The 65,807-nt window shown below is 37.9% G+C and overlaps 1 protein-coding gene and 1 long non-coding RNA gene across 4 annotated transcripts; both read right to left on the minus strand.

The window, feature by feature from the left end:
- Positions 1-502: 502 nt before the first annotated feature.
- Positions 503-23,481, minus strand: Nemp2 (nuclear envelope integral membrane protein 2). The gene is made up of 9 exons (XM_046447491.2): positions 23,279-23,481; positions 14,543-14,658; positions 11,383-11,614; positions 11,193-11,265; positions 9,972-10,065; positions 9,030-9,144; positions 6,936-7,161; positions 3,484-3,660; positions 503-2,685 (listed from the first exon to the last, which is right to left on the minus strand). The coding sequence occupies exons 1-9, from the start codon at positions 23,367-23,369 to the stop codon at positions 2,547-2,549; spliced, it is 1,263 nt and encodes a 420-aa protein (XP_046303447.1). The 5' UTR covers positions 23,370-23,481; the 3' UTR covers positions 503-2,546.
- A 33,735-nt stretch (positions 23,482-57,216) lies between these two features.
- Positions 57,217-60,882, minus strand: LOC124094692 (uncharacterized). Of its 3 annotated transcripts, none has more exons than XR_006852298.2 (3): positions 60,504-60,882; positions 59,289-59,406; positions 57,217-58,326 (listed from the first exon to the last, which is right to left on the minus strand). It is a non-coding gene; the product is annotated as an uncharacterized LOC124094692 (long non-coding RNA). The 3 variants fall into 3 exon arrangements; XR_006852296.1 differs by lacking the exon at positions 60,504-60,882 and adding an exon at positions 59,904-60,012; XR_006852297.2 differs by lacking the exon at positions 60,504-60,882 and adding an exon at positions 59,713-59,885.
- Between the last annotated feature and the right edge of the window lie 4,925 nt (positions 60,883-65,807).

Raw genomic sequence — 65,807 nt, forward strand, 5'->3', positions numbered from 1 at the left:
TCCTGGACGAGCCCCGCGTGGATTTCGGGAGAATTCCCCAGGAGCGTGTGTGAGGTTTTTTCTTGCAGTTCAAAAATAAAGTTTGTTCCTGCTTCAGTGTCTCGTGATTTGTGCCCAGCCAGACAGCGGCGTTTCTCACCCACCATTTGGTGTCAAATAGTCAATTTGCTAACAACAGTGAACTTCTGTGAGGCCCCAAGCACGAGCATAAGCAAGAACACGACAAAGGTTCTGTTATACTCCACAATTACACACTTGGGATGGCATGACGCACCCACCAACTCTAAACCACCTGTGATGGGTATAGCCATTTTACTGAACAGTCATCTGAACTGCTTAAAGATCTTTAAAAAGAAGAAACAGAGGAGGGGAGATAGGACAGGAAAGGAAGGAAAGAAGGCAAGGAGAGAAAAACCTGTACATTGCTTTATGGGAATTAAAATTGTGATCATTACTATAAAACACAAAAGTAAAAGAAAACAACATAAATACACCAAAAATATCACGAGTAACACTTTTAATTGTTTAGCTTCTCACAGTACTCACATAACAGAAACTGACAAATCCATAATTTCCTCTAAAAGTGAACATGAGGAACAATATCCTGAAGATTATTGTTTTTTTTTTTTCTCTTTTGTTAATAGTTTTTTATTGTGATGGTTACACAGGCTTGTTGGCCCACTTGGAGCTGCTTCTTTCCAGTGAAGCCTCTCTCCAACCTGGCTCAGGAAGGGCCCAGCAGCTGTCCACCTGAGACGTGCCCTGGCAGCCCCAGCAGATGTTCATGATTCATACACACATTTCTGTACTATAAAAACTGCCTCTTGGGAGGTGAACTAAGTGAGCACAAGAATTGATACATCTGATATGTTTGTAATACATCATCAATAAAATATAATTATAAAAAAATAAGATTAAATTAACAAAAAATATTTTTATCCCTTATTAATACTTATAAAATAGTTATCATAAAACAGAATGGATGATATGTTTTTTAGTTTTTAAAAAATCAAAGTCTATATAAAGGCATAAGTTGAATCTAGTTTTCTTTTTCTTTCTTTCTTTCTTTTTTTTTTAAAGAGACAGTTCTTTATATTTTAAGATGTCTGGCAAAAACAGACCTGTAAACACTGACATACTGCCTCACAGAGGAAATATCATTTGAAAATTGATCTAGAAAATTCCAAATAATAGGTACATTCTTACTTGATAATTTAGAAAAGCTTTACTAAAGTTACAGTAACAAAATTCTCTGTCTCTTCCCTGTTACCCTTTTCCTGATAATCTCATCACAGTAAAAATGGCCAAAGTTTGATTTTAAGAGAATCAACTTAACAACATCTTAACCCATAAATTATTTTGCTGTGTTCAAATCTCAAACTTGTTTTGGCATCATTCCGCTAGGGTTAAGGCTTAGTTAGTTGCTCATTTCACTCTGGAGTTTAACATCATGAATCAAGAAACAAACATTTGCTCTCTGTAAAAAATATTACAAATCTGTTTGTACAAAATTATTACAAATGTATACAGCTGAACAATTTTTAAAAATGAATCTCAAATTTCACAAAAGGTTTTCTTCAATTTCAACATACAAAAAATACAGAAAGTAATTCTAATTTCTAATCCACACATATATCTAAATCTTATCAAAACTTCAAATGTTTATCTTTATCACAGTTATTAAATAGGTACATTATTTAAAAATAAAAAAAAGATGTCAACATTGTGAGAACTAGGCTGTAGGGAGATAGCCCCTGAGTTTGTGTCTGAAGAAGTCTTCTACCTTAGCTAGGACATACTGGGGCTGGAGCTCTACCAGCACTGCCTCAAATAGCTTTGTGGTCTTGGATGAGTTATATAACCTCCTCAAACCTCAATTCTACCATTATTAGCATTTTACAAATATGTGTTCTAAGGAATATTAATCTCATAAAAAAGGGTTCTGTGATCAAATTAAGGCAGAAACTGCTACACAATTTCTCCTTGTTTAGGAGATTTACAATGTGCATTAGTATCATTAAAGGCCCTGGAGAAGCCCTACAATATACTTGCCTAACTTTGTATCAATCTTAGTTAACCTCAGAATCCTTTCACTGACTAAAACACTTGTTGCTATCCTGTGGATCACACTTTAGAAAGCACAGGCCCAGTATATCTCAGGTCTCTTCCATCACTGGTATTGATGGAATGCAGGAAGAGTAATAGTCTTTTGGCCCAGGTTGAGGGGAGTAAGGATTTAGTGCCTTGGTTTTGACAAGTCACCTGTTCATACTTACTGGTCCCTTGAAGAACAACATGATTCCCTTGTTCCTAATGAAAGACTTCAAGGTAAGTGGCAATGAACTGTCACAGAATCTTGCTGGCTACCTACAGTACAATAAGTAGCAGAACTTACTAGGAAAACAAGTTCCCTTAAATATAGGTTAGTCTTCCTTTCCAGCATGGCTTTTCTCCACAACACATGCTTTTTCCACTGTTCCTTAAAACCCTTTTGCCCAACTTTAACTGCATCCTTGCCCTTTACTCACTTCCTTGCCAGAATGAAGTCAACTTGCAGGTAGACTGTCAGTCTGTAGGTTAAAGAGCTGCTCTTCCAAGAAAGCACCGCCAAGGCCATACTCTTCTTCATGCAGACGGATTTCTTCAGGTGACAGGTGGCTTGCTCCAAGAACAAACTCTGCAAATCTAGTAAGTGTTTAATGTTGTAAATAAAGTTAGTGGTATAACAAACAGAAAGGTTTATTTCTAAGAAAACATGCACCCTTGTCTCTTATCCCTTTAATTAAATTTGACTCTGCGTCACTAGAGGATGACATTTACACTCTTGGTATAAACAGGGAGATGGCTTATGCAATCCTCCTAGAGACAGCTATCCAGGGAAACAGTGGAGAAGTAGACAGACTTATGAGCACCCAGGGCAGCCAAATGCAACCAACCACTCCTGTTGCTAATTCCTTCTATTCTTCTTCTTATTATTATTTTTGTACTTCTGGGGATCGAACCTGGGGCCTTATGCACCCTGGTCAGGTGTTCTATGACTGAGCTATATCCCCGGCCCTTTTTCCTATTTTTTGTAAGTTTAAATTTATTATTAATTATTTTAATATCAATAACTCTCATCAAATCAATATTTATTCAGACAATAACAGCTCTATTGCGAAGTCATAGTACTGAGGAAAGAGAACTGCTATCGACTTCATCATCTGTGATCCAGGGAAGTAGTCTGTTTCTAAACTAAAGTGCCTCTCTCAAAAACGGCTTTTTTTTTTTTTTAAACCAGAGATTGAACCAAGGGCAAGGGCACTTAATCACTGAGTCAAATCTCCAGCCCTTTTTATATTTTATTTGGAGACAAGGTCTCACTAAGTTGCTGAGTCTGGCTTTAAACTTGCCTTCTGCCTCAGTCTCCCAAGCTGCTGACAACCTTATAATTTTAAAATAATTTGAACCAAGCTGTGGCCAGATCAGCTGAGCAGAGCTTACTTTTTAGGAGCCTGGAGTCTGGAGATGGCTAGCCAGGATGGGAAGTCAGGCCGGCGACAGGCTCTGCGCAGTTCCTCCAGGGCGCTGGTTGTTTCAGCATCAGCTTGTTCCCTATATTCCTCTTCAGTAAGACACTTAACCACTGGCTGTCCTGGTGTAAACCACGGCTTCATTTTCCTAAAACATGTGGCATTTGGTTGCTAGATTCCTGCCCAAGTCAATTCTCAGGATTTAGAAAACTATACATCTTAGGAATAGTAATCCCTCTTAAGGCCCTGTAGACTATGCTCTCCACTGTCCTTAATGATTGAGGTATAGAGAAAATGTGGTTTGGGCCTGATGTTTGCTTTTTTGCTTCCTGAACTATCCAATAATGTCCTAAGGCCCTTCAGAAGCAATTTCTGACACAGAATGTTAATTGTCCTTTTCTTCCTTGGTGAATTCTACTCACACAATCAGACAATTACAAGTCTGACTTATTTATGCTTGGCCTGCTGATTTTCTTGCACACTGACAGAAGCCAGCCTTTGAGATGTCCTTTTAAGGAGACCCAATGGTCTCCTTAGTCTTTAGACCAAGAAGCTGCATTTGTGGGTTATCACTTCCACCTAGTGGTGGTAATTCTCACTAAACCTAGAGAAAGCAAATATCGCACAAAGGTCTTTTATGTACAATAATTTATATTAGTTCTTTCACAACATGCCAAGAGGCTCATGACTGGAATTTTCTTTTTCCAACCAGGAAAGTCCCAAATCTCATAAAATGTAGACATCTAAACACTTATGTATCTAATAATCTCATAAAAAGGACAATGATATTTATCAATTAGTTTTTAAAAATGTTTTGAAGTGCTTTTAAATTTAATTTAATCAGGGGTTTCCAAATCTAAATGAACATCAGAATTATCAGGAGGTTTTAAAAAACATATTTTCTTAAGGGTTGGGATCTCAAAAATCTTTTACCATTTAAAAATCATCTGATAGTGAATGAGCTGGATTGAGGAACCACTGACATTATTTCCTTCTCCTTTTCTGAAGCCCTGGCCTGGTTTCCCAAAGGAAAAACCTTGGACTCAGCCAGAAGACTGGGGCAGAGTCCTGGCTTTGAGGTTACTCACTGCATGAACCTGGGCAATTCCTTACCAGATCTGAGTCTATTTTGCTCATATAAAAATAATAAGAGCGGTAACATCTACCTCATGAAGTCATTACAGACTAAATGACTATTTTGGGTAGTAAAGAAGTTAACATAGTAAGTGGCCTATAGTAGTATTCAATAAAGATAATCAAAAGAGTAGTTATCATTTATCATTAAACTATATGGAAACAACTCTAGAAACTAGAAAGTACTATTAAAAAATCAGGGTATTATTTCTGGTTTATTTAACCTGTAAATATCCCCTAATTTTTCATATAATAATTTACTAGGAGAATTTAAAGTTGAGAGTCTGTTGTACATTTTTATCATTATTGAACACACAGTAAGTGTATAAAAGAAGCATTGTGCAGGGACACACTTTGCTCTTGGCAGGTGGGTGGACAGTTACAGGGAAGGAGGAAGGAATTTCATCCTGGGTTCCTTAGGCCACAAGCCCGGCAAAGGGCCAGGGATCTGGAAGCTGTAGAGTGATAGAGGGACCTCTGGTCATCCCAGACACTATCTACCTTGGGCAGATGGGCAGAGAGAGTCACTCAGTGTCAACCCCTCCACTGGCACTGCTGCCTTTTGGCCTCCACCACTCTGTGCAGGCAGCCTGTCCTGTCACTGGTGCATTTTAACCCTGTGACACTGCCACACATGCAGTCACCACATATATAAACTAAGTATCACCATAGAATCTCCTTCCTTGTGGCCAATTTGGTAAACATCTATTAACTTCCTCTTCCAGTCCAGTCTCACTTCCTACTCCTTGTCCTCATCAGTGCCTACCTAGCCACTGTGATACCTGAGGACGGGTTTCCTACCACAGAGTCCTCCCCTTTTATCCACCCTCTGTCCCAGAAGACACATGGGCCACATCCCACTAACACATGAGTACATTCTGGTTTGTTGGAGAGATATATATATATATATATATATATATATATATATATTTTAATATTTATTTTTTTGTTATAGGTGGACACAATATCTTTATTTTATTTTCATGTGGTGCTGAGGATCGAACCCAGTGCCTCACACATGCTAGGCAGTGCTCTACCTCTGAGCCACAACCCCAGCCCTGTTGAATATATTTTTAATTAGATTAACTGCCAATATTTAAAAATCCTAAGAAGTCACATTTAAATCCCAAACAACACTTCTAGTATTTCTAGAAGTGTTCTATTATTTCTAGAATATCTTCAATGTAGAATCCATATTTTCACAAGGCAACAATCAGCTCAAGCTGAGTGGTAACTGTGTACCCTTTTTGATAAGGGTACACTGCAGAATTTCCCACCATCTTCAGGGTTACCCTACTGCCTCACCTCTGTCTGGCACAGTATCTCCCTAGCCTCAACCATTTGAACTTATAATTCCTGGTTAGGCAACAGAGATTAACTAAGCCGCATATCAGTAAACCCTTCCACAATGTACAGAACCAGACTAGATTCCTTGGCATGGCTTGCTGATGCCCCTTAATCTGGCCCTTGCCCACCTCACTAACTACCCTGATAGCTACTGCCTCATGATGACACCAAATGGGGCTTTCTCTATGTCAGGAAAGCCCTGCACATTTATTCACTGAGCTATTTTGGCTCATTATTTAAGATTCAGTTCAGTGATATTTCCTGCAGGAAAGCATTCCTGAACTTTCTTTATATCCATTAGTCCTTGGGCAAGCTCTATTTTGTCACTTAAAAGGCAAAGAGACATACATCTATACAGGGACCATCGCCATCTGTGCACCTGACATGAAAACAGATCTCAGACTCTATGACTGAAGACAGACATAACAAAAGCTTTGACAACAGAATTTGCCATGTCTTTCCTTCTGTACTTTGAAAAGCCTTAAGCCTTAACTTAAAACCTAAAAAAGTCCTTAATGCAATCAACTGAATAACACCTTTCAATTATTTACAATTAATTTCTTTTTCCTAACTCTTATCTCACAAGCACAAATAATACATTAAAGCAGTCTTTGGCTTTAATGAAAAGAAATGCAGAATAAAAGAAGAAATCTTTAGTAACCCAGAGCCCAAGTAATTTTGCCAATGATTTTAGTAAATTTCAAGTGAGCTCTAATTACTTTGTAAGTGGTGGTGCACCTCTGAAAGATTAATGAAGACAAGAAATGGATATGGGATGAGATGATTAGAGTTCTCTATCCTTCTCCTCTCTCAAAGTGTTATCTCCAGAGTAAATGTAGTTAATTATGAAATAAAATCACATGTTATAAAAACAAATCCCCCCAAACAACAAAACCAGAACTCAAAATGTCAAATTTATGGGAAAAAAAAAAGATTACACACCACTTCACATAACTGAATGCTTTCAGTGGGTAGTGCAGACTCCCAGAGGACATAAGGAGGATCATGACTACATAAGCAAATTGAGGCACGGCCACACCAGCATAGATTAGAACCAGGGAGAGAAGCCGTAGGGTCCACATGAGAAGACTTCTGCTCTTGTCATCAACAAGGGGTCCATGTTTGTAGCAGGCAGCAAAACTGAAAAATCCAACTACCAAAACATAGCCTGGAAAAGCAGAGGAAGGTATAATAATGTAAATCTGAATTTGAAATATTATGTAAAAATATTGGCAAAGCCTTGACTTAAAAGTAAAATCTGTGAGATTTTAATTTTAATTTTATTTTTTCCATTGAAGGTTGGGGCAGGGCGGGGGTGGAGTATACAGCTAGTTATTAGCCTTTTTTTTTTTTTGCAATGCTGAACCCATGGCCTCATACACGCTAGGCAAGCATGCTACCACTGAGTTAAATCCCCAGCCCTTAGGTTGACTTTTAAAATAATACAGGATGTATGGTCATTATAATAGTGATATATTAAGCATGTTTTATTTTAGCCCAATGTTATAGATGGGTAAATGTTATCATGGTTGCTTTGGTCAGAAATAAGTTACAGTAGAATTCAGACTGCTATAAACCCTATTTTTAATCTTCAAGTCACAAAAGGAAAATGTAATTTTTTGGTGAAGGGATCAGATGATCACCCGCCTAATCTAGTGCATCACTGCCTATGTGTAACTATATAATACTATGTTTCCAGTTATGATCCAATGTGAAGTGCATATTGCCTCTTAAATATCCCACCAAAAGCATTTAATTTGTATGTAACCAAACATTCACATCTAACTTCTAGTTTACAGGAAATATGGGAGAAAGAGATACAAGTTAAATTATGCCTCACAGGGGCTGGGGATGTGGCTCAAGCGGTAGTGCGCTCGCCTGGTATGCGTGCGGCCCGGGTTCGATCCTCAGCACCACATACAAACAAAGATGTTATGTCCGCCGAAAACTAAAAAATAAATATTAAAAAAAAAAATTATGCCTCACAGGAGTCATTAGATAAATCCAGAAAGTGGACATTCTATTGAACAACTAGCTTGCTGTCTTCAGCACACCACTGTGATGAAAACAGGAATTGCTATGAATTGTAAGAGATTTACAAACATAACTGATACAAACTGTGGTTCTGGACTATATCCTGGTTTATACAAACGAGCCATCAAGGTGACTGGGCAATTTTAACATGGCCTGAGTAATAGATGACTTTTTGTAATTATTAAATTTTTTTAAAAACCCATAGTAGGACTAAGGGTATAGCTCAGTTTTAGCCTGCATAAGGCCCTGGGTTCAATCCCCAGCAACTCACCCCAAAATGCCCTTTGTTTTTAGGATGAATAGAAAAGAATTTAGAGGAGCCTACCATGTTATCTGTAATTTACTTTTAAAAATATCTTATTATGTTAACAAAGAAAATGAGATAAAAACATAAAAATTTCAAGTAAAACAAAATATTAATTGCTTTTTTCTTAGGGGTGGTAAACATGTGAGAAATTTGATGCTAAGGGTTCTCCTACTGTCCATTATTTCCTAATAAAAACAAACAAAACGGGGTTTTTTTTGTACAATGAATAAAGGAAATAAATGTTGTTTTTAGCTTTTGTTTCCAAAAAGTCAATTTTTTATTAGTCATTTATATTAAGGATTTCTCACCTTTCACATTTCTCACCTTTCACATTAAGAAAAAGCATACACAGTCAAAAGGGACACTTTGTGTGTGTGTCTGTGTGTGTGTGTGTGCGTGTGTGTGTGTGCACGCATTTTTTTTTAATTTGTACTTTTTAGTTACTTTTTTTTACTCTTTTGATCATTAGCATAGAAAATTAAGAAAGATTATAGGAAAAACTGTTTAAAATGGGATCCAAATGAATTTCAATTACCAACTATGGGAATAAAATAAATAAAATATTATTTTTAATGGTACCTCCTTTAGTTCAAAATGAAAATTCAGATGCTGGAAAGAAACATACGTCAAAAGAAGGCTTCTAGTAATTACAGATTCACCAGTAAGAGAAAGTGCTGTTTTTAATTCTTACATACCAAACATATATGTTCTGTTTTCATACCACAGCCACTTGAGATCTTCCATCAGTTGGCACACAACATAAACTGAAGCAAACCAACAACCAACCATTAGAGCCCCAAAGGTGCTATACTGTGTGTGGAAGAAAATAATAACACATTTTTTGGTTCATTCATTCTTGTAAAAATAGAAGAAAACAAACGCTTTGTATTACAACTACATCAAACTGAGCTAAAACCAATCTCAAGATTCTCTCTAGAGTCTTGCTACTCAATATGGTCCACAAAACAGCGTCATTGGCATGACATGGGAGTTTATGGGAAATTTAGGCTCTCAGACTGCTGAAACTGAATCTGCAATTTAACAAGGTCCCCAAGTGGTTTTGCACATAAAATTGGAGAAACACTATTAAAAAGAACAAATTTATCTCAAAATACTGCTGTTGTTGCAAACTTTAACCAGAGTAATAGCAACATTACCATCATGGATTACTATTTACTTATCCTCAACTAAGTTCAGGGAAGTATGCTTTTGAAGGTGTGCTGTAGAAATAATAATAAAGAATAAATCCCCAGATACAGCAATGCTATTAACAAGGCCCCCAAGATTCAGCATCATGAGAGTCCTAAGTTTGGCCAAGATAAAATTTTCTCTCAATATAGAATCACAGAATCAGTCTCCTATCACTCAGAAAGCCAACCAACCAACCACATACATACTACCTAGGGAAAAAAAAGGTCTCAAAAGACATATTGCCATAACCTAATACTTAGGTAAATCTATATAAAGTAATAAATAAAATGAACTCTCCAGAAATATTATATTTTAAAGTCAGGTAATATAGTGAAGAAACATTGTTTGAATTAGGAACTGTCAATAACATAAATAAATTGATTAGTATTTTACACCTATCAGACTACAGTTTCCATTTTTTATTTATTGACACATATCATGCCTACCTTTGGAATGTATCTTTTCACCAACAGTAGTATAAAGACTAAAGTCATTACAACACCCAGCATAGTCCCCGAAGAGTAATAGAAAACAGGGCTTCTGTCAAGGCAAGCAGATAAAAGTCAGTTTAAATGTCAAGAGCACTTTCAGTATGAAAAAAACCATGTTCAACATGACAACAGTAGCCATGAAGAATACTAAGAAAGACAAACTCAGAGGGCAACTCTAATTAAATCCTGTTCTTACAGTCTTGCAATTTATAGTAAATAGCTTGAAATCAATCTTCCAATTTATAGTATATAACTTTCCATTAACTCAAAACAGGATGTCTGAGTTATCTTATGTATTCAGAATGTGATCTGACAACAGTAATTGAGCATCTGCCGGGTAGCAGGCACTTATCTGAGAGTTTTACATGTATTTATAGTTATCTATGTCTAAGTTTTATAGAGGAGGAAAGGCATCAGGAAATTAGAAGACCTTCCCAAATATACACTAACTGGAGGATTCAGGATTGCAGCCCAGCTCCGTGGAGTCCAAGCTTTACTCTTCCTGCTCTATACGAGTTGTCTGGTTTATAAAGCTGGTAGATGACATTAAGCATATTTAATTGAACCAAGGATAAGCTCAAAAATGAACAATGTTAAGAATGCTTGAAAATGCTGGATATTAACTAGCATGAGAAACTTAAAAAGTGCAATATTGGAAAGAGATTGATTTTTTCACAAATGAAATTGCAAGAAATGAAAATGTCAGAATAACATGCTTATTCAAGAGTCAGATATTTGTTATATTCAACTTTATATATCTGAGCCACAAATCTAGGAGGCAGCTCTAATGAAATAGAGTGAGGCACTTGGCATCAGAAAACCTGAGTATGAATCTGGGCCGTGATAAGAACCAGTTGTATGATGATGGATGTTGTTTTTCTCATTGATAAAATGAGAATATACAGAGTTCACATAGTTGTTATGAAAATCTAATAAAATATGTTAACACATAAAATAATGCATACAAAAGCACTTTGTACTTTACACATACCATGCTATACAAATAACTGTTGCTGTCTTTAAAGATCTTTCAAACACTATGTTCAGACCTACTGTTTGCAAAACCTAAAGCAAGAACAAAAATGCACAATGGTGTAAAAATATTTACAATAGGGTCGAAAGTGACCTATAACCCATTTAAGTCACAAAGTCAAGAATGTAAAAATGAATACTCACTGACTCAAGGTCTTTGCATAAAAGAAAAGGAAAATGCCTGCCACAAATACAAGGAAAAGTTTGAAATCCACAACTGAAATAAAAAAAGACAAACACACAAAAAACATTTTGTGTCAATATACTGTTGGTAAAAGAAGAGACATGTCACTTAAACTGAATCCAGAAAGTCAAATGTAACTAACAAACTTACTCTTTCGATTCACTCTTATTGTATAAATAAATATTTCCCTGACAGGATTCACAGAGAAGCACTTGGTTTCCTCGTATGGACTGATGATTATAGTTATTTCATTAGACTCTTTTGGTGCCCAAAACTTATGAATAACACATTTGATAAAAGTCAGAATGGTTTCTGGATACTGGCAATTACGCATTTCTGTGATATATACAATACTGAGCAGGCCCGGACTGGTAATTTTCACCTATAAAACAAAGCAAAGAAATTCATAAATACAGAAGTAAAAATTTCTCATAAGCTTCCTAAAAACATTAGCAGAGGAGTAAGGAGAATCCAACATTTGTTGAAGGAAGAACACACAGATGCACATGGTCATGTACTGAGCCCAGAATCCAAATGGTGGATCCTACACATCTGCATTTAATCCAAACACACATTGGCATTTTTGAAAGTGGATATTTCTTCCTCTCTTCTAGCAAGTCTTTGTGATTAAGAGACACATAAGGGACCTTAAAGGCTCCTGGAACCCTATTTTATGTATACTGTTGTCCTCCACCCTACCTCAACTAATCACTTTTATAGTCACATCCTGGTTCTGTCTGTATCAAACTGTAGCCCCTCCATGTGCTACATTTCATGCTTCTTTTAATGCCCTGACTACAATACAGACCTGAACATCTTTCTCCTGATCCTTACGCCTTGGATGTACTCAAGTCCCTTCTTACCAGCAAAATTCCATGCATAAGCCATTCCCTTCCATGTATCCTTAACTCCTTTGTATCCCTCTTGATTTATCATACTCACCTGGAAAATCTAACTCTGCATCTATTCCACTCTTGCATTTGTGTCACAAAATATGCTATGGAAAGGCACAGTGGTCTTGCTTTGAATACATGACAGTGAACTTGAAGTAGGACCTAAAAGCTACAGTCATTCATACCACACATCCCTCTGCATTCACATCACCCTACTCAATTTTCCAACACTTCTTCCCCATACTCATTCTCAGATGATGATCCTTCCTACTTCACTAAAAATGGAAGAAATCAGCAGTGAATGTCAATCAGCTCCTATTCCCCTATCCATCCATCTGTCAGCATCTGTGGGCACATGCTCTGTTTCTCACAAGTTGGGAGAAAATTTCTGTCAGAGGAAATTAATACACTCCCTTAACGGCAAGCCCCTGACTTGTGCACCAGATCCTATCTATCCTTTCCCTACTCAAGTACACCTCACGAGCACTTCTTCCCTCTTTACTAGGTCATTTCTATGAACATGCCACATTCTGCTATTTTTTCCATTTAAAGCAGAAAAACAAATTCCTATGGACTCCACTTTTCCCTTTAGGAATCCATTATTTTGCCTCTCACTTCAATAAAATTCCTTTAAAAAGTTGCTTATGCCTGCAGTCTCCAGTTCTTCTCTTCCCATTCTCTCTTTAACCCACATCAACCGGCTTTCACCCTAACAGGTTGTCCTGATTACATCACTAGTGCCCTCATATGTCTCAACTGCTTAACAATTGACTTGTAGCCCTCTTATTGGACCCACCATTGGCACTTGGTGCTGCTTATCATTCCCTCTCCCTGTTTTACTTTCTTAGGGCTTTCAAGACACTTCCTTTTTCACTTATTGTTCCTTCTTTCCCCTCTGCTAGCTCCCTTCTTCTTTCTGACCTCCTAATATAAGACTGGCCCAGGCTCATCTCTTGGTTCTTGCTACAGTCTGGATATGGCTTGAGTGTATTTACTAGAGTTCACGTATTGGGGGCTGGGCCCCTAGTGTGGCAGTGCTGAGAAATGGTGGAACCTTTAAGGGATAGGGTCTAATAGGAGCTCAGTGAGAGAGAAGCTTTGTATGGGGTTAAGCTAGATGTCTTGTGGGACCCCTGAGTTCTCTCCAGAGCAAGTTTTTATAAGAACAAACCTAACCCCTGAATCACTCACATGAGTTCTGATATCTCCATGTTTTATATTTCATAGTTTTAAGTAGACCGATAGATAGAAACAGATTTATGTGCAGGGATATAGGTGTGGATGCATACACAGGATAGTGATATTCTAGTAGTAATGGACACACCTAGTGCTGAATGCACCCTGGAAAAAATTATGATTGCAGGGTTGGGTCTAGGAAACTACAACATAAGCCTGAAACATTTTTGTTTGCTAGAAAATATGTAGAACTTGGGCTGGGTTGTAGCTCAGTGGTGGAGTACTTGCCTCCTGTGTGTGAGGCACTGGGTTTGATCCTAAGCATCCCATAAAAGTAAATTAATAAAATAAAGGTATTGTGTCCATCTACAATTAAAAATATTTTAAAAAGAAGAAGAAATATGTAGTACTCAAAGAGATGATAGGCACAAGTTAAAAAGATACTGAGATGGTTTGAAAGAGTACCATACTCACAAAATCTAGGACAATTTGAGTATCAAAAGAGGTAATGGATTATAGTCTATTGAATGAATTTGACACTTTATGAGAATACCTGGATATAAATAAATTAATAAATAGAAGGAGGAAAAACTCTTCCCTCGTAGAATGCCAATGAATGTAAAAAGAATAATGGAATCAGAAAATCATCTGATAAACATGATGATGATAGGCAAGCATCCCTAGAGGCTAGAAAGTTGATGAGGAACAGAATATATACACAGTCTCAAATTATCTCCTCGAAAAACTCGTTCATTAATAAAAGAAAAATAGTAATTTTAAAGTGGAAGGCCCTGGCAGATACCACCTTAAAAAAGTGATCAAAGTGTTGTATATATCTGTAGTATAAATCAATATCATGTGCCTCCTGATAATAATTTTCTAGTTATCCCCTCAGTCTAGAACACTCTTTCCTCAGATACCCTCTTGGTAACTCACTTCATTGAAATCTTTCTTAATGATACTTTCTCAATAAAACTATTCTGATGACTCCTTTTAATATCATAGCTTCAACACTGTATTCACTTGGATGGTATATTCACTAAGAGTGGTCTAGAAAGGGGCTGGAGAAGTAGGCAGAGGAGTTAACATACTCTTTCCACACCACTGCTCCTTGAGCCGCTCTATGTGATCTTCTAATCAGTTTCATCCTGACACTCAGCTACATGCCATACAAAATGTACTTTTTATTCTTACATTTTAATGCACTGTCCTTAAGACATGATTTAAAAGTAGACCCCTACCTGCACAGATGACCACAGAGATGTCCACTCCATTTGGGAATTCTGATTGTAGCAGTAACATTTTGACTCAGAAGTTTGAATAAAATCCATCTCTTTTAAAGCTTTACATCTTGGAACTAAGAGATTAAAAAAAATGTAATTTCTTAAATATTTAATTGCCCAGAATCTTTTTTTTAATTATTCAAAGAGAGATAGTAACAGTTTTAACATTCTGTGACTAATAAATTCTTCTATAAGGTAATTTTAGTCCTTTGGTCTTCATGACCTAGCAGGACACAGAAAATATCCTAGTCCAGTGTAAAGGCTCTTATGACATGGAAGGCACTACACAGGCATAGAGAGTAAGCATGTCTTCAGTCCTGAAGCAGAGGCCAGGAGTTAAGGGTGGCTTCCCAGAAAAAGTGAAATACAAATGGATGATTGGAGGCAACAAGACAGTCAGGGGTTGAGGGTGGCAAATATGTAGGAAATCATGGGAGTAGTTCAGTTGAGGGATATCTAACTGATACATTGGCATAGGAACAAGAATCCTGTGGAGGGATACATGGAAACATCTCAACATTTGCTGTTGGAGAGGCGAGCAGTGCTTACTTCACACAAAGAATGTGAATTCATCCTGAAAGCAGAGTACTGAAAGATTTTAGGAAATATCAGAGTCTCAGCAGGAAACTGCTGGCAATCAAAAGGACTTAAACAGTTCAGTAAGGGTTAGGTAATGTTAAGGCACCAATCATAAGGCACTGTGAAGTTTCCAGGCACCAACAACAGCAGGAAGCACCTGATACATCAAAGAAGAGCCCATGTTACTGGAGCTCTGAACTAAGTGAGGAGGGAGAAATAACAGATTCAACAGCTCTTAGGAAATGAAACCAACAGGCTTTAGAGGTTCATTGGGTGAAGAAGTAAGATAATATGAAGGTGTCTTGTGAATGGAAAGATAGTGAAGCCCTTTCTACAGAAAACAAATACTAGAAAAGAAGCAATGTTTGTGAGAGGAATGTGGGATGAGTTCAATTCTAGACACAATATGTACCCAGTTTTCACTGGTGGAATTAAGTGAAAATGGGCAGGTCCATAGCATAAGTGAAATTTGGCTGGAGACGGCTACAGATACAAAAATATGAGTATGCATGTACACAAATATATGTTGCATATCACATATAATAATCACACACTTATGATACTACATAACTATATGAGAGAGGGGGAGGGGGAGAGAGAGGAGGGGGAGAAACAAGTGCTGTAATTATAGAAGGTTAATGTGGTAAATGCTAAAATAAATAAATAAATAAAGTAATGGGGGTCATTCTTCTGTGACCACTGCTGTTTGGATGTGAAAATAAGTAAGTTCTTCTGAATCTAAGACAGAGTATCAAACCGGAAATATCTCCCAAATAGGAAACAGCTATAGGAAATACTCTTGGTTCCCCAGAGAAATGGGTCTGATATCCAATACCCACTCCTCTGAGGAAAGTATGGTCAGCTATTTCTACAGAAAAACCTAAAATGAAGCTAGAACAACCTGCTATTCCAAAGCTGGGGAAGGAGTGGTTAACCAGCAATAATTAGTCAACAATTATACCTATTTAGGGAATAATCTTGAATAAGTTCTGATAGTTTCCTGTTCTGGTTTGAAATATCCTTGGCATTAAAAATTGGACCATGAAGTTGGGGAAGACAGACTTGGGGAAAGGACCCTGAGAAGGTCCTGCCTCCTGAAACAGTAGCATGAATGTCAGAGTTCTTAGGAAGATACATGAAATGGTAAAATTGTATGAGGACCCACGATATTCCCCTGTGACAGTTATGTTCTTTCATTTTATTCTTAAATTTATGATGAAATGCATGGATCTTAAAATATATCAACCAATTCTGCAGTTTAAGAGCCTGAGATGTAAACTCAGGAATCCATGTTAAGAGCTAGGCTTTAAAACAGCACAAGAAGGAAGCTCGAGAAGCTCTCTGTTAAATACAGGAAAATAAAATAAAAATACATTCTTGTATGGTCTATCTGTGCACAAGAGCCCAAAGGACAATGCTAGAACACCCAGAGCAGCCTATGCTGAAACATTCTTGAGCATGTCTGAGATGCACCCATCTCCTGGCCAAGGGCAGTGGCAGAGGAAGAGCAGATTGGGGCAGGGAAGGGCTGACAGTTGGGTTTAGGCAGGAAGACAGCGCAAAACTGCAAGAACTTAAGCCCTCACCTGGTAAGCAGCAGAGGAGGGAGAGGGAGGTCTCTGGACTGGCCTTCCCCATCCCACATTCTGCCTCTGCACAGCATCCTATGGGGTCTTTTAGCCAGAACCAGGGTTAAATGGGGTAGCTAGAGTTAAGAACTTTGTATTGGGAATTGTCAAAAGATAAGAGAGGATCTACTGATGTTGGAAGGAGTATGTTCAGTGAGGGAAATGAAGGAACTGAGGTCTCAGGAGACCCGGAACATTATAGAAATATTCACTTCTAGCCAGTTATTTCAATATCACATGTACTCAATGCTAGGGGCACTTTTCTTAGGGATGCCTCCAGGACCCTCCCTATAACTCCTCTCTTAGTGAAGCCTACTACTTCAAGGGCTGAATCAATTCCCACAGAAGAGTTCCATTTTTTTAGAGGTCTGAGAAAATACTCATTGTGGGGCCTAAGCTTTGTAAATAAGTGCTACCTTAAAATGAAGTTTTTTGCATTTGATCCTAAGACTATCTTCTAAATCATTTGATCCCTGTAGCTCTTTAACAAAGAGCAACATAATGCTATTCAAATTTAATGCAATTGTTTGAATTTGGGAGTAAATGTTTCTGTTATCCATGTCACATTTTATCTTGCATTTGGATTACAGTAGCAGCCTCCTGCTTCCAGAAGTGCCCTACTATTTCCTCCACAAACTATTCTACAAACAGCATAAAGATCTTTTATCTCCTATTACATGATAACAAAATTTAACCTCCCTTCCAGGGACAAAAGTACCCCTATGACCTTCTCTCCTCAACCTTCCTCCCACTCAGCTGCTCCAGCCACATCAACCCACTGATCCTCCTCTAGGTGCTAGTTCACCCTGCTTCAGTTTTCATTTGCAACCAACCTTCTTTCTCTAGATATTGGCAGAGGTTGTACTTTCCAATAACTGGTGTATTTGTTCCAATATCACATTCTTAGGAAGGACCTCTCTGATCCACTGTCTAATCTTGCACACCCAAGCACTTTTACCTGCATTCTTCTGATTCTTCTTTATTGTTTTCATAATACAAATAGATTTACTGGCTCATATTGTCTTCCTGTGGACTTTGGGACAGCATGCATTTCATTACCATATTCCACAGCACTTAAATATTTAAAATATTTGTTGTGTGTGTGTGTGTGTGTGTGTGTGTGTGCGTGTTTAGCAATTTAAGAGGATAAGAGGATTATTTGAATGGGTATAGTCCAGCCACAGAAAGTCCAACCAATTTTGGTTAAGAGCTTGGCCAGTGCCAGTTAGCACTCCTGATGCAGCAGGACACCCTCTCCAGCCTTGTTGGAAGCCACAGGCTACACCTCCCTCTACCTACTTTATTACTGGTGTACCCTTAAGGAGAGGGTTGAGCCTATAACTCTTAATAGCCTCTGGTTAGGGAACATCTTCTTGCTCCTCACCAGATACTTGAGGGTAGAGGAAGCAAGAAGTGGCATTAATCTTGGCTTTGTTTTCTTCATACGCTGTCCATCTGTGTAAGGGACCTCCTGGTTAGAATAAAAGAACTTGCTCTGAATTTTCCTTCCACCTCCAGATTAAGAAATGTACATTATTTAAAAGTATGTTGCCTCCCCAGAAATTCTCAGGTAGCCTCTGGCCATAGAGATGAAGCTGATGTGGAATTCACACAATGCCCAAAAGAGTAGAGACAAAGTGTCAGTATTTCATGGTGTCCTTTGGCTGCCCTCCATTCTCATCATAGGTCTCCTGAGGTGAATTTACCTTAGTCAACCCACACAGAATGCCTAAACATCTAAGTGACCAGAAACTCAGCCACAAGAAGCTACAAACCTAGCCTGAAGTGAGTTCACCCATGTGAACCATAGGCATGGGCTAACCAGACAAAACATGAAATGGTGGCTGTGACAAGTTTACTTTCATAGCTGGTCCACTGCCTTCCTAGAGAGACCAGATTCTTCTACCTTAGATTGATTATAAAGGTCATATCTTTCTTAGGCTTCTCTTCCCTTCTGTAAACATCTTCTACAGAAATTTCATTGTTTGAGGATATGAAATAGAAAAAAATAGCCACTTTGATTTATTTGAACTCTATTACCAATTAAGCCCTGACACTGAACATTATGGTGCTACTGCAGGTGCCTTCATTAGTGCAGCCCTAACTTTTGCTGGTTTATTTTGCTAAAACAGAACCTCCTGAGAGCAAATATATACAGACAGATCATAAAAACAATCCCTTTATAATGAGATCCAGGAAAAGAAAAAGAATTTCTAGGAATTTAAATATAAAAATGTGATAATCATTTAATCAGAAGGGAACAATATGTGCCTCTGACAGCCACTGATTACACTTGAGATTAAAATACGTTCTCACCCTGGAGGGTGCTCCATTACCGCGATATTCACTTCCTCAAACCTGATACAGATCAGGAGAAAGATCTGGCAGCATGGGCCAACCCAGCTCTGCCACATCTTCCAAGCACTTGCGAAGGTCTGTTGAACCAACACTGAATGTCATCCTTCCTATGGCAAGGCTGGTCTCTACACCTTGGAATGAGCACCATCTTCCTTAACTCCCTGCAATTCTCAGCAGGTTCTCTAGGCATTAGTTATCTACATTAATACAGGATTCAAGTCAGGATTACCAGAACCAATCAGATAGATCCCTCAGTTCATTTTAAATACCACTCAATTTATAAACATCCAACGAATATAATTTTAGGACATTAGTGGTTCCCCTTCACCTGTGGTTTCACTTTCAAGTCTCAGTTACCTATGATCAACTATAATCCAAAAATATTAAATAGAAAATTCCAGAAATAATTCATAGGTTTTAAGTAACTTTTGTTATAATATAGTTATAATTTTTCTATTTTTCTTAGAAGCTATTGTTATTAATCTCCGTGCCTAATTCATAAATTAAACTTTATTGTTAATATTATGTATGAGGGAATATTATGTATGGGCACATATGGGTTTTAGTACTCTTTGCAGTTCCAGGCATCCACTGGGAGACTTGGAACAGTATATTCCCCCTCTGGATAGGGGGTACTATTATACATATCTGATATTAAAAAGGGACAGCTACATATACCCCATTTTTTAAAATATTTTTTTTATTTGTAGTTGGACACAATATCTTTCTTTTATTTATTTATTTTTATGTGGTGCTGAGGATCGAACCCAGTGCATCGCACGTGCTAGGCGAGCATTCTATATTCTATCTCTGAGCCACAGCCACAGTCCCAATATCCCCCATTGTAACAAGTTAAATTTCAAATTTCTCCTTAATATTTTTGTCCTTTATTAGTTTTTCTAAACAACTACATATATATTTAAGTTAAAGAGTTTGTCCATACATAATGGTAAAAATATTCATTTGAATCTTGAGAAAAAAACAAGGTGTACTTAAGCCTACTTACAGAATATTCTAAGAATAAAAAACACAAACACTTCTCAAATCTTAGCAGATCTTAACCGCCTTCCATATAAAAAATATTTCACCAATGTTTCTCCTAACTTAACCTTCCATGGTTCTCATATGGAAAAAAAAAAACAAAAAAAAAACCTATCCTCAAATGAAATTACAACAGAATAATAATATATATAAATGTGCTTGTTACATTATGCTGCCATTTTCTCCATTTTACCTGTAATTATTGGGAAGGGGGGGCGGCTGGCAAAGAAGGAGAGGGAGAAGAGCAGAAAAAACAAAAAGTAAAAAGTTCAAATGTGAGCTAGGGTGTAGCTCAGTTGATAGAGTGCTTGCCTAGCAAACCCAGAGGCACTGGGTTTGATCCTCAATCAATGTTTTTAAAAAAAGTGTGCATCTACTATATAAAAAAAAAAAAAAAGTTCAAATGCAAACAGTTGCAGATGTAGCTGGGGATTTTTTTGCTTAGCTTTTTATTTTTAAATTTTTTTAATTTTTAATTTTAATTTTTTAAAATTCACATTTTCAAAGGTATTAGTTGAAAAGGTAACTTCTCTATTCTATTAACCCATTTTGTTTTTCAAACTTGAAACTGAAAATAAGAGTTGATGATAACGTACATTCAGGTTTGGTTTTAACTGCCAGGTACAGATTTTCCTTTGCATGGATGAATGTGGAAGCTGTGAATATGAAGAGACTTACTGGTATAATCTAGGCCTGGGGAGCCATTTCTATGACCTGAACTTCATTTCAGGAAACCCATGGTTTCTTGTGACCTCACCCACTGGTTACAAATTACGGACGACTGTTAGCTTGAAGTTTTTTTTCTTCTCAGCCAGACAACTACCTACCTGTGCTTCCTGTGCCAACTGCCTCTTTCTTCCAAATGGGGTGACAGAAAGCTGGTTTTAGTCTGAATATTCTCCATTTCATAGATGGGTGTGTGTGTACAGACCAAATTTTACAACAGGAAGGAACCTTAAGTATCATCAAATACAAGCTTCTAGTGTTATAGATAGGCCCTACTTTACAGAAGAAAGTACAATAGTCCTCCCTTATCTGCAGTTTCACTTACTGAGGCGTCAGTTACCTGTAGTCAACTGTGATCTGAAATTATGAAATGGTATAAATGGAAAATTCCAGAAGTAAACAATTCATAAGTTCAGATAATTTTTATTACAGTATATTGCTATAATAATCTATTAGTTACTATTGTTATTCTCTTTCTGTGCTAATTGTATAACTTAAACCTTATCATAGGTATGTATATATAGAAAAAAAACACAGTACATAGGGTTCAGTACTGTTTCGGGTTTTAGTTATCCACTAGGGTTTTGGACCATATCCCCCATGAACAAGGGTGTTTACTAGGTTACCAACTATTTCGTCTTGAGGTTCCTCATAAAACCAAAGTCTTTTAGAAAAGCAATGGTTCTTTTTTTTTTTTTTTAAGTTGTAGATGGACATAATACCTTTATTTTATTTTTTTTTAATGTGGTGCTGAGGATCAACCCAGTGCGCCTCCTACATGCGAGACAAGTTCTCAACCACTGAACACCCTGGAGCAGCAGTGATTCTTAGACTTAGTCTAATGCAGCACAGGACAGTGGATGCTTCTTTATTCACATTGAAAGCCTATTTGCAAAGGCAAGCCTCACTAGATAGCAACAGAAGTAGCCAATTTTCTTAGTTGCAGATTAAAATTTAACCAACTCAGTGGGCATCCTGAAAGTTGAAGGTAGAATAGAAGCCTTGGTAATCCTTTATGTATGTTTTTGATTAGTAAAATTAAGAACCCTTACCACCAAGTATAACAACACAAGAACTTCAAAAACATTGGTTTCACTGAGGCAAATAAAAGTGAAGAAAATACTGAAACTATCCAGCACTAAAACAACTTCATTTTACTGTTGAGAAAACTGTATAAAGACTATGTGCCTGGATCAAGATTACACACCACAATTGTTGCATGAAATGTAATAACTCAATTAGAGCTCAAGGTTCTGGGTGTTGGTCTAGAGCTACTTCTAATTTTCTAGCTGCTGCCATAACAAGAAACTCTCCTCCTTAGACAGAAGTTTTATTTTTTTTTCATTTCCTAATCTATAAAATGAGTATATAAATGGTAACTACCCAAGGGGACTTCTATGGGTATTAAATATTAAATTTCTCTTTTGCAGTTTAAGCACTTTTAACACTACCTAGCACAAAGAGAACTGGTATATATAGTTCCCCAAGGTGTAACTCACTGAAAGATACCTACCTACCCTTAGACAGCTGTGAAAGATGCTAATAAATACATAAATAACCCTGATCTTGAGTGGTTGGAGTTCAGCTAAGAGAACATACTTGGCAGCCTCCCTTGCAATCAGGAATGGCCCCAACGCAATGAGCGGAAGTTGGTGGACAGTACATCCAGGAAATATTTTCAAGGATGTTAAATGAAACAAACATTGAGCTCAGGGCAAATTACTAGTTATAGAGACAGAATTCTAGTTTCTAACTTCTGTGCCAGAATCCTCAGAGCACTCCCGGGGTTGCCTATAACAACACTGCGTGATGCTGTCAGTTCTTTCTCCCATACGCCAGGCATACATTAAACACTGCCATCATCTTGCGGGTTGTCATCGTCCGTGACCCAGGGTCACAACAGTCAGGGTAGATGGATTTCGGCCCCATTCTAAAGCTGAAGCTCTTTTCTTCTCTAGTCTTTTGAGTTTTAAAGAAATGGCTATAAATATAACAAGATTTTAGACATAAACTGAAGTACTGTACAAAAAGCCCCGTATTGAAAATAAGGAGTCTAGGGCCAGCTGTGCCAGTGAGTAGCTGTGTGACCCTGGACAAAACATCTCTGAGTTTCGTTGCTTCTGTAAAATGAAAAACTGAGCCAGGCTTTGAACCGCGCGGCTGCTTCTATTCCTCAAATCACAAAATGTCCAAATGGCAGCAGAAAGGGTAGGGGAACCCAATAGGGCGGGAAGGCAGCCCCGCCCTAGTGTAGGCCGCGCCCAGGAGTGACCCGGAGGCCGAGGGAGGAGCGTCCACCCCGCCAGGCGAGAGCGCGCCCTTGAGCCGGAAGCGTGCGCCCGCCGCGTGTGCCCGCGGTTACCTGACAACGCCGCGTCCTCGGCGCCCGCGGGCAGCGTGGCTAGGGGCGGCAGCCACAGCAGCAGCCACCACCGCCCCGAAGGCGGCCTCATCCCGCCGCGGCCCCGGCTCCGCGCGGCCCTAGCCCTTAGGGGCCGGCTCCGCCCAAGGCGGCGGACATGGAGCGCGCCCCTTAGGAGCCCGAAGGGGCCAAGGAGTGGGCCGGAAAGAGGAGGGGGCCGGAAAGGGGGCGGGGCCGGAGAGGGGGCGGGAAGTCGGCAAGGGGCGGCGGCGGAGCCCCGCCTCCTCGGGTTCTCGCGGAGCCACCCACCTCTCCCTTCGCCCCAGGCTGTGTTGCCTCGGCGTCTGGTACCCGGAAGCAGGCTGCAAAAAGGGAGCCGGTTGTCCGTGAGTGTTTCCTACAACAAGACTGATCCGTGACCTGTGGTATTTGGGGGCCCAGGTCTCCAAGAGCCCGTGCGTGACGACCCAGAAAGGAGAAGGCCCTAGCAATCCCCTTTTTATAAATAAAAGCCAATTTATTTTGTTTTACCTTTCAACATGTTAAAAAAAAGAATATATAAATTGTGGTTGGTCTTTAAGTACAGACCTTCAAGGCCCTAGAAACCCACTAATGTAATTTAATATCCCACACAAGTAGAACAAGAAGTCATTTTCTCTTTAATTCTGGCCTTGTGCTGAGATTCCTTAGAGAACCCAGTGTGTCAGAAATCATCTTAAAAACACTTAAAGCTTCATTTTTTTCTAAAGGTTTGAATAGGGTAGATTAGGCTTCCCTGGCCTAAAGGAAGGTTTAGCCAACTGCCCTTAAACGTTTTCTTGGCACCATATGTATACTGTATATGACGTTCAAAAAGTTCAGAAAATTTCTTGTAAAGGACTCTTCCAGGAATGATTTTTTTTTTTTTAAAGCCATCATTACTTGAATTCTCAGTGTCTGGCCCTTAGGATCTGCCTCCAAATAAACACCAGAGTCCATATCCAGTTCTTAAATCCTAAAGTTCCCTGGTAAGGTATGCACTTGGCTCATGCAAGACAGCGCTTTGACAACTAACCACATTCATTCTGATTTGGCTTAATTTTGTATGGCACTATGCAAAGTGATTAAAATACCATTGATCCAGAATTCTATACCCAGCTACAATATCTTTTTAAAAAACAAACAAACAAAGACAAATGTTGTTTTCTCCAATGCCCAGAAGCCGTTCAATACAAGAAATGTTAAAAGAAGTCATTTCCACAGAAGGAATATGATGGCAGATGGAAATTTGGATTTATAAACAGAAATAAATAGCTCTAGAAATGACAAAAATGAAAAGAAATAAAACTTTGAAATTATTTTAATCATTTTCAAAGACAACTATCTAAAGCAAAAGTAGTTGCAATGTGTTGAGATTTATATCTTTAGGATTAAAATGTATGACAACAATACTTCAAAGGATGAAAGAGAAATGTTTATACTATATATAGTAAGGTTCTTATACATGAAATAATTTCATAGTACATGAAACTATATTATAATAAGTAAAAGATTTATATTGTAAACCTAGACCAGCTCTCTCTGCTTCCAGTTGCCATGAGCTGAGCAGTTTCCTCTGCCATGCTCTTCTGCCATGATGTTCTTCCTCACCTGTGCCCCAAAGGAATGGAGCCAGCCAACCATGAACTGAATGCTTTGAAACCATAAGCCAAAACAAATTTTTCTTCTTATTTGTTCTTATTAGGTGTTTTGGTCAAAGTGATGAAAAGCTGACTAACACAGACTCTGATCTCTTCAAATCTCTGTTCTGCTATAAATCTTCCTGACTTCCCCTTTTGCCCACCCGCCAGAAAAACTCACTGCCTTTCAGGGCACTGATGGTTCCCACAGGCCTATCAGGAAATTTCTCTTTTGCTACATAGCATAGGTCTTTATTGAAGTGAGATTTCATTGCATGGATAGGTTCTAGTCACTGAAGAATAGATGATCATATAAGAAGAAGTGTCACTGGAGGATCATTTTTATAATTCTGCTTACCACAACCACTAAGAAAAAACAATACAATGCACAGTTGTAAATAACTTTAAAATCATCAGTGCATGATACATCCCTATTTCAGATAAGTTAAAAGGAGAGAAAAATGCATTTTAGTATCTGTAAAATATATTCTTCCCTATTTATTACCCATATTATTGATATATAATAATTTTAAATGAGAAAACAGAAAGTAATTCATCTAAGGGAAGAGAGCTGATCAAAGTTTGTACCTGGAGTTACTAATACTAAAGGCTTTTACTTCATCTTTGATACAAGACTGCCAGCCTGAGAAACCAGATATTGGGTAGCAAGGTTTTAGGAAAGGCTGCCCTTTCCCCCTATTTCTTCCCTTTCCTTTCTTATCATCTTACTACCTGCCAAGGCCCAATACGGTTTTCTGTACTTAAGCACCCTTCTCCACAAGAACTTATGGGCACAATAGAAAGGGAAAGAGAATGCTGAACATTTACAGGCACTATTGATGTGGTCCTGAGAGTTTCCTTAACAGTGCTCCATGGTTAGTTTGTGATCAGAGAGAAGAACCAGTAGAAAAACTTTTGAGAGGGAATATACTGGTGCAACATTTCAGGAGAATAACTTAACACGTGACAAAATCCTTAAAAAATTCATGCATTTTGACCAGTAATCCCTCTCCTGTAAATTAACCCTTAAAAACAAAGACACCATTGTAGGTGAAACAAAAGAAAGAAATATTAATCACAGCATTATTTATAATATCAAAAAGCATGGAAGTCGGGCTGGGGTTATGGCTCAGTGGTAGAGCACTTGCCTAGCATGTGTGAGGCCCTGGGTTAGATCTTCAGCACCACATAAAAATAAATAAATAAAGGTATTGTATTCAACTACAACTAAAAAATATATATATTTTTTAAAAAAGCATGGAAGTAATCTTTATTTTCTATAATACTATTAAATAAATTGTGTTTTAAACATTTTATAAAAACCTAGACCAAACACTACACTATCTTAAAAAGCAATGTAATTCATCAATTAATAGTGAAGATAAAATGGAATAATAAAATGACCTAAAAGGAAGCAAGAATACAGGGGGTAAAGGTTAAAGAATAAATTGACAAATAGAAAACAATTTAAAAGATGGTAAATTTAAATTCTACTATATTTATAATCACATCAAATGTAAATGGCCTCAATACCCCAATTAAAAGGCAGACATTGTCAACTAAGTATTGCCGCAGTCTGGCTGGGCACAATCAGGAGCCACTTGTCAAAAGAAACTAACTTTATTTTTAGAACCACACATGCCAAACAAAACAGCCTCTCAGGAAAAACCCTCAGAGCCTCAACTGCCACCACCGGCTTTCCACAAGCCTCTCTCTCCCACACAAGCTTCTCTCCCCCTCCCACAATCCTCCTGCTCTTGAGGCCGATTGGCTGGGTCATGTGGGCGGAGCCAAAAAAGTCCCCCAATGAGCAGCTCCGTGGTCTGAAAGGGCAGGGAAACAGCCCAATGAGCATCACCGCAGAGGAGCCAATCAGCTAGATGTTGCTGGGGCCGCTGTGAGCCAATCATCAGCCGGCAGCTGGAAGTTTGCTGGCAGCTGGAAGTTTGCTGGGGCCCCTTCGGCTGTGGCTCTCAACAAAGTATATTTATGCAATCTACCAAAAAAAAAAAATACAGTCTACAAGAAACCCTGAAATATAAGGATTTAGACAAGTTAAAAAGAAAGGATTGGGGAAAGATATGTCATATGAATACCAATCAAAAGAAAGATGAATTATATTAATATCTAAAGGTAGATGCTAAGATAAGGAATATTATTTATAAATCAGTGGATCAAGGTGGGACCTGAGAGTCTGTGTTTCTAATAAACCGTCTGGTCCAAGGATCAATCATAACTTGGGCAGCAAGTCCTTAAAATCCTAAGTGGATATATAAATTGGCAGCATAAAAACAGATGGAAGGACTTTAAATTAGAGTTTGAAAAGTATAACTTACTGCACTATGCCCCATAGATGTTTACAATGGTAAACTACATATTAAATACAGTCATATGATGCAGAGTGATGTTTTAGTCAATGATAAACTGCATAAACAAAGGTATATAGACATAGCCTAGGTGTGTAGTAGGCTCTACCATCTAGATTTGTATAAATACACTCTTAAGATGCTCACACAATGACAAAATTACCAAAGGATACATTTCTCAGAACATGTCCCAATTAAGTGACACATGACTGTATTTTAAAATTCCTACAGTAAAGAAACATTATAAGGCAGCTTCTAAGATGGTTTTCAATGATCCTCTCCACCTCTTGGTTATCATGCCCTTATATAAGTCCCTCCCCTTAAGTGTGGGCTGGAAATATTGACTCACTTCTAATGAATAGTATGTGGAAGAAATGATTAAATGTCACTTCCAAGATTAGATTATAAAAGATTGTGGCTTCCAACTTCAATATGCTCTCTCCCTCTCTCTCTCTCTCTCTCTCTCTCTCTCTCACACACACACACACACACACACAATTTCTTGCACTGAGGAAATCCAGCTAACATGCTGAGAGGGGCATCCCGGTGCAAAACCTAAATATGCAAGTGGGTTTTCCCAATAAGAGCCTTGAGATGATTTCAGCCCTGGCTGACACATGGATTGCATCCTTGTAAGAGACCCTAAGACAAAACAACCTATTTTATCTGCTCCTAGATTCCTAACCCTCAAAAAGTGTGAGAAAATATGTTTATCATTTCCACCTAAGACTTAATTTGTTATGCAGCAATAGATAGCTAATACAAAACTAGTATAACTTTCCCAACCCAGTGTTTAAAACCAAGGATTGGCTTGTTTTACCCTTCTAGTTCTGTATCATTTCCACTAATAATCTTTCTTGGGTATTGAGAAATTATAGGTGAAACATTTGGCTTGTGTTTGTACTCCATCAACGTTTAAGCCATAATAATTAGTTTTCCCAAATAAAATCTCTGAACATCCTATGCACACAGTTTAGAAAAACACTATACTTAATCTTTAATAAAGATTTTGAAGTCAAATTTCACCTATATAAAGAGTTACAGAGTGCTTAAGCCAGAATATCAGAGGTGTTAATAGGTGTGCAATATGTCTAAGCTTTGTGTTGACAATGGCAATGACATAAAAAAGACACTTAGGAGGAGGAGAAATACAGGAAGAAAGTTTAAGGGTAAAAGAAATTGAAGTTAAAGTGTAAAAGACCGGGCATTGTGAAGTTTCTAAGCTGCAAGGCCTGAGTTAAAAAGTAAAAGACCAGGTATTGTTAAGTTCCTATGCTACACGCAAAACCTGAAATTCCTGTAGCTGTTAGGACAATACCCGGAACTGCCCAGTAAATATTGCACCTGACCATCTGGTTGTTTAATAACCTAGGACCCTGTGTGGCTTGGCACGTAGGCATCGCAGGACCTAAACCAATCAGTTTGAATGTGTACCCCGCTTTAGAACTGACCTATCACTCCCGCCCAACCTGTTCCTGCCAATGAATGTACTAATCGTGTTTAAGAATTGTTGTTTGATTTTCCCGTGGTGTATGATGATTTGTTAAAGGAGACTGTGATGTATGTAAAGTCCCCACCCTCCCCCAAAAGTGTACTTAAGCACTGTTCAACCCCTGCTCGGGGCTCTGGGCTGCTCTCCCTTGTTGAGTGAGCACGGAGCCCCAGCGCGCTGGATTGGATCCTCAATAAACCCCTTTTGCTGTTGCATGAGCCGGTCTCTTGGTGGTCTCTTCCTCCGACGTTCGCCGGACCCTTACAAAAGAATCGAAAATGTAGTCAGCTTTAGGGAGGCTCTGGGGTCCATTGACACCATCATGTATAGTTGCTTCCTTCCCATAAGAAATTCATTCTTGCTGCTTATTGTTTTTAAACTATACTGAAATTCATGTACCTTTTTCTAGGAGATAAACTATAGTGATTAAAACTAAATTTTTAAAAATCTACATAAACAGGGAACCTGCAGAATCTTCTGTTCAGAGTCTTCTGGGGTATTATTACAGGCTTGCTTTCTTTATCTCCATTAGAAAACATAAAAATTTGTCCATCAGTGATTCAATATGGTAATTGCTGGAATATTCACTAAATTTTCCAGGATGATGTAAAACAATTGTGAGTGGATACTGTCACTAGCTCATACATTTCTACACCAAAGAGATGGTTTTAAAAGGATAGAATCCATCCCCTCTTTAAAGCAGTTGTTCACTTGTGCTTATGGATCCTAACTGTTGACTCTAATAAATTCCAAGAAAGGATGAAATATGGCATCTTGGAGCATCTGCATCTCATAGCTAGTGAAGACCTTGGCATCCTTGTCAGAATGCTGGCAGCAGTGTGCAGTAATAAATGTTCAGCAAAGTACAGATTCCTAGGATATGTTCTCCAGAGATTGAGTCCCCAAGTAATTCAAAAGTATGAGGACCATGGACTAAATTTTGAACTTTTACAAGTTTCATGCTTGACAACATGTAGCAGTTTGGGCAAACTTGTAATCAGAAATAAAACATTATATGTGCAGGTTAATATAATTCATATTGTAATATGAATTATAGATATTGATGAGAAAACCATGTATAATAAAGATACTCTTAAAATATTATTTTAGTGACCTAATTTCTTTAGCTTTGTCAGACTATATTCATGCAGTATAAAAAGATGACAATTCAATTTTCAGCCTCTGCATTTTTATTTCTAGAGTTCTTGTTCTTTATAACTAATTAATTTTCTATAACTGCTGTAGGGTTATAATCAGTCATTATGAATCAGAAGAAAAATCCAGTTCATGTCAGAAATTATTTAGGAGCTTTCACTTGGTTTCTAGATAAAACATTTAATTAAATGAGTTGGAACAAAATAGGAAAAGTTCTACTATTTTTATGTCCTTTCATAAAGATTTAATCTATAACTGCAATGGTACTGGCTAATGCCATACAGATTACAGAGGCTGTATGTCATCATTTCTTCCTAAACAAACAAACACAACCAATAATAGACTGCCAAGTCTTCTAAATAAAAGGAAAGAATAAAAGAATGAAAATAGACGTTGACATGTTGAATCATGTTTTTCTTAGCATATTTCATTTAGGAAATGTTTTAGCATTGACTTATTATATAGTAATTGTCTAATTTTAATAACAACTAAGTCATATTAAAACTAACATAATTTTTCAGCATGAATGAATAATATTGAGGAGGAGTAAAATAGATATGATTTATTAAGAAACAAGTAATATAAAGTTGTGAATGGTGGTATGTGCCTGTAATCCCAGCTACTCAGGAATGTGAGACAAGGTTCACAATGTTGAGGCTAGCCTGGGGAACTCAGTGAAACCCTGTCTTCAAAAAAAAAAAAAAAAACCCTGGAGATGTAGCTGCATGGTAAAATATCCTGGGCTCAATCCCCAGTACTGAAAAATATATACATATGGAATATATGTAACATGTATGGTAATATATTATATAAATCACATATAACACTCACATCTATATATATACATCTAGATAGATAGATAGATAGATATCCTATATAATAAATTGCTAGAGCCCTTGGTAAAATAATAATAATAATAATAATAATAATAATAATAATAATAATAATAATTGGTAACTCCTGTAAATTGAGAGATGGAGAATTCTTTAAAGCAGTAGTTCAAATTTTGTTTTGGACAGGAGTTCTATCTGTAAACATTTTTATTCAGTGGGTCTCATATGTGGCCTAGGAGTCTATATCTATGATAAGGTAGTCTTCTGACTACTTAGTAATGGGGAAAAATTCAAGTGACAAGTAATTGGTGACTAGTGGCTAAAAATATGGTATCAATGAGAATAGAAAGGTATAATTTGTCAATCTGAAAAAACCAAAAGGTTTAATAGTTACAGCTTTGAACGAATACATTTAAAGAATTAGGATACAGAATATTGGTCATTAGTTATCTGTTAAGTTTTCAAAATTTAAAAACAAGAGAAAGAAATAGGATTAAATTGAAGTAAGTTTAAGATTGCACTATAAATACATTTTTCCAGCATTAGAATCCTCATTTATTCCTTGCCTGGACACCATCCAATCCTGCTCTTTCACCTCATTTAATTCTTATGGAGCTTCTGCCAAATTTTCTTTGCAACCAGCACACCCTTAGGAAGGATTTTTCTTAATCAGCCATTCTGCATATTCTATGCTGCTGCTGCTTGTGGTTTTGGTTTTTTTTATGTTTTTTGTTTTGTTTTTTACTCTGGGGAAATTTCTGTTAAAGAGATTTATATAGACAGAAGGTGAATCATATTGTAAAGTTTTTTTTCTTTCAGATAAAACTAAAAATAACAGATATCCATTTAATTTACATTCTTTAACTGTCTTTATTGACATTTATTGAGAATGAAAAATATTTATGTATGATTCAGGAGATCTTCAATTTAGTTACAAAATAGGAATTTTTTCTTCTAGTTTTCAGTTCCTGTTCATGCACGTCAGAGTATCCCTAATGGTCACATTCTATCCAGAAAATTCTTCAATTTACTTTCACTCACATGGTTTTGGAAATAAATATTTTTTAAGAGGGATGGGGGGAGCTTGGTAGATGCAGATAAATACAAGTTTCACATTTTCTTATATGTTCCCTCTCTCTTCCTTTTCCTTTCCTTTTTTTTTTTTAAGTTTAGCCTTTATTTCCAGTTTTATGTCACTTTGTATTCTATATCTGGCTAGATCCAAGCATATCTTAGAGTTGTTATATGGATTTTCTCTCCTTATATTTCTAGGATGTTGGTGTTGATCATAGGAGTGCAATGTCCAATAAAATGTAAGAAGCCATTGGGAAGAAATTTATAACCTGGATGCACCTAATATTTTATTTTATGAAGAAAACTGACACAAGAGAGTCTATCTGTTGAACTGTTTCTATAACAAAATCATAATTTCTACATTAGTCATGTCTCAAAACAGGTCATGGGAAGTGAAATGTATAAATAATTCTCTTAATATATTTCTAATTTTTGCTAATGTGATTAATCACATTTTGCCTATTAAGTATATCTATCTACTTGAAATTAGATATATTTTTGCCCACACTCTAAGTCTCTAAAATTAGATGAAAAGAATAATAATTATTATTTAGTACATTTCAGTTACTTTTCATCCCCTGCTATGACCTATCAACAGTCAATAATTCTACCTGTATTACTAGGATATGTATTGTTAGGATGTTTCCAGTTACAAGTCACAGAACGTACAACTAAAAATATCTTAAGCAATGAAACATTTATTATGTCACATGGAGGTTAAGTCCCAAAAGAAATTGATCTAGTAATTTAAGCATGTCACCAGGAACTCGGGCTCTTTTCAGTTTTCTACTTCATTATTCTCAGTTTGTTGAACTTTGTCCTTCAGGTTTTCTGTTTGTAATTGCAAAAAGTATGTCATGGGACTGACACTGGATCCTCATACAACTGTGACCAAATGTGGGAGTCTACCTCTGCTTCCATATCTTGCATATAAAAGTGAAGCCTTTCTTGGAAATTCTCACCTTCATCATCCCAGCAGACTACTTTGCTGGTCCCACTGGCGGGTTATTAACCCATCAGTACCTTTACTCAGTGATGGAGTGAGTTATCTGGCATATGGTGGGAAGTGCTTTCATAGAAAACAAAAACTGGAATAGCAATAGATGGGGGAGGGGGGAAATCACTATGGTGATTTTTTTTTTTTTAGAAAGAGTGGGGGAGAGAGAGAGAGAGAGAGAGAGAGAGAATTTTTTAATATTTATTTTTTAGTTCTTGGCGGACACAACATCAACATCTTTGTATGTGGTGCTGAGGATAGAACCCGGGCCGCACGCATGCCAGGCGAGCGTGCTACCGCTTGAGCCACATCCCCAGCCCTATGGTGACATTTTTGACAGATCCCAAAAGACTTCATAAATATGTGAAAATTTATGGTAATCTGAAATTTGATGGTGATTTAACAAATGAGTTTTATTCATTATTCTAAACTTTGATAAATGTGTTTTCAATTTTGAAATTTACACATTGACTCAAGAAGGGAGTTGTTTCTGCACCATTTATGTATTTTTCTTCTATGGATCTTCTTTTGTACATTGGCAGAACATCTTTATTTTGAATCATTCCATTTCCTAAGTAGCAAATATTTTCTATTCTTACAATGAAAGAGAAGAAAAATTAGACAAAGGAAAGTGGGTAATAATGAAAGAAAGGGAAAGGGAATAGGATTTGCTGAAAGAGAAAAAGGCAGAAAAAAAGAGGGGTGGAGTAGAATGAACAGTGACTAATCTGGATGGTCTGATGTAAGGAGTTCAGCTAACTAGGTCACTTGCCACTTGGAGTGATGGGCAGGATAAGCTCAAAAAGCAGACAAGAGGGAGGAAGCAGACTCCTTTTCAGAGCATACATTTTGCAGGTTAGAATCTGTTCCTCTTAACCATGGGGCAGGAAATGCATGTTCATAGAGCTTGGCATTAGGATTCTGGTGGCAGAATCCTAATGCCACCTTTTCTCCCACACACTTAGAGATAATTTACCCAACAATGATGCTTAAACAAGCCATCTAAATATTTAAGGTTCTTATCTTTCCTTGGCAATAAATGAGGTTTGAATAGGCCAAGGAAATTTGTTGTTGTTGTTGCTGCTGCTGATTGAACTTAGGGCCCTCCACATGTTGAGCACATATGCTACTACTCTCCCACAGAGCTATGCCCCAGCCCTAAAGTTGGACACTTTTTTTAAAAGGGCTGGGATTGAACCCTGGGCTACATCTCTAGAAGGGACGTTTTTATGCCCTGAGTTTCAAAGGGACCAGACCTTCCAAGTAATGGGAGCTTTATAGAACTTTATTCCTCTGGGTAAAATATAAGCATATTTTAGAGCAAATAACTCACCAAATGCACTGAAGATTCCTTGGATTTGTGTTAGGATTTAAAGGCTATTCTTTCTTCCTTCCATTTCACTATTTCACCTGGTTCTTTATTGCCTTTTCATAGTTTCTTCTCTAGTACTTTTTGTAGATACTGGAAATATTATTGGTACTTACTTTTCAGTACTTTCAATCTTGAGTGATAGACATGAGAGAATCTTGTTGAAATTCTCCCTTTGTTGTGACAGCTATCATTTATGTTTAATATATTTTTATTCCTTTTAATTTTTACATCCACTATGAATAAGTATATTTGGAAAGCTGTACAAAATAAATGTATACTCTAATAACTTATTACACAGAAAACATTCTCTTAGCACTTAAATCAAGAAACAGAATTTTCTAGCTGCTCCAGAAACCCTCCATGTGCCTAGTCCTAATGCCAAACCTCTCCTTTATCACAACTGGTTTTATCCCTTTGGATGAAACTATAGGTTGGATGTGTTCTTTCCTCAGGATGCATATCACATCTGGCTGTTTTTGTGATTGTTGATGTCTAGATCCTTTCATTCAATAAATGTTGCAAGATGGCAATAATAAAATTCTACTATTTCTTTTACACTTATTAGTTGGAGTATTTTTATAAGAAAGCATGTCTCCCCATCCATCATTCAGTCATCTAGTGATAAAGTTCAAATAGAAAAGGCAAGATATTGCTAAGTTCATTTCCCTTATTCACCGGTTCTCAAGATAATGAATTGGTTCCTTATCCCCTGAAGCTAAACAATACTTTATATTTTCAGAAATATTATTGTGAGCCAAGTGTGGTGGCACATGTGTATAATCCCTGCTACTCAGAAGTTGAGACAGGAGATTGACAAGTTTGAGACCAGCCTGGACAACTTAGTGAGACTCTGTCTCAAAATTAAAAGAAAATAAATAAAAAGGACTGGGAATATAGCTCAGTGGTAGAGTGTACCTGGGTTCAATTCCCAGTACTACCAAAAAAAAAGAATAATCATGAACTCATGGATTTTGACATACTTAGTAAGGTTTCAACTGTTATTACTTTTTTTTTTAGTTCAAACTATTTTCTTTGGCCAGTAGGGTTCTCTTCAAGTTGGCCTCTGAGTCCTTTTGGCATGGTTTAGTAATTTTTACTAACTTTCTTAATATCTGATATTCTAGGCTTATTGTATGCCTCTTGACCCAGACATGGAATTGGTCATGTTTCCAAATGTCTTGATTTATGTTAGTGGGAAATATAACTTCAAGACCACAATTTGGGTGCTATTGCTTAGTGCTACTGAATTGGTTAATGTTTCTGAGACTTTTCAGTAGCAGAGTTGGGAAATCTATCAATTTATAAGTATACATATAATTTTACAGGAAAAATTCCTAATCACAATATTAAAATTAAAATTCAGGATTATGGTTTTGTTTTCTTTTGCTTTTTTATACTACCTCTGAATCTCTTTGCCTCCTTATTTAGATTCCTAATTACAAAAGATACAGGAGATGACAGTATTTTAGTTCATTCAGACTGCTATAATAAAATATCAAATACCACAAACTGAGTAGTTTATAAATAACAAAAAGCTTTTTCTCATAATTCTGGAGGGTGGAAAGTCCAAGATCAAGATGCCAGTAGATTCAGTGTTGGCTGAGATCCACTTACTGGTTCACAGATGGCTCCTTCTCACTGTGTCCCCACATGGTGGGAGAAATGAGTGAGCTCCCTTGGGCACTAATCCCATGAGGGTAGAACCCTCAAGACCTAATCACTGCCCCCTCCAAAGGCCCTACCTCCCAACAGCATCACCTGAGGGGTTAAGAATTCAACATATGATTTTTTAAGAAACAAAAACATTCAAACCGTAGTAAATGGAATATCCCATAATTGCTCATTTACTTTATTCCACATTATGTACAAAACAGGTTTAGAATAACAATACACATAATATCACCAACAACATAATTACAAAGAACACCTTGAAATATTTTTCATATGTTCTTACCTCTCTCATCTCAGTTTTTTTATAGCTATACTATTATGTGAGAACATTGCCTTTAGGTATCATGCTCTTTTAACTGTCGTTCCATATTAGTTCTGAACAACACAATGACACTGTGTTGTGGTTTTAACCTGGAATGTTCCTCAGAGGGTCCTGTTTTGAAGGGCTTGATCCCCAATGCAGCAGTGTTCAGAGTTGGGGCTATCAGAAGGTAATTGTGTCATGAGGGATCTGACCTCATCAAAGACTAATCCAAATGATAGATTCATGATTTGATGGCATTATTGGGAGGTGACTGGAACTGTAGGAGGTGGGCCTACTTGGAGGATCTCTATTTATACCTCCCTACTTCCTGGCTGCCATGAGATGAGCAGCTCTGCTCTTCCATATCCTCTGTATCATAACGCTCTGCCTCAGCAAAGGCCCATAGCAATGGAGACAGCTGACTGTGGACTAAAACTTTTGAAACCATGAGCCAAAATAAATCATTCCTCTGTGTTTTTCTCAAGTATTTTGTCACAGTAATGAAAAGCTGACTAATACAACCTATCTTTAATATATACCAACAGTTGTTATATTTGATGTCTGATCATTCTAATTATTTGAAATTCATTCACTAGTCAATTCTTTAGGAAGGACTAATAACAACAATATTCTCTGAGTTCTTGCATATTCATAACTATTGTTATATGCCTTTTGTATTAACCTTTTTTTAATTTTTTTTTATTGGTTGTTCAAAACATTATAAAGCTCTTGACATATCATATTTCATACATTAGATTCAAGTTGGTTATGAACTCCCAATTTTACCCCAAATACAGATTGCAGAATCACATCGGTTACACATCCACATTTTTACATAATGCCCTATTAGTAACTGTTGTATTCTGCTACCTTTCCTATCCTCTACCATCCCCCCTCCCTCCCCTCCAATCTTCTCTCTCTACCCCATCCACTGTAATTCATATCTCTCCTTGTTTATTTTCCCATTCCCCTCACAACCTCTTATATGTAATTTTGTATAACAATGAGGGTCTCCCTCCATTACCATGCAATTTCCCTTTTCTCTCCCTTTCCATCCCACCTCATGTATCTGTTTAATGTTAATCTTTTCTTCCTGCTCTTCCTCCCTGCTCTGTTCTTAGTTGCTCTCATTATATCAAAGAAGACATTTGGCATTTGTTTTTTAGGGATTGGCTAGCTTCACTTAGCATAATCTGCTCTAATGCCATCCATTTCCCTGTAAATTCTATGATTTTGTCATTTTTTAATGCAGAGTAATACTCCATTGTGTATAAATGCCACATTTTTTTTATCCATTCGTCTATTGAAGGGCATCTAGGTTGGTTCCACAGTCTTGCTATTGTGAACTGTGCTGCTATGAACATCGATGTAGCAGTGTCCCTGTAGCATGCTCTTTTTAGGTCTTTAGGGAATGGACCAAGAAGGGGAATAGCTGGGTCAAATGGTGGCTCCATTCCCAGCTTTCCAAGAAATCTCCATACTGCTTTCCAAATTGGCTGCACCAATCTGCAGTCCCACCAGCAATGTACAAGTGTACCCTTTTCCCCACATCCTCGCCAGCACTTGTTGTTGTTTGACTTCATAATGGCTGCCAATCTTACTGGAGTGAGATGGTATCTTAGGGTGGTTTTGATTTGCATTTCTCTGACTGCTAGAGATGGTGAGCATTTTTTCATGTACTTGTTGATTGATTGTATGTCCTCCTCTGAGAAGTGTCTGTTCAGGTCTTTGGCCCATTTGTTGATTGGGTTATTTGTTTTCTTATTGTTTAATTTTTTGAGTTCTTTGTATACTCTGGATATTAGGGCTCTATCTGAAGTGTGAGGAGTAAAAATTTGTTCCCATGATGTAGGCTCCCTATTTACCTCTTTTATTGTTTCTCTTGCTGAGAGAAAATTTTTCAGTTTAAGTAAGTCCCATTTGTTGATTTTTGTTATCAACTTTTGTGCTATGGGTGTCCTATTAAGGAATTTGGAGCCCGACCCTACAATATGTAGATCGGAGCCAACTTTTTCTTCTATCAGACGCAGAGTCTCTGATTTGATATCTAGCTCCTTGATCCACTTTGAGTTAACTTTTGTGCATGGCGAGAGGAGGGGATTCAGTTTCATTTTGTTGCATATGGATTTCCAGTTTTCCCAGCACCATTTGTTGAAGATGCTATCCTCCCTCCATTGCATGCTTTAGCTCCTTTATCAAATATAAGATAGTTGTAGCTTTGTGGATTAGTCTCTGTGTCCTCTATTCTGTACCATTGGTCCACCCTCCTGTTTTGGTACCAGTACCATGCTGTTTTTGTTACTATTGCTCTGTAATATAGTTTTAAGTCTGGTATCGCTATACCGCCTGATTCGCATTTCCTGCTTAGAATTGCTTTTGCTATTCTGGGTCTTTTATTTTTCCATATGAATTTCATGATTGCTTTATCCATTTCTACAAGAAATGCCGTTGGGATTTTGATTGGCATTGCATTAAACCTATAGAGAACTTTTGGTAATATCGCCATTTTGATGATGTTAGTTCTGCCTATCCATGAACAGGGTATATTTTTCCATCTTCTAAGATCTTCTTCTACTTCTCTTTTTAGGGTTTTGTAGTTTTCATTATATAAATCTTTCACCTCTTTTGTTAGGTTGATTCCCAAGTATTTTATTTTTTTTGAGGATATTGTGAATGGAGTGTTTTTCCTCATTTCCGTTTCAGAAGTTTTGTCGCTGATATACAGAAATGCCTTTGATTCATGCGTGTTGATTTTATATCCTGCCACTTTGCTGAATTCATTTATTAGTTCTAGTAGTTTTTTTGTAGACCCTTTTGGGTCTTCTAGGTATAGAATCATGTCATCTGCAAATAGTGATAATTTAAGTTCTTCCTTTCCTATTTTTATGCCTTTAATTTCTTTCGTCTGTCTAATTGCTCTGGCCAGTGTTTCGAGAACTATATTGAATAGAAGTGGTGAGAGAGGGCATCCCTGTCTTGTTCCAGATTTTAGGGGGAATGCCTTCAATTTTTCTCCATTCAGAATGATGCTAGCCTGAGGCTTAGCATAGATAGCTTTTACAATGTCGAGGTAAGTTCCTGTTATCCCTAGTTTTTCTAATGTTTTGAACATAATGGGATGCTGTACTTTGTTGAATGCTTTTTCTGCGTCTATTGAGATGATCATATGGTTCTTATTTTTAAGTCTATTGATGTGGTGAATAACATTTATTGATTTCCGTATATTGAACCATCCTTGCATCCCAGGGATGAATCCTACTTGATCATGGTGTACAATTTTTTTGATGTGCCTTTGTATCCGATTCGCCAGAATTTTATTGAGGATTTTTGCATCTAGGTTCATCAGAGATATTGGTCTGTAGTTTTCTTTCTTTGAGGTGTCTTCGTCTGGTTTCGGAATCAGGGTGATGTTGGCCTCATAGAATGAATTTGGCAGAGCTCCTTCTTTTTCTATTTCCTGAAATAACTTGAAAAGTATTGGTATTAATTCTTCCTTAAAGGTTTTGTAAAACTCCGCTGTATACCCATCCGGTCCTGGGCTTTTCTTGGTTGGAAGTCTTTTGATTGCTTCTTCTATTTCATCTACTGTTATTGGTCTGTTTAAGTTGTGAGTATCCTCCTGACTCAGTCTGGGCAAATCATATGACTTAAGGAATTTATCGATGTCTTCACTATCTTCTATTTTATTGGAATATAGGTTTTCAAAATAATTTCTAATTGTCTTCTGTATTTCTGTAGTGTCTGTTTTGATATTGCCTTTTTCATCCCGTATGTTAGTGATTTGAGTTCTCTCTCTTCTTCTCTTCGTTAGCATGGCTAAGGGTCTGTCGATCTTATTTATTTTTTCAAAGAACCAACTTTTAGTTTTGTTAATTTTATCAATAGTTTCTTTTGTTTCAATTTTGTTGATTTCCGCTCTGATGTTAATTATTTCTTGCCTTCTACTACATTTGCTGTTGTTTTGCTCTTCCTTTTCTAGGGCTTTGAGATGAAGTGTGAGCTCATTTATTTGTTGGTTTTTCCTTTTTTTGAGGAATGACCTCCAAGCGATGAATTTCCCTCTTAAAACTGCTTTCATTGTGTCCCATAGATTCCGATATGTTGTGTCTGTATTTTCATTTATCTCTAAGAATTTTTTGATTTCTTCGTTTATGTCTTCTATAACCCATTGATCATTCAGTAACATATTGTTCATTTTCCATGTGATGTAGGATTTTTCCTTCCTTCTTTTATCATTGATTTCCAGTTTCATTCCATTATGATCAGATAAAATGCATGGTATTATCTCCACCCCTGTATATTTACTGAGGGTTGCCCTATGGCATAATATATGGTCTATTTTTGAGGAGGATCCATGTGCTGCTGAGAAAAAAGTATATCCACTTGATGATGGTTGATATATTCTATATATGTCAGTTAAGTCTAGGTTGTTGATTGTGATATTGAGTTCTATAGTTTCTTTATTCAGCTTTTGTTTGGAGGATCTGTCCAATTGTGAGAGAGGTGTGTTGAAGTCACCCATAATTATTGTGTTGTGGTCTATTTGATTCTTGAACTTGAGGAGAATTTGTTTTATGAACGTCGCAGCACCATTATTTGGTGCATAAATATTGATAATTGTTATGTCTTGTTGGTGAATGGTTCCTTTTAACAGTATATAATGTCCTTCCTTATCCCTTTTGATTAATTTAGTCTTGAAGTCAATTTTATTCGATATGAGGATGGCCACCCCTGCTTGCTTACGAGGACCGTGTGCGTGGTATATTTTTTCCCAACCTTTCACCTTCAGCCTGTGTATGTCTTTTCCAATCAGATGTGTCTCCTGGAGGCAGCATATTGTTGGATTTGTTTTTTTAATGCATGTTACCAGCCTATGTCGCTTTATTGGAGAGTTTAAGCCATTAATGTTTAGAGTTACTATTGATATATGGTTTGTACTTCCAGCCATGTTTGATTATTTATCTTCTTTTTTTTTTTTAATTTAGTTTGTTTCTCCATGGTTAGCTTTCCCCCTGCCCTCTGTCTTTATAGAGGCACTTCCCACTGATGGTTTTGGTTATTGTTTTTCATTTCTTCCTCGTGTAGTATTTTGCTCAAGATGCTTTGCAATGCTGGTTTTCTGGCTGCAAATTCTTTTAGCTTTTGTTTATTATGAAAGATTTTTATTTCGTTATCGTACCTGAAGCTTAATTTTGCTGGATACAGAATTCTTGGTTGGCATCCATTGTCTTTCAGTGTTTGAAATACGTTGTTCCAGGATCTTCTCGCTTTCAGCATCTGTGATGAAAAATCCGTTGTTAACCTTATTGGTTTACCCCTGAATGTAATCTGCCTCCTTTCTCTTGTAGCTTTTAGTATTTTCTCTTTGTTCTGTATATTGGATATCTTCATAACAATGTGTCTTGGCGTTGGTCTACTGTGATTTTGTGTGCTCGGTGTCCTGTATGCATCTACAATTTGTATATCCGTTTCCTTTTTTATTTCTGGAAAGTTTTCTGTAATTATTTCTTTCAGCAGGTTACTCATTCCCTTGGTTTGAATCTCTGTACCTTCTTCTATCCCGATGACTCGTAGGTTTGGTTTCTTTATGTTATCCCATATCTCTTGGATGTTTTTCTCGTGGTTTTTAACCAGCCTTTCTGAGTTGGCTAGGCTCTTTTCAAGATGATATATTTTGTCTTCATTATCTGATGTTCTGGCTTCTACTTGCTCCACTCTGTTAGTGATACTCTCAATTGAGTTTTTAATTTGGTTTATCGTTTCCTTCATTTCTAGAATTATTGTTTGGTTTTTTTTTATAATCTCAATCTCCTGATAAAGATGCTTAACTTCTTCTTTTATCTGTCTATGTAATTCATTTTCAAAGTGTTCTTTCACTGTTTGGATTTGCTGTCTCGTATCTTCTTTAAGGTTCCATTCCATCTGTCTAAGGTATTCCTTGAGTTCTTTATATGACCATTTTTCTGCTGACTCTAGGTCCTCCTGAATATTTAGGCTGTCCTTCATTGTTTGTACTCCTTTTCTTCCTTGCTTTTTTATGCTGCTCATGTTACTTCTTGTTCTGTTTGACTGCTGAGTTACTGTTTACTCTTATAGATTTATTTGATGCTTGAGAGGAAAGATATTAGAAGGGAAGGGAAGAAGTCACTAAAGAGAATGAGAGTAGGCAGGTAGAATTCAAGGAAGGGGGAATAGGAAAATTGAAAAGAAATGAAAAGACAAAAGAAACAAGAATAACAAAGATTAGATAATAAAGAAAGAAAGAAAAGACGAAAAAAAATTTAACAAAAATAATAGTGATAATAAAAAATGAAAATTAAAATTAAAAAAAAATAATAATAATAAAATAAAAAAAATTTAAAAAAAATAGAAACATTGAAAAAAAGTTAAAGAACAACAACAAATAAAAATTGAAAATGAAAGAAAAAGAAGAAAAAAAAAGAAAAAGAAAAGAAAAAAAAAAGATAATAATAATAATAATAAATGCAGTCCTAGAGTTCTATTAACTTCTCTTCCAGTAGGTGGAGCTGTGCCCACTGGGCCAAGCTTCTCCTCTCAATAGGTGGGAACCATTCACTGTGAAGCAGCTCTTTCTCCTAGACTGGGCGGGTCTCCAATCCTGAGTGTCTAGGGCCTTGTCTTGTGTTTCCTCAAGCCAGGCCGTACTCACCTGTGGCGCTCACCACAATACTGGCTACACGCCAGGTCTGCTGCTCCTGGGAGCCCTGTTTTCATGAACACCTGGGCTCACTCTCCCTGTTTGCCTCCCTCAGACCCTAAGTTTGTAGAGCTTGGGGCTGATCCCCCAGCGAATTTGCTTGCCCTCCTGTAGCCACGCCCCCGGTAGCTGGTGCAAGAGACCTCAGTTGTCAGCACTGGTGGGAGCGGTAGCCGGGAGTTCCGCGCCGCGAGTCCCGCGCCACTCCTGATTCCCTCGGTCTGGTTATTGCGTTCACAGGAGAGCTGGGAGTGGCCCTTAAGTTTTCCCTGCTGTGTGGAGAGAGATGACTAGGGGATTACACACCTGTCGCACTGGTTTCAATGCAGTTATCTCCTCTGCTCGTGACGCCATTTCTCTGCCATGGTGATATCCCATGCAAATGGTGACCCTTTGTTCCCTTTGCCGGGTGACCAATGCAACGGGTGGGTCCTGACTGTCTCTCCCAATCCCCGTTTCAGTCCTGTGGCCACTGCCTATGAAGGCTCGGTTGGCTTTTACCTCTGTAAGTTCCTAAGGGCCGGCCAATTATTTCAGTGGGATCGTTAGTGCTGAGTCACACGAAGCAGGCGAACTGGAGCTTAATTGCCTCCGATTCGGGCTCTGTGTGTGTGTTCTGAGGGGCCCAGCCTGTACACCCCAGATCCACGTCAGCTCAGCATTGCCTAGTGATCCTGAGCAAACAGCATTTAGACAGTTTACGGCTCCCTATGCCCGCGCAGTTGAAGATGTCAGAGACTTGATCTCTCTGCGCCTGCCACCATGTTACATCTCCTCAATGATATTCATGTTGCCCTTACAGCTTCCTGGTATAAGCAAGTTCTTGGGATTATACAAACTGCTGCTTCTGTTTCCAGTCCAGATTTCTAGAAATGAAATCCTGCCGCCGTCGCCTCCGTCTCTGGGCCACACTCACGAGCGCCGCACTTGTCTGCGACCGTAGCAGAGCCGCCCTGGCCTCCGCAGCTCTTCAGCCCGGTGCCCGGCCCCAGGGGCCCAAGCGGCTGCCGCCGCGGCTCTCCGTCCCCCTCCTCCGGAGCATGGGTCCCCTGGCAGGGGGGTGCAGAACGACCCCAGAGCAGGCTCTGCCCGAAGGTGCAGCGGCGAACAGGCCACCGAGACGCTCGAGGCTGCAGTCCAGCCTTCGGAGGACAGGGCTCGGCACGCAGCCCAGCTCCAACCTCTAGGTGTGGCTGCCGGACAGTGTATACAGAGCCATCAAGACAGCAAGCAGAAAGCAAATGGCGGCTCCCGCGGAGTGGATTTTAGGCACAGAAACCACAGCCCCGCCAACAATCCCAATCCACAAACTCTCCCTGTATAAAAAAATATTCAAAAAAAAAAATTTAAAAAAAAGGCGGGGCGCACTGAGCTTTCTTTGCCTCGGGTACTTACAATCCACTGCTGATAACACATTCAGCTTCTCCGCCCGGAGCGAGCGAAAGAGGAAGCAGATGGGAGCAAAGCGCCCGCGGCTCTGAGCAGCCAAGTGTCTCTTTTTCGATTTCTTTGTTCTTCCTGCTCCTTGGCAAAGTGGTCCGCTACAGATTAACGGTGAAAGGAGCTCTAACAGACTGTGCGAAATCTCTATTAAAGCCGCTGCTTTGAGCACCACGCTCAGCACTTCAGCAACCCCCGTACGCAGCGGCCATCTTCCCCCCTGTATTAACCTTTTAAAGTCGGTTTATGTTTTATTCCTTGAGTTTCTTAAATCTCTTACTACATTTTCTTCTGGCCTAAAACATTGTTGTAAAAGAAATCTGATGATGAGAGGAGGGGAAGATGGCGGCGAATAGAGTGCATCACCTCTGTGTATGGCGTCACTGCACAGGTGAATAACGAGTTAGAATGGCCAAAAGCTATCTTGTTAGGAATTTCCAGCAAAATTGGGGTGCACCAAAACCTAGAGGAAGGATTTCCATCACACGAGGATCAATTACTGGGGCTCAATCGTGAGTGAACCGTGCGCCCGGAGATTCAGGCTGATTGATCGGCGGCCCGCCCCGCAGCCAGAGATTGTGTCACGCCAAGAAACGGCGTGCCAGCAACACAGAGAAACGGTGCTGTGGATTAAGTGGGGTCCTGCCAACTGTGCCCTCACTGTGCTCCAGGCTGAGTTCTGGGTTTGCAACGGGGGAGAGAAACAGTCCAGATCTGTCCTCCACACCGGACAACCCACCGAGGAAGCCAGTGGCCACCATCTTGGAGAGCTGACATCACCATTGCCAGTTTCCGACAGATCTCAGCAAGTTCAGCGATAGAACAGGTGTGTGACATTTAGCCCTTCTCCCATACAGTGGGGAAATCGCATAAAAGCTCTCCCTGGCTTTCCGGGGGCGTGATTATCAGAGTGAGCATGAATAGAGGCGTGGGGAAAGGTAAAGGCACCTGACCTTTAACTCCCCCCTCCCACCAGCGGCAAAAACGAAAACTGTCTCGCCAGCTCTCAGAAGAGTGGCTATCGGAGGGAATTAAAACAATAGGGGCTGGTTCCCAATAGCCACGCTCCACATCCAGGAAACTGCAGGCCCAGAGTGTAGCTTGAACTGCGGAGAGGTATCACACTGGGGAAGGCCTGTCTGGCAGGAGAAGCGAGGAGACTAGAGACCAGGAATAAACCTAAGCTAACATGTTTGGAGAGACACCAGGTGGGGGAGGTGGGAGCGGCCTCACACGGATTGTTTCCTACAGCCTGAGGGCAAAATCTTGGCCCCAAAGGCACAGCACCACCTACTGGAAGCGAAGAAAATGGAAGCCTAACAGTGCCTTTTTTTTGTTTTGTTAATTTTTTAATTTTAATTTTTTTAATTAATTTTTTAATTGTAATTTTTATTTTACTGTATTTTATTATTTTTTATCATTTCTTTTTCTTTTCTATTTTTTCTCTTTCTTTTTTCTCTCCCTCTCTCTTTCTTGGTTTGCTTCTTTACCTTTTCCCTATCTTTCCTCTTAAGCATGACCACCCCAATTACATATAATTTACTAAATGCAAATAGATGAATACTACGAGTCGGTCTATAGTCCACCTAAGCCCTTAACTACCCCAAAGTACTCCTGTCTATTCTCTTGTTAATATCCACCTGCATTTGAGCAACCCCCCAAAGAAGCTAACATATACTAACCTCCATACCATCAAATTGCCGACCTTAACATAAAATCCTAAGTTCAAACCTCAATTCTCTATATGGCATCAAAATCTATAGGCCTTTAATGAAACTAATGAATTTACCTTAAATCACAATTAAACCCAACATCTCTAAACATTGTCTCCCAACACAAAGGAGAGATCTTGGAGCTATAAAACCAAAACAAATTTATAGGAGAAAAACAGAAACACAGCAGTCAAACAGAGTTGGAAAGTAACGTGAGCACCATGAAAAAACAAGGGAAAAAAGGATTGCAAACAATGCAGGATAACTTAAATTTACAGGAGAACCTAGAGGCATCAGAAAAATGGACAGAGAAAGAACTCAAGGCATACCTGACTCAGATGGAATGGAATCATAAAGAAGTCATGAGTCAGCAAGTCCAAACAATAAAAGAATACTTTGAAAATGAATTACATAAGCAGATTCAAATAGCAAAACATGAACTCTACCAGGAGATAGAGGTCCTAAAAAAAAAAATCAAACAGTAATCCTAGAAATGCAAGAAACCATAAACCAAATCAAAAACTCAAATGAGAATATTACAAATAGCCTAGATCAACTAGAAGTCAGAATTCAGATAATGAAGACAAAGTTTATCAACTCAAAAAGACTATAGCCAATGCAGAAATGCTGGTAAGAAACCATGAGCAAAACATCCAAGAGATATGGGATGTCATAAAGAAACCAAACTTAAGAGTCATTGGGATAGAAGAAGGTATAGAGGTCCAAACCAAAGGAATGAACAACCTACTGAATGAAATTATCTTAGAAAACTTTCCAGAAATGAAAGATGGAATGGACTGCCAAATTCTGGAAGCCTACAGGACCCCAAACATACAAAACCATAATAGACCAACTCCAAGACACATTATTATGAAGATATCCAACATACAGTACAAGGAAAGAATATTAAAAGCTACAAGAGAAAGGAGGCAGATTACATTCAGGGGTAAACCGATTAGATTGACAGCTGATTTTTCATCACAGACGTAAAAAGTGAGAAGATTCTGGAGCAACGTATTTTAAACACTGAAAAATAATGGATTCCAACCAAGAATATTGTATCCAGCAAAATTAAGCTTCAGGTTTGACAATGAAATTAAAATATTTCACGATAAACAAAAGTTAAAAGAATTCGCTGCCAGAAAACCAGCACTGCAAAGCATTTTGAGCAAAACACTACAAGAAGAGGAAACGAAAAACAGCACCCAAAACTAACAGTGGGAGGTATCTCAGTAAAGGCGGGAAAAATAACCAAAGAGGAAAAACAAGCCAAATTAAAATAAATAAATAAACATGACTGGAAGTACAAACCATATAGCAATAGTAACCCTAAACGTTAATGGCTTAAACTCACCAATCAAGCGACATAGGCTAGTAACTTGGAATAAAAAAACAGACCCAAAATATGCTGCCTTCATGAGACTCATCTGACAGGAAAAGACATACACAGGCTGAAGGTGAAAGGTTGGGAAAAATCATACCATTCATATGGTCCTCAGAAGCATGCAGGAGTGGCCATACTCATATCGAATAAAATCAACTTCAAACCTAAGTTAATCAAAAGGGATAAAGAAGGACACTATATACTGTTAAAAGGAACCATTCACCAACAAGACATAACAATTATCAATTTGTATGCACCAAATAATGGTGCTGCAACATTCATAAAACAAACTCTCCTCAAGTTCAAGAACCAAATAGACCACAACACAATAATTATGGGTGACTTCAACACACCACTCTCACCATTGGACAGATCCTCCAAACAAAAGCTGAATAAAGAACCTATAGAACTCAATAACACAATCAATAACCTAGACTTAACTGACATGTATAGAATATATCAACCATCATCAAGAGGGTATACGTTCTTCTCAGCAGCACATGGATCCTTCTCAAAGATAGACCATATATAATGCCATAGGGCAACTCTTAGTAAATATAAAGGTGTGGAGTTAATACCATGCATCTTATCTGATCATAATGGAATGAAACTGGAAATCAATGATAAAAGAAGGAAGGAAAAATCCTGCATCACCTGGAAAATGAACAATATGTTACTGAATGATCAATGGGTTATAGAAGACATAAAGGAGGAAATCAAAAAATTCTTAGAGATAAATGAAAATACAGACACAACATATCAGAATCTATGGGACACAATGAAAGCAGTTTTAAGAGGGAAATTAATTGCCTGGAGTTCATTCCTCAAAAAAAGAAAAAAAAACAACAAATAAATGAGCTCACACTTCATCTCAAAACCCTAGAAAAGGAAGAGCAAAACAACAGCAAAGGTAGCAGAAGGCAAGAAATAATTAAAATTAGAGCGGAAATCAACGAAATTGAAACAAAGGAAACCATGGAAAAAATTGACAAAACTAAAAGCTGGTTCTTCGAAAAAACAAATAAGATTGACAGACCCTTAGCCATGCTAACTAAGAGAAGAAGAGAGAGAACTCAAATCACTAACATACGGGATGAAAAAGGCAATATCACAATGGACACTACAAAAATACAGAAGATAATTAGAAATTATTTTGAAACCCTATATTCCAATAAAATAGAAGATAGTGAAGATATCGATAAATTTCTTAAGTCATATGATTTGCCCAGATTGAGTCAGGAAGATACACACAATTTAAACAGATCAATAACAAAGGAAGAAATAGAAGAAGCCATCAAAAGACTTGCAACAAAGAAAAGCCCGGAACCAGATGGGTATACAGTGGAGTTTTACAAAACCTTTCAAGTAGAGTTAATACCAATACTTTTCAAGTTATTTCAGGAAACAGAAAAAGAAGGAGCTCTTCCAAATTCATTCTATGAGGCCAACATCACCCTGATCCCGAAACCAGACAAAGACACTTCAAAGAAAGAAAACTACAGACCAATATCTCTAATGAACCTAGATGCAAAAATCCTCAATAAAATTCTGGCGAATCGCATACAAAAGCATATCAAAAAAATTGTACACCATGATCAACTAGGATTCATCCCTGGGATGCAAGGCTGATTCAATATACGGAAATCAATAAACGTTATTCACCACATCAATAGACTTAAAGATAAGAACCATATGATCATCTCAATAGATGCAGAAAAAGCATTCGACAAAGTACAGCATCCCTTTATGTTCAAAACACTAGAAAAACTAGGGATAACAGGAACTTACCTCAACATTGTAAAAGCTATCTATGCTAAGCCTCAGGCTAGCATCATTCTAAATGGAGAAAAACTGAAGGCATTCCCTCTAAAATCTGGAACAAGACAGGGATACCCTCTCTCACCACTTCTATTCAATATAGTTCTCGAAATACTAGCCAGAGCAATTAGACAGACAAAAGAAATTAAAGGCATTAAGATAGGAAAAGAAGAACTTAAATTATCACTATTTGCGGATGATATGATTTTATACCTAGAAGACCCAAAACAGTCTACAAATAAACTACTAGAGCTAATAAATGAATTCAGTAAAGTGGCAGGATATAAAATCAACTTGCATAAATTAAAGGCATTCCTGTATATCAGTGACAAATCTTCTGAAATGGAAATGAAGAAAACCACCCCATTCACAATATCCTCCCAAAAAAAAAAAATAAATAAAATACTTGGGAATCAACCTAACAAAAGAGGTGAAAGATTTATACAATGAAAACTACAGAAACCTAAAGAGAGAAATAGAAGAAGATCTGAGAAGATGGAAAAATATACCCTGTTCATGGATAGGCAGAACTAACATCATCAAAATGGCGATATTACCAAAAGTTCTCTATAGGTTCAATGCAATGCCAATCAAAACCCCAATGGCATTTCTTGTAGAAATAGATAAAGCAATCATGAAATTCATATGGAAAAATAAAAGACCCAGAATAGAAAAAGCAATTCTAAGCAGGAAGTGTGAATCAGGAGGTATAGTGATACCAGATTTCAAACTGTACTACAGAGCAATAGTAACAAAAACAGCATGGTACTGGTACCAAAACAGGCTGGTGGACCAATGGTACAGAATAGAGGACACAGAGACCAATCCACAAAATTACAACTATCTTATATTTGATAAAGGGGCTAAAAGCATGCAATGGAGGAAGGATAGCATCTTCAACAAATGGTGCTGGGAAAACTGGAAATCCATATGCAACAAAATGAAACTGAATCCCTTTCTCTTACCATGCACAAAAGTTAACTCAAAATGGATCAAGGAACTTGATATCAAATCAGAGACTCTGCGTCTGATAGAAGAAAAAGTTGGCTCCGATCTACATATTGTGGGGTCAGGCTCCAAATTTCTTAATAGGACACCCATAGCACAAGAGTTAAAAACAAGAATCAACAAATGGGACTTACTCAAACTAAAAAGTTTTTTCTCAGCAAGAGAAACAATAAGAGAGGTAAATAGGGAACCTACATCCTGGGAACAAATCTTTACTCCTCACACTTCAGATAGAGCCCTAATATCCAGAGTATACAAAGAACTCAAAAAATTAAACAATAAGATAACAAATAACCCAATCAACAAATGGGCCAAGGACCTGAACAGACACTTCTCAGAGGAGGACATACAATCAATCAACAAGTACATGAAAAAATGCTCACCATCTCTAGCAGTCAGAGAAATGCAAATCAAAACCACCCTAAGATACCATCTTACTCCAGTAATATTGGCAGCCATTATGAAGTCAAACAACAAGTGCTGGAGAGGATGTGGGGAAAAGGGTACACTTGTACATTGCTGGTGGGACTGCAAATTGTTGCAGCCAATTTGGAAAGCAGTATGGAGATTCCTGGGAAAGCTGGGAATGGAACCACCATTTGACCCAGCTATTGCCCTTCTTGGACTATTCCCTGAAGACCTTAAAAGAGCGTACTATAGGGATACTGCTACATCGATGTTCATAGCAGCACAATTCACAATAGCTAGACTGTGGAACCAATCTATATGCCCTTCAATAGATGAATGGATTAAAAAATGTGGCATTTATACACAAAGGAGTATTAGCACTAAAAAATGACAAAATCATGGCATTTGCAGGGAAATGTATGGCATTAGAGCAGATTATGCTAAGTGAAGCTAGCCAATCCCTAAAAAACAAATGCCAAATGTCTTCTTTGATATAAGGAGAGCAACTAAGAACAGAGCAGAGAGGAAGAGCATGAGAAAAAGATTAACATTCAACAGGGACGAGAGGTGGGAGGGAAAGGGAGAAAGAAGGGAAATTGCATGGAAATGGAAGGAGACCCTCATTGTTATACAAAATTACATATAAGAGGATGTGAGGGGAAAGGAAAAAAAATAAAACAAGGGAGAGAAATGAATTACAGTAGATGGGGTAGAGAGAGAAGATGGGAGGGGAGGGGAGGGGAGGGGAGGGGAGGGGAGGGGGCATAGTAAAGGATAGGAAAGGTAGCAGAATACAACAGTCACTAGTATGGCAATATGTAAAAACGTGGACGTGTAACTGATGTGATACTGCAATCTGTATAAGGGGTAAAAATGGGAGTTCATAACCCACTTGAATCTAATGTATGAAATAGGATATGTCAAGAGCTTTGTAATGTTTTGAACAACCAATAATAAAAAAAAGAATTGTAATGCAAAAAAACTACATGTATAATGGCATAAATTAACGTGAACATACTTTTATAGAGAGATACGAAAACTGTGCTCTATATGTATAATAAAGTTTGTTTTGTATTAAAAAAAAAAGATTTTCACTGTAAACTGAATTAAATAAACCACATCTGAAATGGAGGGAGAGATTTTATAGAAGAGATTAAGCTAAAGTAATTATTTTCGTAAGAAAATAGTGAAATATTTCATAATAAAATAAGTATGGCAATGTAAGTCAGTCTAGTATAATTTTCATTTAAAATAAAAATATAAACAAAACAGAAAATTATTTTTATTTTATCCCCTTGCCTGGATTAATCTTCATATTTTATATACTTATTTGATTTTGATGTAGTTCAAATTTGCTGTGGAACACAATAATTTACAGTAGCTCACTCATTGTGAAAATAAATGTTAAGAAGTAAAAAAAAAAAAAAAAAAAAGAAATCTGATGATAATTGAATTTTCTTACCCTTACAAATTGCTTGCTCAGTTTGATTTGATATCCAATGAAATACTTGCTTTTTCCTTAACGTTTATTCATTTTACTGGAAATATATCTTGATTTTGGTTGTTCTGTAGTATTCTCAGCTACACAGTGTGTTTTTTCAACATGTAGTTTCATATTTTTTTTAATTTAAGGAAAAAATTTTTATATATTTTGGTATCTTTTTGTCCCTTCGTTTTTCTTCTTCAGGGATTCCAGTTTTTTTGTGGCTGAATCTCTTTGTCTTCAATATATGTCACTTTCTCTCAAATTTTTGTCTTTATCTTTTATTGAAAAATTTCCTCCATTTTATTTTCTATTTCTCTTATGGGGTAATCTGTCTTATTTTGTTTACTTTTCTGTTCCTTCCAGCATATTTTTATATTTCATATTTTCTGAAATGATTTTTCTTTTATCTCTGATTATTTCCAAAGTTCTATAATCTTATTTCTGAGTTTTTAAAATTTAGATTATTATTTTCATATCGTGTATCATTTTCCTAATGTATTTTAGGTTCTTTTGAAGTAAAGGGTTATGGTTTTGATTTGTTTTTGTGAGCACGTCTTTCTAGTGTAGGGATGTTTTAGTGCCTTGTTTTTTCTCTTAGAAATGACTTTGTAAGAGAGTTGGTCTCAATGTTTTTCTGTTTCTCATTTTTATGTGAAAATTCTTTTCCTGAATTTTTATTTAGTTTTGAAACTTTTAAGTTCCAAAACATGTGTTTTGGGATAGCTCTTCTTGAGAAACTAATGTGACTCCATTTTTGAAAAAAGCTTCTACCGCAAAGCCTGTCCAAGGATCGGGCATGACCCTTGTCCTTGGAAAAACCCACAGAGCACTCCTAAGCACATACCCACCCTGCTGAGTTGTTTGTCTGCAAATAACAGGAGAGATCTTAGGCACTAGGTGTCCCTGACTCAGTTAGGCTAGGTGAGGACCCATAGCAACCACCTAGCAACCTCCAATCAGCATGAGACAGGGAAAATACCTGGAATGCCAGATGACCCCTAAGTAGTTTATGGTGGTTGATAATGTGTTGGGAAACCATGTAGTTTAGCACGTACACCCCTCGTGGCCTAAACCAATCAGTTCAAACGAATCCCCCTATTGTACTAACCAATCACCCTTACCCAACTTATTCTCGGCAGTGAATGTGCTAATCAATGTTAAGAGTTGTTGTTTGATTTTCCCTTGGTATGGAATGATTTGCTGAGTGATGTTGTGACGCATAGAGTATCCCCCCAAAACCTATAAAATCTCACTGAACAAAGGACCGGGACTCACTCCCTGGGACCGCTGCGTCAGGAACGGTTGTGAGTCCAGGCTCGAGCTTGCAATGAAGACTCTTGTGTGCTTGCATCGGATTCGGCTCCTGGAGGTATATTGGGGTCCCACGAATCTGGCATAACATTCTAACTTCACAAACTCCCTCTTCTGTTGTTTTTATGTGTGTTCAGAAAGGTCAGGTTGCTTTATGAGACTTTAAGGGTTCTATTCTCTCCCCCTACCCTCTCTCTACACACACCCCTGCCAATCCCCCTTACCCCAGTGCTGGGGATTGAAATTGAACTCAGGACTCTGCATATGCTAGGAACTTTTGGTCTTCACAACAGGCCCCTTGTACTCAAGACCTATGACTTGGGCAGAACCTACCCACATGCTTTGCAGTGAATATCCATTGCTATTTGGGGCTTCTCCCTTGCCCAAGTCTGTTAAGCTTGCTTGCTTCTCTTTGCTTTCTCCTGCTTAGATACAGGATATGGGTACAATTCAGGGCTAGTTGTTTGTTTTTGCTTTTGTTTTATTTTTCATACTCCCATATATTTTGAAGTTTGTGTAGATGCCTTGTTCCTAGTGTCATTGCAAATGTTGTCCATGGGCTTTGGTTTTGCTATGTATTTACTTAGTGTTTTTATGGCAAGATTTGTATTTAAAAATATTAAAGATGATGCTGCCACCATCATCTTCCTAGAACCCACTAAATAAATCTGAAATGTTCTTGAAGTAGAATCTCCATTGTTATAAGAATTGGAAATGGCAAGTTGCTATTAACTTCTTAGGTGTTGATAGTTTTATATAACTCCATCCAGCCTCAGGGAACACATTCTCAATGTTACAAAATCCTCTAAAAACTGTATGACAGTGTATTATTTTCAGCTTAGTTCTGGTATGATTAAAGAGATAATATTTGTGTGTCCTATAACCAGTTTAAAGATATTAGGTGTTCCAGGCACTAATAGAAATCAGCTTTTTATTAAAAAAAAAAAAGAAAACTTGGTATAAAGCTGTTTATAATGTAAATATTACAAAAGTAATATTATTGTTCATGTAAGAGGAGGTCTATTTACACAGTGTTTTCACATACATTAGCTCACTTAATCCTCAAAATAACCCTCTTGGGAATATTGTTGTTATGAGTCTCATTATTCAGAATAAGAAGTTGAGCCTAGAGGACATAAGTGACTAAGATTTACTGTCTCTACAGAGACAGTCTTATTGTCTTTATCTGTAAGGATTTACCACAGGATGCCTAGCTTTGGTGACATCCCTGTGAGGTGTGGAGGAAGTATAAACCTGCCTACGTAGCTCCACACTCCCTGAAGTCCCATGGAGTGACAGACTCTGTGGGAGGATCACTCTCAGGGTGTAGTGAAGTGCCTTGTTTAGTACCTTAAAGACTAAGGGACAGAACTATCATCTGAACCTAGGTTTCCTGACGCTGGCTCCTGTGGTCTGATTTGTCTTGCGATAACATCTAGTTAAGCGTGGAGCTGACAAATTTCCATGGGGCCTGCGGCTCTGTGTGGCCCCATGATGCCTGCATGTTTTGGGGACACAAGAACTCCCATGCACAGCGGCTGTAGGAGGAGGATGTCAGAACATTTCTGGTGATGGTGGCAGTGCTTCTCACATGTCTGCTCCTTAACGCTCTGTGAAGCAGAGAGAAGCCTGTCTTCTATCTCCAGGGAATCTTTTACCACATTTTAATACTTTACCTTCAGATTCACACAAATTTTAAATTCTATTTTGTGTTTCTGTGCTATTTGAATACAAAAAGAATATTTTGCACTATTTATCAGCAGGTAAAATTGTTGTCACAGGGAGAGAAAACGTTTATCCAGGGCTCTTCATACCTTTTGATGTATCATCATTTAGCCCTAAAAGATTCTTCATTTGAAGGCATGAGAGGAAGTGGAGAGGGGTAGGCTGCAGCCACATGAGCAAAATTTGACGACTCTGATAAACATTTGGAATTTAGAAACAGAGGAGCCCATGAAATGGTTCAAGAGCAAAGGAAATGGATCACTTGTGTATTTTAGAGTAATAGTTTCTGAACTTCTTTGTGAAATATATTTCACATGACAATTCAGATACAGATTATATACATATACAAATATATATGTGTACGCACGTGAATGTATATATGAAGTAAATAAAATGAAATTTCACTTACCCTTGTATTTTTCATTCTATTGCATCTAGAAAAGATAATGCAACCCATTAAATTGAACAACTCTTAAAGGGATGCGCCTCATATTTTTTTTATTACTTTGGAGTCAGTCTGAAGAAAAGATGGTGGAAGGGAGACATTAAGACCACTCAAAGTATAGACATACAAGAATATTTAGAATATACAGAAAGACAGTGGCAGTAGTGTAGAGCTAAAATCCACAGGAACTTGTTACCAATTGTCCATGAAGATGACTGCTTTTCTTGCATGAATGAATGCTTATTATATTTACTGATAGAAGGAATGCAGAAAATACACATTTGAAAAGGAATTCCAGTTGGAAGTGACTTTGTAGCAGGCCAGAGGAATGGATAGTCCTGAGGGGAGCAGAGAGGCTAGGTAGCTGGATAGAAGAATAGTTGGAGGTCAGAAAAATGTGAACAGGAGAAAGTTAGGACTTAAGCATATGGGTCCTAACTGAAGCCAAAGGAATGAAGATAAGGTTGCCAGCATGAGTGTAAAGAGTCAAAACAAGAAGAGTACCAAGGAGAGATCCCTAAAGAATATGTTCATTTAAGAGGAGGCAGAAAAAGAAGAGCCTACAACAGAAACTGAGAAGCAAACCAGGAGAGTAGAGTCATGTAAGCCAATGGAGAACTTTCCAAGGAGGGAGTAGTCAGCACTGTCCAATGCTAGAGAACGTTCTAGTAAGATAAGACTTAGCAATTAGAAGGATATCATGTCCTGGGAGTTATCAACAAAAAGAAGTGGTAGTTGAGACAAGCAGTTGTGGGGAGAAGGTCATGGAAAGTCACAGTTGTGTCTGGGAGGTGGTAAGAGATGAGTAACCTTACACCTGACAGAGCACTCAGGAGCAGGGAAGGTTTGGGTGTCCCAGGGAGGTAGGTGGCACCCAGGAAATCTGTCAGCATTGTGCAATTGCAAAATTTACTCAGATTCAGAACAGGTCTGCCATTTCTGTAGAGGAGGTTGGTGAGAGTGAGCTGGGAGCTCCATCCTAAGTTAGTGGCAGTTCTAGCCAGATCTCCAAAGCTGCGCTCTCATGGCACAGGGATTAAAGCAGGTACCAACTCTGATATGCAAAGAGCAAAACAGACTCCGGACATAAGGCAGAGCGCCACTTATGTGAACAGGTAAGATGCTGCAGTTCCTACTGCTGAGACAGGAATGCTTCAGAGAGTTTGGATGAGTGCAATAGTCTACAGGCCATTAGCCACCACCAAATTACAACTCTCCTTCCTTTTTCTAAAGTGCCTCTACCCACTCCCTCCATGGCTTCTCACAGGCTCACTGAGCTAGTTTTGATGTCTTACTCTTCTTTCACTTTCAATGCATTGAAAAAAATCTTTATACGTTTACATTTTTGTTTGCTTGTTAGTCATTTTAGCCTTTTTGAAAATTAAACTCTTGCAGTATTTATATTTCAAAATTAAAGAAAATGTGATACTTGCCCTAATCATTGATTGCCTTTTCTCTCTCTCTCTCTCTCTCTCTCTATATATATATATATATATATATATATGTGTGTGTGTGTGTGTGTGTGTGTGTATATATATATATATATATATGGCTATCTGAATTAAATCTTTGAACTTCTGGATAAATATGTCACTTGATTTTAGGCTAAAAATTATTTATTGAGTGCCTACTTTGGGCAAGGAGTTTACAGCCATTAACTTCCCTATGCAAAGAATGTGAAATGTGTCTGTTGTTTAATAGTGTCATAAATTTATTGTAAATTCAGTTCATTGGCATAAATAATCCCCAAGATGTGTAGGAAGTTTAGTCATTTGACTTAATCCTGTAAACTCTTAAGCTTAATGGGCTGAGTTCTGAGTAGAATTAGGAAAAATGAAATAGCAGTTTTTATACCCCAGGCTATTTTTAAATACCTAAATACTATATTTGTTGGAGAGAATTTATACACTGCATTAATAATTCAAATGGAGCAGAGTTATACCCATTAAAAAGCTTTTTAATCTTCTTTCTGGAGAATAAAAGATGATATTGGGCAACCAGAGGAAGGGGAGTTTCTCAGATTCTATTACCCTTTCTCCCCTAGGAGCCTGCCTACTCCTTTCTCTGTACTCTAGCCTCTCTGCTCCCCTCAGGACTATCCATTCCTCTGGCCTGCCCTCCTTCCATAGGACAATTTATTTCAAATAGGACCCTCTTCTCCAATTATCCTGCTTGAGAAGACTCAAAAAGTGAGAGAGGGAAATCTTTTATCTTGGCTGAACTTTCTCTCAGAGAGTAACTGAAGGCAATGTGTAGCAAATTAATAAAAGTGTGCATTATTCTGCTCAGGCTGCCAATATAAAGGGCCACAAAACTGGTGGCTTTAACAACAGACACCAATTCTCACAATTCCAGAAGCTAGGAGTCTAAGATCAAAGTGTCAGCAGGTTTGGTTTCTTCTTAGATGTCTCTCTTTGGCTTATAGATGGCTCTTTTCTCTCTCCACCTTCACATGGTGTTTTCCAAGCACTCTGTTTCTGTATTAGTCAACTTTTTGTTGCTATGATCAAAATACTTGACACAAACAACTTAAAGGAGAAAAAGGTTTTTTGGTTCATGTTTTCAGAGGTTACAGCCCATGGCTGGCTCGCTCCATCTCTTTGGGCCTGAGGTGAGGCAGAACATGATGATAAAAGAGTGTGGCAGAGGGAATGTTGCTCAGCTCATTGCTCTGAAAAGGAGAGAGAAAGTCAGGAGAGAGAAAGGAGAGAGAAGATATAGTCACCAAGGGCACACCATCAGTGATCTACTTTCTCTGACCATGCCCCACCTGCCTATAGTCCATTCTATTATTAATCCATCAAATGGATTAATCCACTGATGAGGTTAGGGCCATCATGATTCAATCATTTCCTGAAAGGCCCAGCTCTGAGCATTGCTGCACTGGGACCAAGAAGACTTTATGGGATATTCCAGAAACAAACCATAACAGTGTCCTATTTTAATTAACATCACAGATATTTTCATAACATCATGAATTCAGTTACTTAATTGTACTGAGAGCAGAAAGATTCTGTATTTCAGTGGCCCCTGGAAGAGTCTCAGAGGCTACCAACATTTTTTTTTTAATAAGAGCATCTTAGTTTTTATTTTACTGTGTAGTTACTGTTGTCTGTTTGAAACACCCTTGACTGGGTGTACTCAATGCCCAGAAAACGTTTACATAAATAGTTTTAAAAGGGTAAAGAAAGTTGGTAAAAGAGGAAAGACAAGAAATCTTTAAGATTCACTTAGCTGACAGAAAAGAGAAAATCTAAATATTCCTTTCCCTCTTTTGAGTAAGAAGCAAGCTCCACACATTTGAATTAGCTCAAAGAGAAAGACTGCTTGAGACTGACAGAAACTGAATAGGAGCCACCTTAGTGAAACTCTGGTCTAATAAGGCTATTTCCCAGCCAGGAAGTTCTCAGAGTTACACAGAGGACTAGGGGTCCCCAGCCCTCTTCCCAGCTGTCTGCGGCTTTCAACAGTAGTGCCAGAGTAGGGCTCTTTGTATTCTGAGTCCAGCTGTGCCTGCCCAGGAGGGTCTCACTTCTCTATGGGGTCAGTAACTCTATCCAGTTCTGCTTCCAAGCTTCCCCCACATCCCTTTTATCCCAGGAGGCTGCTGTGGATGAGGACCGGTACCCTTACCTTTATTTCATCCATGGTTGCTTTACCATTGATTGATTGATGGATCTATCAAGCCGTTCTAGACTTCCCAAGGCACTCCTTGGCCAAGTCCATTTATGCTTTCTGAGTCTAAATTTATCTGAAAAATGTGGAAATTCATCAAGATGATCTCTGTGATTCCTTTTCACCATAATAACTAATGTTATTAGTCTATGCTTCCATTTCAGACTTAAATGCAGATTTTTTTTAAAATCCCCTCCATAATTACAGAAGAAAAAATATAAATGCCTTTGACTAACAGAAAAATTACCTTTCTTCCTAAGGCTTTAAGGTTTTATTTCCTTCCTTAGAATTCTTTAAAAATTTTTTTTAATTTGTGCATTATAATTATACATAATAGTGGGGTTTTTTAAAGGCTCATTTTAGATGGAAAATTTAAGCTTACCTCAATGTTAAGTCCTCAACTCATTCCCCTGCTCTGCCTTGAGCCACTTTTGTTTATAAAGGCAACTTACAACTACACAGAAGCAGAAACTATCTCTGTCAATGACAATAGTAGGTTCACTACCAAGTATCAGGCTAAAAACCACATAGGTAGGTTTGAAAAACACAAGTGAAAAAATTCAAAACGGCTACCTGTAAACAGCACTGTCAGCAGAGCTTTGCTTTCCCTTTTTAAACTAGAATTGGTACTTGTTTTCTGATGCTCTTTGTTCAGTCCTGGGGACTATTTCCCTCAGACATTCACAGGTGAAATGGCTTTGCTGCTTTAGCCTGTCGCCCACTCCTTGCCCACAGGTGCCCGCCCTCCTCCTCCTCCCGCTGACTCAGCTGCCCAGCCTACGCCCACTCAGGCTCAGGGACCCACAAGGCTTGCCTCCTCCAGCTGCTTCTCCCACAAACCCACCCACTCCTCTTTCCTCCTTCACACAGGTGGAGGTATTCACACTCCCACTGCTCAACAAACAAAGCACAATACTGTTCTAGGGAGATTTTTTTTTTTCTAATAGCCCTTATGGGTTTTTAGAAATATATCAACAAGCTTTAAAGCACAATAAGCAGTTGATAAAGTTATTTTATTCTTAGATTCTTTTCCCCAAATTTCCTCATACATAAGAATTGGATTTTCTATTTTTAAAAACTCTACCAAAATGTATATACACTTGGCGTGTTGTAACTTTTTTCATTGAGAACAGATGCCCTATCTTTTTGTCCAAATTAAAATATTTTACTCACATTTTGAAGTGAATGGCTGCACCGATGAGACAATGGCTCATAGGGATGGTTATTTGTGATGATGGTGTCTGAGCTATAGCTGGCATCAACAGTCTGCCTGACAAGATTAATTGGCTGTGAATTATGCCGGAGCAATTCCAGAGCCAACATCAGAAACAAGGACCAGCCCACTCATCAGAACCCTGCCAAAGCCTTCCAGCTCTGTGGAGCTGCCCCAGGGGAGGCCCAGGCCAGCCTCTGTTGCTTTTATGCATTTTTAAGGCTACCAGAATGGCCCTTTCCAAGTCATCCTGGTGTTGCTATGCCTGACATTCCAGAAAGAGAGATTCAGTCCTGAAACCTCTCAGTATTTAAAATGTGAAGGATTAGAAAGATGTTGCTGGAGTTTCTTTCCATTCATGGCAACTATTTTTATCTTTTTTGGGGAGCTCAGATTTTATGCCACATGGTGTGAACAGAATCAGTTCTGATATATTACAAATCTACTCTTAAAAGGAAATATGAGCAAATAATGGATTCTGAGAATTTCCCAACTGGTTTGTGTTTACATATATAGTTTTGTTTTGTTTTGTTTCTCAATCATAACATGAAGTCTTCAAGGAAAGGCTGAGGCTATTTGGCCTCCCATATCCCTGGTAATTTCTCATTAGCCCTAAACTGTAGAGCCAAATTTATTCCACCAGTCTTTTTAATTTTAACGTAACTATTCTTTCCCTTAAATTTCCACAAAACTTTATGGAAAGGACAAGTGGGAGCTAAAAACTTTATATGCTCACATGTATTTTATTACTTTCTCTCCTGTAATATATTTAATTAAAACTCTTATTGGCTCATCAGGACTTTTGAGACAGATCTCTCTATGATTTAACGTTATATGCTCATGAAAAGCAAAGTTTCTCACTTTAAAAATTCCTTATATAAAAAGATGCAAGGGAGGTAGAAAAGCAAAAAATGAATACCTCCGGCCCATTACATAGTTGCAGTGGTGATATGACTGCCACCAAGTCTCAAGTTGTTAACTTACAGCTAAAGATCACACAGTGAGCACCGTATACCTTTCTTCTTAATGGAGATCAGAAGAGGGGTTATGAGTAGGTAAGATGGTTCAATAAATATGCTGTTTTGGATTTGGTTTGCCTGTGTCCCTCTAAGGGCTCATATTTTGGAAACTTGGTTTTGAGCATAGCAACCTTAGGAGGTGGTAGAACCTTTAGGAGGTGGAATTTAATGGGAAGCAATTGTGTCATTGGGGATACTGCCCTCAGAAGGAATTAATGTACTGGTCATGAGACCCTAGTTAGTTCCCATGGAAGGGGTTGTTATAAAAGAGTGGGCCTGACCCTTCCCTGCTCTCTGGTTTCCAGTATCACCATGTGGTCTCTCCCTCTGACACTTATTTCTGCTATCCTGCCATCTGCCATCATGTGATGTAGTTTTAGAGCAAGTACCAAGCCTTGAATTTCCAGAACTGTGAGCTAAATAAACCTCTGTTTAATACATTACTAAGCCTCAGCTATTTTGTCATAGCAACAGAAAATGGACTAATTCAAACTGTTTGTTGGGAAGAGAACGGAGGATGGTTATCATTACTAATTGGAGAGAAAGCCACAGCCTAGAATGTGTAGTAGGCATAAGCAATGTATTTTATAGTGAAGAACCTGAAAACATAGCTCAAGATTTGGAGTTACCAGTTTTGGCAGAGAGAGGGGGTGAAGTAAGGGTATAAAGTTTGAGATAAGTTGAAAGCTTGATATGGAACAGCCTACTACTCATGTTCCCCAGGCAGAGAAAATCAGCAACCAGGTTACTCCCACCTGCCCCAGGAAGCTTGTGCAGCAGAGAAACCAGGTCTTTTAGAAGAAGGGCTTAGCTACGGGGATGAAAACAATGAAACAGACTGTAAGTGTGCATCAGGAATGGTTGGATTTTCTGTGCTGTCTCCCTACCACACAGTCAAAGCTCTGTTTGTCAGGCAATTAACCCCTGGGCCAGCATTTTACAAACTGAGTTATGAAATAAGTTATGATTAAAGGATTATAAAATCAGTTTAATGGGTCACAATCAACATTTTCATGCTTTAGTTCCCAAAGAAGCAAATTTTGAGATAGAGAGTTCAGAATGTCTATTAGGGGATGCCATTGGGATCCATGTCTGGGAAGCTGTAGAACTGGACAAAGGGAAAAGCATAGCTGTGATGCCAAGTCCATGACTGCTTCAGCCAACCTTGGAGCACTGGTGGCTCTCTGGAGTTGTCCCAGTTGAGGCTAATATGGCTAGGCTTTTTCCCTTGTTATGAAATGAATTGTATCCCCAAAACTCTTATGTTGAAGTCCCAACACCCAGTACCTAAGAATGTAACCTTATTTGGAGACAAATTCTTTTAAAAGGCAATATGGTTAAAATGAAGCTTTTGGGCAGGGGAGCCCTAATTCCAGAAGACTGGTTACCTTCTAAGAAGAGAAAGCAACAAACACTGGCACAAAGAACACATGCAACCAAAACAAAAACAAAAACACAAAACGGCCCTGTGAGAACATAGTGAGAGCCAAGGAGAGAGGCTAAACCTCTGAGAGCCACCTTAGCTGTGAAAAAAGTAAATTTTTATTGTTTAAGTCACCTAGTCTGTGTTATTTTGTTTTGGCAGCCCTAGAAAACTAATCCATCCTTCTTGATGGATATGGCCATAGAAAGTGTGACCCTAGGCAAGGCAGGTCTGCATTGAGGCAATCCTCACCGGGGATGACAGCTTAACAGACCCCCAGCAGCACTCTCAGACTGAGGTGCTTAGTCCTTTCACTGCAGAGGGGCCTATTGGTGCATCATAAGGTCCACCACAAGCATGAAAGAAAATAAAACTCAATTGACATACAGAAAATGTCAGCATATATAACAGAAAAAGGAAATATTGTTCCATGAAACCTTTTTCATATATATAAATGTATGTGGATGTGTATTGATTGGGACTTGATAGAAAATAATCTTACTGACAAAAATATTCAAGAGTCACTTCCCTAGGCAAGAAACTAGAGAATGTTTTTCTTCTGAAAGGCTAAACAGACCCAGAAAAGAGACAAAATGTTTTCTTCCCTAACATGCAAAGGGAAGCCCAATACTCTACAAACCCCACCCACCCACACAGAGCTCCTCTTCAGCTGTTTAGCACCATCATTAACATGAATAGACAAAAAGGACCACCAGATGTGTAAGGCACACCTCTAACCTAAAAGAGAGGATTCATTGAACACAAGGGGGAAACTATAGAGAACAGAAAAACACTGTTTAAATGCTCTTTTATCTTCAAAATTATGAGATTTGTATTTATAAAATGAAATCAGAATCCATGATAAAAAACCAATTAAGAAAAAAGAGAGGACAAGTGGGAGCTAAAAATATAATTTTTAAAACTTCAGTAGAAATAGTAGAAGATAAAGTTAAGGAAATTGGCTAAAAATAGAGACAAAAGATGAGTAGATGAGCAATAAGAATATATGAAACTTAAAGAATCAATCTGGTAGGTATAAAGTCTGACTAGAAGGAGCTTCAAAAACAGAAGAAATGGAGGGGAAAATATAAAGGAAATTTCTCAGAACTGGAGGCCATATCTCAAAATTGAAAATGCCTACCAAGAACTCAGCACAACAAATAAAAATGGGCCCACACTAAGACACATCTCTGAGAAGTGTACTGGGAATAATGACAGAAAGCTTGCAAAAGCTTCCATAAAAAGAAAAGAAGAATGAGTCTTATGCTAAAAATAAAAATCAGAATACATCAGACTTCCCAACTTCAATATTGAACTAGAGAAAGCAATGAGCAATGCCTTAAGAATTATAAGGAATGCATATTTTTTTTTTAACCCTAGGATGCAATACCCAGCCAAACTATCAATGAAGTGTTGGGGGTTAGAAGGGAGGTTAACTTGAGCCCCACAGCTCTTGGGGTAGGTTTCCCCCTGGGTCAGCATCCTCTGGCCAAAAGCATCCAAACTTTTTTTACCCAGAAATGTACAATTACTATGATTTTCTTGAGTGTCATGCCATAGAAAGGGTTGGAGAGCACTGTCTTACATGGGTACCATAAAAACATATTCATAAGAATTCATAGTCATTTAGGTACTCTTTTTCAGTTGTTTACTTACTGAATTAATAATAGAAGTATAGTCAGTCCTTGGTGTTCACAGATTCAATCAACTCTGGATCAAAATATTCAGAAAAAAAAATTCTGAGCATGTACATGCTCTTTTTCCCTTGTCATTTTCCCTAAATAATAAAGTGTAACAAGTATTTGCATAGCTGAGTGTCAGGTTTTATAAGTGATTTGAGATGATTTAAAGTGTATGGGAAAATATGAGTAGGTTATGCAAATACTATGTAATTTATATAAACAACTTGAGCATCCATGTTGTTGGTATCCGGGAGGTGGGGATGGGTGAAGGGATAAGGTTGGAAAGAGGACTGCTGTTAAATTTGCATGTCTTTAAATAACTTTTTATGTTATCAAATCTGAATGGAAATCACATAATGTTAAGTTTATGAAAGAGTTTGGATTAAGTTCATCTATAAGTAATTAATAGAGACCCAAGAATGTAGTTTAAGTAATTAAATCAATACTCTTCCCTGCAAACAGACCTCTAGCTTCGTTGTCATCAGAATGCCTGGCTACCTTTAGCTTTTGCCCTTGCACTGCTAAGGAGTGAGGCTCCTCCTCAGGGAGCATAAGCCAGCACATCCACACCCCAGGGGCCTTTCAGAGAGACTTTTAATTCCATTGGGTCTTAGTGTGTGGAATTAGTCACATGGCTACACAAAGCTACAAACATGGTTGCAAATTGTGGACTTCAGCTCAATGGCCATCTTAAAATAGAAGTTCTATTAATTTGAGAGAGAAGGGGAGAATGGATATTTGGTAGGCTACCAGCAGTTTTCACAACATGTTTTAGTAACTGCCATGTAATTCCCTTCAAACAAAACCAATCTGTCAATTAGATGTTTTATATATACTGCTAGGCTAACATACGCACTAAAGAGTACCACTTTGCAAATCCTTTATTTGGAGTCTTAATTGCATATTTTTGTAGGATTTAATAAATTATATTCAACACAGGTAGGGAGTAAAAACTCAGATTCTGAAGTTGCCTGCCTGGCTTCCATTTTATTAACTTAGGAAAATTACTTAAATACTCTGAAATTTAGTTTTCATTTTTATAAGATGGTGATAATAATAATCATACCCATCTAATAAGATTTGAGAGAACTAAGTACATTAATATATTTAAACTATTTAGAATAGTGTCTGGTAAATCAT

The sequence above is a fragment of the Marmota monax genome, unplaced genomic scaffold (assembly GCF_021218885.2).
Source record: "Marmota monax isolate L192 unplaced genomic scaffold, Marmota_monax_Labrador192_F-V1.1 WCK01_AAM20220418_F8-fsc00007, whole genome shotgun sequence".
Classification (NCBI taxonomy): Eukaryota; Metazoa; Chordata; class Mammalia; order Rodentia; family Sciuridae; genus Marmota; species Marmota monax.

Excerpts from the sequence above, each read along its gene's own strand:
- Nemp2 (XM_046447491.2), bottom strand. The coding sequence starts at position 23,369 with ATGAGGCCGCCTTCGGGGCGGTGGTGGCTGCTGCTGTGGCTGCCGCCC. Across the intron at positions 14,659-23,278 it reads CGAGGACGCGGCGTTGTCAG|TTCCAAGATGTAAAGCTTTA; the intron begins GTAACCGCGGGC and ends TTAATCTCTTAG. Across the intron at positions 3,661-6,935 it reads GCATTCAGTTATGTGAAGTG|GAAAATGAAGCCGTGGTTTA; the intron begins GTGTGTAATCTT and ends CACATGTTTTAG.